The sequence below is a fragment of the Pavona decussata genome, unplaced genomic scaffold (genome assembly GCF_977016875.1).
Source record: "Pavona decussata unplaced genomic scaffold, jaPavDecu1.1 SCAFFOLD_48, whole genome shotgun sequence".
NCBI classification, from domain to species: domain Eukaryota; kingdom Metazoa; phylum Cnidaria; class Anthozoa; order Scleractinia; family Agariciidae; genus Pavona; species Pavona decussata.
This window is the reverse complement of record NW_028145470.1, coordinates 3644138-3705000: the sequence shown is the minus strand read 5'-3', so window position 1 is coordinate 3705000 and position 60863 is coordinate 3644138. Positions and strand designations below refer to the sequence as shown.

Here is a 60863-nt window from a genome sequence, read left to right as displayed (position 1 = left end):
GTATTTACCCTTTAGGAAGGTCCAAAATAGGCTTTTTTAATCCGGCATCCCGTCGCAATGAGCATTTTCATCCTAGCTGTTCCCGCCAGGTTAAACCCACGTTACTCTAGCTCACCCCCATATTTCAATTGATGGACAGTTTATTCCCTTTACAGTATTGATAATGTACTCTTCCTACGGAGAAAGGCAAATACTTGCTTGAGGCATATTTAGATTAAAAACGGGTTGTTCCTCGGTGTTTATAAAAGTGAGACACAAAATCGATCCTTTAGGGCATGCTTTTCCCCCGCGCTTAACACCGGTTTTCTGGTGCTTGGCAACAGTTCGTGTTTGTTAGTTTTAGTTGTATTAACCATAAATCACTACAGGATTAATTTACACCACGTTCACGAGGAAAAAGTCTTTACAAAGTCTCTTTGTCTTATTTACTCGATAGAGCGCTGCCTAGCTTATTGATTTTTTTAACTTTTGCCAATGCGGTGCTCGTTCGAGGGAGGTGCCGAGGAAAATATTTATTATCTGGTAAAACTAATCATAATCAACATTTTTAAGACATTACAATTTCAATGATGTTGTCGTGCTAAAAGCGTGCACGTCAAAGTTTCTTCCATACTGAGTAGCGAAGAGCTACTAAGCGTGATGATGGCTATGGAATCACTTAAGGACGGTGCCTACTTTTGTTGCTGCGCATACGTTCTGCGCTTCTCGAGATATTGGGGTTTCCTTTGGCGATGCCTACTAACACAGGGATATTTTTGCGTGGTTTACAACTATGAGGAGAAAGTAGAACTTAGCAAGTTCTCTTAGTATCCAAAACGAAAATTGGGGGTAATCATTTTTTTCCAGAGATAATTAAGCTTCAATTTGGAAAAAAAAACCCATCATCACGCTTAGTAGCTCTTCGCTGCATAGCATGGAAGACACTCAGTATCTTGACGCCATACGTTGCTTTGTATTTTACTGTTTTTTAGAATACTTGTTTCTTAATTATTTCTAAAAAAAAATCGTGGTTACCCCCAATTTTCTTTTTGGATTTCAGAAGCCCTTGCTAATTAGATGTGCTTTTTCCGCATAGTCATAAACCACACAAAAATACTTCGGTATTAGTAGGCACAGTCCTTAATTAGGACAAGTTTGAGTACAATAATTGAAGGGCTGGGAGCAAAACTGGACCAAATTACATTTCAGATTGCTTTATGTTGTTTTACCTCACTCATGCAGCCTTGGATTCCTTCAGGAAGCGTTGCTCCAATGTTTTATCCGCAGCTTTGCGCTTCGTTTGCAATAAAAACCTATGATTATGGCAAGGTTCCCGTTTTGTCACAAAAGGTAGCCTGCGAGCAAGCTTGCTTGCAGGCTACACAAAACGAAGCCCAAGGAGCAACCTTTCCTGAAGGAATTCAAGCAAAAACTCATGCACACACTCCGGGGAATCTGAGCTAAAACCATAGAAAGCAATCTGAAATGTTATTTAAGTCGGTTATGCTTTCAGCCCTTCAATTGTTAAATATTCGTTTAAACCTGCATCTTTTTTCTTTAACAGAGTGAAGAAATCAATCAGTCGGCATGTGACCTGGCCAAGGGCGTGGCCCAGGAGGGAGGGGTGTTCTGCGCAGGCTCGATCTGTCAGACAGCAACACTTTACACTGAGGGAGCTGGGAAGGACTTCATACAGAAACGTTTCGAGAAACAAATTGAGATTTTTCTCAAAAATGATCTGGATTTTCTGATCGCCGAGGTAGGCTAATGCGTTTCATGCCTATTGCAGCAGAACACACACAAAAGGTGAATCTTCAAATTCTTTTAGAAAACTGACTCCGAAAAATCTGGATTCTATTTCTGACCTTCTTTCAACTGAACTAAGTTCTCCTTTATACACACGTTGTGGGAAGTTGTTTTTTTTTGTACTGAGCAAACCTTTCAATTCCTATGTTTGGTTTATCAACAGAGTTGATAACTAAAGGTAAATTGGCCACCGTAAAGAGATTCCAGTGCTGACGTACGAGCGTTAGCCTCTCTGGATGAAGGGCAAACGCTCGAAACGTCAGCACTCGAATCTCTTTACGGTGACCAATTTACCTTTAGTTATCAACTCTGTTGATAAACCAAACATTCGTTTCTACTCCACACCGACGCAGCACCACAGTTTCTTTAGAAACTAACCCCTTATCCTAGCTTTCAATTCCTAGTAGTGTCGTGTTTTTAAAGCTTGACATTTTAAATTGAGTACGTTTGAAAAAAGAAGGGCTACGTATTGAATGCTTCCATAAATTTTCCAGTTCTCCTATTGAAACGTTTGCAAAAATGTACTTTACTGTTGCATGTGTCTGCATCAGTGGCATGAAAATTGAAAAAAAAAGCGAAAAAAATTGGCAGCCAATGGTTCTTTCTCCGTCTTAAGCTCTGTCTTCCTCTCTCTCTTTGTTTTTCTTATTGATGAACGGGCTCCAGCGAAAGTCTGAATTCCCGGGAAATTCAATCTAAAAATAGCTACTGTAGGTCTGTGAAAACGCGGTGACATGAATATATGTTCATTGCACTCTCCCCGTAATGGACTCCTGTCTGGGTACAATTGTTTAAAGTGGGGTTAAGGTAACCTAAGATACCACCCCCCCTCCCTAAAAAAGATATCTGTGTCCCCGGGGCTACATTATGACTTGCCCAGCAGCTTTCAGCGAGTGGAAACGCTTTTGATCAAAGGAAACATAAAGGAAACCTTTTTGTAAAGTTTTATAACAGCTTAGCACTATTTGCTTTTCGACCAACTACGGCCTGATATTTATAATGAAGTACACTAATTTTGTGGTAATGTTTTCCCTTCTCACCCCTCTCCCCACAGTACTTTGAATACGCTGAGGAAGCTGAGTGGGTGGTAGAAGTGATGAAGTCCACAGGGAAACCAACCGCCATCACCATGTGTATTGGTCCAGCTGGGGACAGTAACAATGAACCTGTTGGAGAATGCGCAGTTAGACTGGCAAGAGCAGGTGATTGTTCCGTATAGTGATTGCAAGCAATAAATCTTTATCACTCCGCAGCCATGTTGTGTCTTAAGAGAAAAAAAAGCTTTGTTTTTGCACGGCAAGCCTCACACTGAAAAAACGCAAATTCATTTTAATCTTGAGTGACGTTTTTGCTCGGCTGACGTCGTCGTCGTAGATGCTAAAGCTCCCTTTTCTTTGAGGAGAACGCGAGAGGGATTACGCACCCGGTACTAAATTAAAATAAAGGGAGTTTTCCAAGAAGATTCCAATTCAATTTTTATGGTATTTTTCTTTATCAGGCGCGGATATCATTGGAGTGAACTGCAAGTTTGACCCCTTCCTTTCTCTTGACGCCCTCGGCCTGATGAAGGAGGCATTAGACAAAGAAGGGCTTAACTGTCATTTGATGCTTCAGCCTGTTGGTTATCACACTCCAGACGCCGGCAGAACAGGCTTCTCAAGTCTGCCTGAGTGTCCTTTTGGTAAGCAGCCACCAGACTTCCTTAATTCGTTCGGCAGGTTTCAATGGGCATTGTTTCTGTACTGCAGAGCGGAAGGTCGGCAATTTATGCACCTTCAGGACGTAATTAGAGCAAACTTGAAAATAACTTTGGACGAAGGCGCTACTTTTGGTGGGATATTTGCTCCAAAAAAGGGCGCTAAGGACGAAATAAACAAAATCGTCATCATCATCATCATCATCATCATCATCATCATCATTTGAAGTCAAAACGAAGAATTCAAAGCTTGTATTGCTGGAAGAAGAAGATTAGCCACTTTGACATTTGCTTTCAATAATTCGTAGAATCGTCATTAGGACAGGTTGAATCCGCTAGTTTTCTAAGAACTTTCAGTGACGGATTAATTGATTCTCTTTCGTTGCTGAATTTCCGCAAATTCGGCGAAGCCCCCAGGATGTTGCGGTTTTTGTTAACTAACACTTTACATTTTAGTCTTTATTTTCTGTTTCTCTTTCGGTGTTAATTGTAACCAGCACTTTCATTCCACGCAGAACAATTTTCGCACCATATGTAAATTTTCTCTGTAAATTCTTATATAACATCCACTTCATTTTCATTTTATCACTCGCCCATCTAAACCCAGCAATTGGTAAGTGTTTTTCAGTCGTTCTTTTTTGTTTCATTTGTCTTTTCGCCTTTAATTCATCGTTGTCATTTATCCTATCCTATCCTGTAACTTTTTCTGTTAGGGATTTACTTATTTCCTCGGTTTGAGTAAATAAATGATTGGATTTCAAGCCCGTGTGTACCAAATGGCCCTCGCCACTTCAATCATCATCATCGCTAGCAGCATCGTCATAATCATCATTATTATCGCTTGCGGCGACCGTCATCCTCATTCTTTCGTCATCGTTATTGTTGTTTTCGTCATCATCCTTATTGTCATACATTTAGCTCAGTTTTCTTTTAAACATAATGTCAAGGAAAAGTGATATTTCAGGTGCTTACTACGTATGCAGAAAATCCGGAGATTCTGGTTTAGAAAAACGTACGCAGCACTCCATTGGCAACATTTCTGAAACGATGCAATTTAAATGTTTTCTCTGGGCTTTCAGGCTGATACCGGTACATTTTGTACGTTATCAATCTCCCATTAGGACATGCTAGATTAGTTAAGGGTGGTTTGTGTAAATGTTTAGCACCCTTTGAGTTGAGAACTTTAAACCAAGAAGGAGAAAGTGAGTATGAGGATTTATTTATTTTGTTACAGCCTTGGAGCCCCGTACGCTAACCCGCTGGGATGTGCACAAGTACGCTCGACGTGCCTATGATCTGGGAGTCAGGTATATCGGCGGCTGCTGTGGATTTGAACCATACCACATCCGGGCTATCGCAGAAGAGGTGAAACAACCAATATAGCCTATTCATGCCCAATAGCCCTTACCTATAAAGATGTAATTTGGCTAATATAATTAACTTACTGCAGTATGACTCAAGCTGTCAGAAAAACACAAAACCGGTCAAACCAAACAAAAAATAAGAAACTAGCCGCCATGCAAAGCGCTCGAAAACATGTAACCGGTGCAAAGCGCGGGAAAACATGCCACCGGTGCCAAGCGCGGGAAAACATGTAACTGGTGCCAAACGCGAGAAAACATGCAACTGGTGCTGAGAGGGTGAAAAACTAATATTTCGTTCTGTGGTTTAGAGATCAGGGGCCCGTTTCTCGAAAGTCCCAGAAACTTACCGGGCCCGATATGTAAATTTTTAAATGTTTTTTCGCCGATTACACAGTGATTACAGACATGGTACTTGGCCAATGTTTTCATACAATTATAATATTTTAAAATGTAGTATTCAAAGCTAACAAAAATTGACTTCTGTTAAGAAACATTCATCACCAAAGACACTTATCGGGCCCGGTAAGTTACCGGGACTTTCGAGAAACGGCCCCCAGAAAACAATATCTTACCACACCTCTTCGGTTGTAAAATTTGCAATTATAATTGGCTCTATCAGAAACGTTTCTGTATAAGAAGCCACTTATGAGATGGAATATCTCGTTATAAAATCACTTGCTTAGAGGGAAAGATACCCTCTGACATTTCAGGAGTTTAACTAGATTTTGAAGTCAAAGGCACAAAAATATAGCCTTTGATGGAGAATGAGGAATGGATGCTGTTTTACGATAACTCGACTGTTTGTTTACAGCTTGCCCCAGAACGAGGCTTTCTTCCTGAAGCAAGTAAAAAGCACCACTCCTGGGGAGAGGGGTTGAAAGACCACCCAAAGGATTGGATGAGGAAAAGGTATGAAACTTAGACATAAAGACACAATTTGTTTTAGTCTTGTACTGAGGCTCCGTCTCCACCAATGCGTTTTCAAGATCTCCATCCGAAATTGCAGCAAAATACTTTCATCAATACAGACGTTTTCGTGTCTGTATCCAACGGGTGAGGCCAAAGCATGGCTCCAGGCCAGGGTCCATGGACCCCCATTTTGGAACGAGTCCATGGACCACTTATATGGACCCGGCCCATGGACCGGGTCCCAAATGGGGGTCCATGGACCCTGTGTCTATGTTTGTCCTTGCCCGTATCCAACTGTTCTTTCAAATGCAATGTGATCTTCTCTATTAGTTGAGAAAATGGTAGAAATGCAGTGTGCATACCAAGAGTTTATGAAAGTATAAAGTTAAGGCCAGTTTAAAACCTGTGTGCCCGTAAAGCGTGTTGAAACAAATTTAATTTTGTGTCCCGTCCCAACTTCAACATTTCAAGACGTGCTAACCTGCTAAAGGACCTGATAAACCGATCCGCAGCTGAAGTGAGCGAATTCTAAGCAGTATTTAAACTGTTTTTAATCGCAACACGACACAATGAAGCAGGATATTAACCAACCACATCTTGCTATCTAAAGTAGTCCGACGCCAAAATAACTACACAGCCACGCACCTCCAAAAAAATTACTTTATTTAAGCGTCAATGTTTTTAGCGCAGAGCACTAACTGCGACTCTCTCCAGATCAAATTGGAATTTGGAAATGTTGGTTTTTGAGGAGAGGTGAAAATCGGAGAACCAGGAGAAAAACCTCTTGGAGCAAGGACGAAAACCAACAACAAACTCAACCCACATATGACGCCGAGTCCGGGAGTCGAACCCGGGCCACACTGGTGGGAGGCGAGTGTTCTCACCACTGCTTTTTATCAAAATGTGGTCAGATAAATTGAAGGGAAAGCAACAAACTAGTACGATAACGTTCACAGCGTTAGCGCAGGCACTTTTTGCTGGGTAAGGGGGAGGGGGGGGGGGGGGGACGGCGCCCTGTAACCCCCAGTGGCCTCCTCCAGGGTGAAAACGGGTTTACAATATAACTGAAGATATTCTGTCGTATAAAGCAACCAATATTCGTTGTAGCCCGGGTGACATATTCTCTTTCAGAACTTTATTCTAACTTCAAAAGCATACTGAATTTCACAGAAAATTACATGCGTAAATACACACTTTATTTAACGCGATAAGAGCATCAGTAAGCAAGCAAGCAGTAAGTAACGGTTTACATAAAAGATGGCTTTAAAATAGTCAGTTTACCTACAATACCAAAAGCTAAACTCTAAACAAATTATATTACATTTACACTAAAACCTGTTTTCCATGAATGCCGTGCCTCTAATTGTTGTACTATAGAGATCATTGGCCCATTAAAAGGCCATAACACTATGTGGGAATGGAGGAAACAATATTTTTAACTATTTTTCTCTAGTTTACAAAGAATGTAATGAAAAAATGTAACTAGTTTACAAAACATTGTGATTGCAGAATCTCGAATAGGGTATAAGACAGATAAAATAAAACTGAGTTTACATGTTTTTTGTCCAGGAATATCAGCTGGTAATCGAGCATTTTAGATCAATTGAACGCGTACGTGGACAGCTTTCTTTTTTGGGGTCACACTGCTAGTTGCGAGTTTTAAAAGTAACCTGTTCCCTCGATTTCTTCAACAAGGAGCAAATGTCAAGGGGTTGGAAAATATCTTCGTACAGCAATTTCATTTCCTGTTCGCTCATATTTTTGCCTGCTTCTGTTAATTTTCCTCCATATTTCAAAACAAAATTACATTTCTGAAAACTAGGTGGACTTACGCTACGGCAGTCTTTCGCTTCCTTGGGATTTTTGTCTTCGAAGGAGGTCGCTGAAACGTCTTGAGGCACAAAGGTGACGTTTTCTGCTGACATTTTGCGATTTTCTTTGGAGCGCAATTCGACGAATTTGGCAGTCAGTTCCTCCGTCTCGGGGGATAGTTCTTTAACCTTACCTGGCAGATCTGTAAATTCCGTGGCTGGTCGAACGATACTAGTGTAGACCTGCTCGCCTTTCGGAGACTGTTCTTCGCTGATCAACGAATTCTCATTTACGCCGTTGATTGCTTGCTTGCTTGATTCGACGACTGTAGTCTTCAAGGATAGTTCAGCAACTCCCAGGAACATGTCGGACATCTTCGAGTGAAATGGTTTAGCTTCTTTCTGCTCATCACCACTCAGTCCTATTTTCCAGCTATTTGATTTGAAGAAGGAAGGTAGCCTGGCGTTCCAGCTCTTTCCTTGCTGACCAGTTGATAGAGTATTCATTTTCTCCTTGTTTTGTGTGTTCTCGCGCTGATGAACTGAAATTGTTTTGTACGCCTTGAATGCCTTAACTCGTAATAACTCAATGGAGAGTCAATGCCCTTTTTATCGCTCACAAGGTACGTTGTTTTGTGGTTTTTCATTGTTTACGCAAAACCTTTGTCGGTCCGAAAAAGTAATTAGCAAATGATAATGTTATTAGCGGTATACACTGAAAAACATCTCGGTCACCGTCATAGAGACATATGTCTTTAGGCGCGGGGAAGGGAAGGAGTGCAGGTTTTATGAGTTCGTTATCCAGCGCAGGTAGTTTATTCATTTATTTATTGTTTTACCTGTTTTATAGTTGATGGAAGTGTTTTGTACGCCTTGGATGCCTTAAATCGTAACAAATCAATAAAGAATGAACGCCCCTTTTTATCGGTCACAAACTAATTAGAATCAAAATGATAATGTTATTAGCGGCACCAACTGAAAAACATCTCGGTCGTCAGGTTGCCAGGGAGCGATATGTCTTGAGGCAGCCGGGGGAGGGGGAGGGGGGTGCAGGGTTCACTGATGACTGTGTATACCAGCGCAGGTAGTTTTATTAATTTACTATTATTACTATTATTATTATTATTATTATTATTATTATTATTATTATTGGTTTTTTTGTGTGTGTTAAACGTCTTTTATAGCTGATGGAAATGTTTTGTACGCCTTGAATGTCTGAAATAGTAAGAAACCAGTGAAGAATAAACTTTTAATCAAAAGGGATTTGCTGAAGCAAAGACATGCAAAAATTACAGAGAGATTTAGGGATCAACGTTTCGGGGTCATTTTAACTCCATTATCAAGAAACTTTATGAATAACTTTATGAACGCGGATATTTAAACAGTACGGCAAGAGCTGAAAATTAACATAGTAATAGATGGTTAAACAAATACTTTGAAATGAACGCCCCTTTTTATCGGTCAAAGAACTAAGTTCGTTTTGTCGTAGTCGACGCCAAAACCTTAGCGGTCCCCGCCCCCTCCCCGCTAGCTCCCCACGCGTGTAGCGCGCGCGCTTGATTTCCTTTCTCCCAGTGTCTAGCATCTGTCGCGTAGGCTACCAAAACCTTTGTCGGTAATGAAAAACTAAGTGGCGGTTAAAAACAATGTAATTAGCGGCGAATTTTTCATCTGCGAAAAGCATCTCGGCCGCCTTAAAGCATATCCCCCGGCGGGCGGGTGAGGGGAGGGTGGGGGTTACTCTCAATATGCCGCGCCCATTCCCTCCTGCGCTTTGCCCGCGCCAGAAAGTATCGTTTATGAGCCGTTTCAGTCTGAAAACATTTATAGCTTGTGAGGATCTTGTTACGAAAATGAGCGTTTGCTTTCCCTTTCATGCTTTGCAGGCAGAGGTATATTAGTGACACTTTTAAAAACGTTTTTGAAACCCACATCGAGTGAGCCTTGTGCTCCAAAAAGCCTGATTCCTTTCCAGCAAAAAAACAGTAACTGTGTTTGCCTCAGTGTAAGGACCATGGCGACAAAATAAAAGTACTGGATCCTGTAGTAAAGGATCATTATCAGCAACAAATTGTTGAACAAACAAGACTCAAATAATGCACAAAAAAGAGCAAGGCTGATTTCACGGTTAGGTTATTTTCCTAATATTTCGAAAAGCACCGCCTTTCTTCTCCAGGATATTTTAGAAACTGACACTAAGGAAAAAAAAACATTAAAATTTTTAACAGGGGGGGGGGGGGATGCAATTAGATATCATAATAACATAGGCTAAATCCTGTCCTTGTAAAACCTCCTCAACTTCCACAAACCAGGAAAAAATTCCACGCGCGTATTCAACAGACCAAGAGAAAAAATCCGGTTGTAATTCCCTACTCCGTCCTCCCCTCCCCGGGTAGGGTTTGCCCGGGGAGGGATGTTGAAGATCCAAATTGATCGGCGCATAAAGCTCTAATTGTAATTTAATTAGCGGCGAATGCAAAATGTGACTAGCGGTTGATTGCAATGTAATCCGAAAGCGGTTCAATCACATCTTGGCTGCATGGACGATAAAAGACAAACATGGGGAAATTAAACGAAACGGCCAGTGAGAAATATGATGTGGAGAACTATTTGTAAATTTATTATTTAAAGTTTAATAAACTGTGTAGCTTTTCCATCGAATGTCTGGTTTATTAACGGAGTTGATAACTAAGGTTAAATTGGCCACCGTAAAGATCTTCGAGTGCTGACGTTTTGGGCGTTTGCCCTTCGTCAGAGGGGATTAGGGCGGATTTACTCCGACGAAGAGTAAAACGCTGGAAACGTCAATCTATCTCTTTACGGTGGTCAATTTACCTTTAGTTATCAACTCTGTTGATAAACCAAACATTTGTTTCTACTACCCACCGACGCAGCACCGCAGTCTCTTTAGAAACTAACGCCCTTACCTTTTCCATCATTTAATATGTTTTTATGTATTTCCAATTCTGAGCACTATTGTTAAAGATTGGAAGCATCGTTATTTAAAAGAACCAATTTCTTGTCATTTGCCATGAAGTGGTTATTCCTTATAACTTATAATTCTTTCTTCTCATTTTCCGAAAAGTCGTTATTTGATATAACCAGTTTTCCAAAAACGGGTGCCGACTTAACCATGTTCTTGCTTTTTGACGTAAAATGGTTATTCATATGATCAAACCATCGTCAGTTACCGAAAAAATGGTTATTTCATAAACAATTGTGTATAACGTCTATTAATTATTTCAGATTTCTTGTTGTTTGCTTTTACTGACGTCTTCAAGCAAATTTAATTAAAATTTATTTATTTCTCATACTTTAGTAAAGGCCGAGGAGCGATAATATATTGTTGGGTATTGTGTGTCCCTTTTTGTCTCAGGAACGCCTTTAATGACACAGAATATTCGGTGGCTCAACAGGCGAAACAAAGTGAGCCCACATAACGCTTTTTGCCCATCGCCGCTGAAATTACGACGTGCCATATGCTAGTTGAGACATCACACAGATATCGTTTCTGATTGGTTGCTTTTTCCCGCCCGTGCAAGTCTTGATTGCAGGGTGGGGGTTCACCTGAAAGCCGTTTTCACGCCGCTTAAAATCGGTCAAATGGAAATATCTTGTTTACATTTCAAGCAATACAAAAACCCTCCATTCATAACACAAATCAATGATTTGGGGTGTTTTATGAATTTTTGGGTGATTTTTAGGTATATTTGGAAGGAAATAATTTTTCTTGAAGGATTGGTAAAATTAAAAGAAATAAGAAATGTTGAAGATTTAGTGAAGTTTTAAAATTAGAATTTGTAGTTAATAATTAATAGACGGATACCAGAAAAATGTAACGCGACTTGCATCATGCCATTTTGATTGCCCAATCAGATTGGAGAACGCCACATATTTTACCAGATGTTTTCTCCGACAAAAAACACCTGGGTTCGAGATAAGCGATGGATACTGCCAATAACAGTAAATATGTATTGAGATTGCCATTCAAACTTGTTCGTCAAGACCTTCTGTTCCTTTCCCCATTTCGGGACGTTTGGTGTTAAGTCGAACTGACGATTGTTTAAATTTTTTACCCAGGGCCAACCGAGCTTACTGGGAGAACCTGGAACCTGCTTCCGGTCGTCTCCATTCCCCCGCTATCAGCAAGTTTGAAGGACCTGCTTGATGACGTCGCAGATTAGGACAAAAATTTTATATTTTATATTAAAGGGATCGTCCACTCGGACAACAAATTGACGGTAAATTGTCGGAAATAGTGTCTAAATTCTAAATTTTAGTTTAAAAAGTAGAGTTGACATTCAAGTGTGCTAAATATTAGATATGACTATCGCCTATTTTCAATTTTAAATTTCCTGGGTGCCGCCATTTTGGATTCCGTGACGTCACACGGTTGCCGCTGTTGTTAGTAAGCAGAAGTTCTTTTGTGTGAAACAATTGAGCAACCGTATCACTTCATGAAATCAAAGATGGCGGTGCCCGGGAAATTTAAAATGAAAATAGGCGATAATCAAATTCTGTTTTGTCCTTCATAGAAATATTATTTCCATGGTTTCCAAAGAAATTTGCAGTTAGATTGTATTTTTAACAATTTAACGTTAATTTGTTCCAAGAGTGGAGGTTTCATTTAATTCAGTTATTTTAAACAAATCATCATTTAAACTTTGCATTTTCATAGCACAGTCAGGCATAAGCAATTGCCTTGGGGTGAGCAGTCAAACATTTTCTGCTCTGAGGAACTGAAGTAAAAACAACTTTTTGCCGAGGGTTTAAATGCCGTGATATACAGTTTACATGCAGTTTTATGTGTCCTTTATTGCATACATCGCAGCCCTATAACGGCTCTATATGGTTAAAAAAATTTTCTATCACTGATTTTCAATATTGAAAATCAATTGTATTTTTAGTCCTAAGATGGTTTAAATAAAATTATTTATAGTTAGACCGAGTTTATATATCTCTTGTCACACAATTCTTGTTGCGGGACCTAAACCCTCTCTCTTGCACTAACCGTTCACCGCAGGGGGAGGGGAGTGTAGTCCCTCTGACACTATCCAATCAAAAGTGAGCGCACAGAAAGTACTTACTGGTCCGAAAAAGCGTTTTTAATATCCCGAACAGTTTCCAAAACACCACAATGCAATGCAACATAAAAGTGTTCTCAAATTTTATTTCACTTGCCCGGCAAACGTCTTGAATTCAAAATTCACCAAATCGCGCGGACCCTTACAACACATGCTAATAAAATGAAATTTACCTTGTGTACGCTGCGCGAAAGGAAAACAGTCTCCAAACTCATTAAAGTTTTAAAACTGAAATTATTCAAAAGGCCGGGCACAAAATGTCTCAATAACGATTAACATACATACTTAGACTTTATTTCAGCTCGATTTTACGGAGTAACAAATTGGCTAATATATTAGAAGGTATCTGATTTCGTCTTATCACAAATTCAGTAAACAAATCAATGAGTGGCACAGGCATACTTGGATCGGAAAAGAAAATGGACGCGAAATGACTCGGAGACTTGTCCACCACAAATCCAGCCTTCGAACGCAGACGTATTTCCGGCTGTCGCTTCTCTCCGCCGAGGCGACAGCCGGAAATACGTCTCATTCACTGGCTACCACTAATCCAGTCCAGCCAACTTCCTGTTCCAGTCTATTTTCTTCCATTTCACGTTTGCTGCCCGTTGAGGGCGCTTTCCACTCTTACAAAAATTCCGGAAATTTCGAGTTTTGCTATAAAGAGCAGGCCCGTAGCCCGACGGCCTACGGCCCAAGTGAAGAATGGAATGAAACAGAAATTTCCCGGAATAAAATTTCGCAAATTTGGGTATACCTTGTGCGGCTGTCCTAACAGTTCGGGTCTAGGTGCCCCGACGTAAGTCCCGGGATAAGTTGATTGTGTTATTTCGGTTTCCGTAAAAAAATTCGTGAATGGACCAGGGTTGTTTTCAAGTCAGTTGCGGTTAATCGGAAATTACTGTTTCATTTGGCAGCTCAATTTTTCAAAACTTCACAAAGGAACGTTTGGCTGAATGGACATGAATGGAAAAGACCCAAGATTTTCTGTCCCGTTCCATGATCCCATGTCGAGTCCAGTCGAGTCCAGTCCAGTCCAGTCCAGATTTCCTATGAGCTCGCGCGTGGGAGGCCTAGAAAAGGGTTTCGCAACGTCAGACAGTCTCCAGTTTAGTCCAAGTTGCACCTACTGTAGCAAAATTATCTTATCATACAGGCCCTAAACCATGGCTAAATCCGAAAAGGTGAGTATTGTTCTTTCAAGACCGTTTTTTCTATAAAACACGAACTCCATTCACCAGCTGTGTAGATCATGTCAAGACATTTACAGCTTTTTAGTGAAAGATTAACAGTTGCCCCCTAGGTTAATCGTTCCGCGACTCGTCGTGCATTCAAGCCTCCCTTTTTCCAACTGGACTAGTTTTAAAACAGTGAGCAAATATGTATCAATCTGACATCTTGTACCTTCTATGTATCTACGCTGTGCATTTGCATTTAATATATTTGCCTTGAATTTTGCAATTTGAATGACTGGAATGAGGCTTGACTGATTAACGTTTGCTACGCTCGAAAGAGCCCAATGGAAGATCGGATCTATGTAAGCACGAAAGAAAATGCTTTAATCTTGTAAATCTGACTTAAAAATTTTTTTTTTACCGAATCTTCTAAAGAGATTTGTGCTTAACACAAGCGTCACGCGTCACGCCATTGTGACATTGCGTTATCTTTTAAATGATTAAAGTCACGCCAACAGGAAAAACCAGTTATACCGTTATGTTGCAATGCTTCCCAGTCAACTTCTGACAGCCACGACCCCAGCCAGTCACAGTGAACTGGAGCTTTTGCAAAAGATTTTTGCACAGCCCCAAATAATAGAAATTATTTGAGGCACTAAATATATACACTCTGTTTTTTTTATTAGCACCTTTTTTATAAGAACGTTCAGGCTGAGATTAACCAAAATTTTAAGAACGTATTAAGAACGTTCCTCAGGCTGAGACTCGATTAAGAACGTTTTATTTTGCTAATCTGTATACAGTCATTTCAACTAACGTTGTTGATTCAAAGCATGAAGCTAAAAGACAAGACCTAGAGTTTACGTGGGATTTTCATGAATAAATTAGTCAAAATCAGTCATGCCTGGAGAAAACAATAGGTTTTAATTAGCAGTACAATGACCTGCACGTGCAGGGATGATTTTGATGAAATTATTCTTAAAAAATAATCCCACAAAACATTGCGGTCTTGTCTTTTAGCTTGATTTTGATCCGACAACGTTAATTGAAATAGCTGTATAAAATCAAGGTAACAAATGTAATGGTGACACACATCTCGGTTTGTCATAATCAGCAGTTCTTGATACCATTTCTCAGCACGTCCGCATTGATTTACTGAAATACATGTAGTGTATACTATGTAATTTAAGAACATCTTAAGAACGATTTCAGCCTCAAATCGCAAAAAAATATTAAGAACGTTCAGCCTAAGCTCCAAACTTAGACATTCTTATAAAAAAAAAACAGAGTGTACATAATCAATGTATGGGGGTGTATCGAAATCTTGCCGAGGTTTTTTGTTAAAGCTTTCAACAGGCTCACATAAGCCTCATGCATTTGGAGTAAGTCTGCCGGTCTTATTAATTTACTGGCCTGCTTTACCTGTCGACTTATATCCTCAAGGCTGTAAAGCAAGATAACTTTTTTGTGGGCTAGGGGTGGGGCATGTGCAGTAATAAACAAGGTGTGCACAAAGAAAGAGTTCACCAGTTTGTAAACATGTATAAGTGACTGAGGTAGCCGGCTACACAAGTCAGTTATGTCTGCTTTTTTCTTGGATCAGGGGTCTAGCTAGCTTCCCTCGTAGACACTCTTTTGGCTCGTCACGGTGATGAGCCAAAAGAGCGTCTGTGAGGGAGGCTAAGGTCTAACTGACCAGTTATATGCATTATTTTTCTAAAAATATTCTAGCTTGGTATACTGGAGCGGCTTAATGCTGGAGAGGTTATCGTAGGAGATGGTGGAATGACTTACGCTTTAGAAAGGCGCGGATATGTGAAAGCCGGACCGTGGACTCCAGAATGTACAGTAGAACATCCTGAGGCAGGTCAGTTACGAAAATTAATGTTTGGAGATAGGGTAGAACGGGAGGGCAATGTGCTTCCTATGAGTGATAAAATCTGTGAGTCAGCGAGCCATGCGAGCCAAGGTGTGAGCCATGCGAGCCATGTGAGCCGTGCGAGCCATACGAGCCATGCGAGTCACGCGAGTCATGCGAGCCACAGTATAGATGCTAAGAATTTTCATTTGTTGTATTTACATTCACATAAGAACAAGAACAAGAGCATCGGAACAAGATGAATAACATCGCAATATTTAATTCTTATAGTGGGACAACACAAACCATCATATTCAGTTTTTTGTTTATTGATACGTCAGGACTGATTGTCAGTGTACTTGAGTACAGAGTACTCAAAGATGAGCGAAGTCAATATTGTCGCACTAAATTCAATTTGAAAAGAAGCAGCCTAACAGAAGCATTTGCCGTCAGCTGGTGGGTCGAATGCTATCTCGAAACCAGCCTCTGCCACTCTAGTGTATACCTGCCAACTCTCACGCATTATGCGTGAGTCTCACGCCTGCGGACTAACGACATCGATCTCACACATCAAGGACAATTTCTCACGCCTGACACAAAAATCCGGACGAAGTTGTTCTAAAAAAAACTCCATTTCATTTGAAATTTGTTATGTATTATTTCTTTGCTCTTTATAACAATCGTAAAAGCTTTCAAATCACTATTAGATAAAAACATCTGAAAATGCTATGAAAAACCTGTGAATTAAACCGTGAAATGTCTACAATCCGTTCGTATCGTAAGTGTTCAAAAGTCGTCGGAATATCTTCGGACATTTTTGGCAACGTTCGGCAGTCTTCGGAAAATTGTCGGAAATCTTCGGAAGTGGCTCGGACGTTTTCGGAAATCCCAGTCATGACGAGACAAAAATCTCATGCATTTGACTCAGAAAAAGTTGGCAGGTATACTAGTGGCGAGTTTAGAAGAAAGACTTGTCTAAGGGAAAGGACAACCACATGCAGCAGTCAGCCAACCGACTCTGATTCTCGACTTAAGACCAAACCTGTTAAAATGGCGCGATTTACTCACCATTCTTGACGCCAACACACGGAGATCGATGTGCTGTTCTTTTCTTTTTCTTTTTTTTTTTTTTCTTGAAAGAAGTTCCACGTGGATATCAATGAATGACATGTGTCAATAGATACCTATTCGAGTAGCGGTGCAGCCGTATGTCTTCCTTGGATTTTTTTTTTTCTGAAGTCTTGAACCTTAATAAATATTTGCGTATTGTTTTTATTTGTTTGCGCATCTTGGGCGATTTTGAATAGGCAAAATTCTCTCCAAAATTATAACAAAAACGAAAAAAAAAAAAAAAAAGAAAAAAATTTGTCCAAAATTTTCTCACGCGAATGTAAATAAAACAAATAAAAATTCTTAACATTTGCACTGTGGCTCGCATGACTCGCATGACTCGCGTGACTCGCATGGCTCGCACGGTGCACGTGGCTCGCATGGCTCGCTGGCTCGCAGATTTCGCAGACCCGCTTCCTATACCCAGTAGTTTCTCTTCTAACCACTTCCTTGAATTGATGGGTTCAATTTTAAATTTTGAAAATTTAAGGTGGTTCTGAACCCCTTTCTACAACTTTTTTTTAAACTTGTAAAGTTTTTTTTTCAGTCTAGTAGAGCCCTGTGCCGGGTTCTTCAAAGCCGGATTAAGCTGGGAGGCAGCGTGGTCGAGTGGTTAGGGCACCGGGCTTGAAATCTGGTGGTCCCGGGTTCAAGTCCCACCCCGACCACTAGCTGGAGTTGTTTCTTGGTGGCCCCGAGTTCAACTCCTCAGATGCGCTTGTAAAAAGCCAGCTGGTCTGCCTCCTGCCAGTTGGGATTTTTAACCATGTTATTTTCAATTTGTATTATTTCTTTATGAAGTTTAATTAATGCTTGGCCCCACTAGCACTTGTGGTATAACACTGCCGAGGGTAAATAAAAGTTATCTATTTATTTTATTTTTTAAGCTAATCCTGGGTTAACATGAACTTTGATTGGAGTTTAATTGCTAATCAGTAAGGATGCTTCCGAAAGATTTTTGTCCCTCAGTTTTGACTTGGACTTTCCAATACCATTACCTTAAAATTAGCCTTTAAAAGCTTTTTTTTACTTTTAGGAGCAAATTGAAAACGCCAGTTAACTTTTAATCAGGGATAAGCTGCAATTGGCTTTAGAACAACTGGGCCCTGGAGTCCTAAACCACTTGGGGAGCCTAAAAATGGCACCTTCTTATTTACAAATTAACCAGTCTCTGGCTTGCCTGCTCGTATAGCTCTTAAATAAAAAAACAATAATAATATTAAGCATCAAACCAGAGCTCAATATTTTAAATTTTGTTTTTTATCATAGTTCGTCAACTTCATCGGGAATTTCTGCGAGCAGGAGCTGATGTCATGCAAGCATTCACTTTTTCAATGGATGATGACTTAGGTGGTGAACAGGCAAAACATGGGGTTTGTATTTGCTGTTTAATCATTATGGTCTAGATAAAATTGGGGAGATGGATGCATGGAGATGGGAGGTAGGGGGGTGGAAATTCTTAGGGCAACAGAACCAAAAGTTGAGTCACCATGGTCCCTTATTATAAAATACTGGTTGCAAATATATATATAAGGTTGAAAGCAGTGGAAAATAATTGCTGTTAATAAGTTATTCTTTCTATTATTATTATTATTATTATTATTATTATTATTATTATTATTATTATCATTATTATTATAATTACAGATGTTTTTCTAAATCAATTAGAATTAATTATTATTACAGAAAATATAATTATTATTACCGTATTTTCTCGATTAAACACCAGACCCCGACTAAACGTCAGCTTCTTATAAACTGGAAAAAAATTGGTATGTGGAAAGGGTATTACTTAAGGTCAAGCCTCCCTGTATGTCAATAACTTGAGATCCCCTCCCTCCAAGATTATGGCAGATGTTTATGTTTGAAAGGGGCATAAGCTGATCATGATAAAAAAAGTTTTCAAGATGCGAGGATTATGGTATAGGGTAGCCTGTGAACATGCTTTCCATGTGCAATCACATGACTATTATTCAGCGCTTCTGCCATCTGAGCTCATTTGGGAAGCCTATTTGCAGGCTAAGTATAGGACTCTCAGAATGAGAGTTTATTACAAATGTTGCTCTTCTCTAATTATTAACACTCTAGCTATCTTTCAGACCACCAAAATAAATCAAGCTGCCTGTGATCTCGCCAAGGGCGTGGCCCAGGAAGGGGGAGCCCTTTTTGCTGGGTCTATCTGTCAGACTGCTTTTCTGTATTCAAGTGGAGCTGGTAAAGAGGTGGTGATGAAGAAGTTCAGAGAACAGATTCAGATCTTTCTCCAGAATGGTGTTGACTTGCTCATTGCTGAGGTATCTTACTTGCTAACTTAATTTTCTGGACGTTTTAGTTACCATGGCAATACAGTCAAAGCTCTCGTAAGCAACCACCATGGAAATTGGAAAAATTGGTCGTAACTAGAGCTGGTCGCTTACTAGATTGCAATTTCGAAAGCGACCAAAAGCTGAGACAATAGAAGCTAGTCACTTACAAGAGCTTTTGGAATAAAACTTTCTACCTCGGTCTCAGGGTAACTAACACTCTTGATCCAGCCATAAATCATCTTGAATTTTAGATTTTATTCAATAATTAGGCAGTGCTGATATACTGTAAAAATTAATGCAATCACAAGGTTTTTTCCTTTTTTTAAAGAGTTGCCGTAATATGTATCAGAATCTTTGAGTGGTCGCTTACGAGAGCTTAAAAAACAAAGGAAAAGACCAGTTGGGAATTCCCAAAAGTGGTGGCGGCCGCTTACGCAGATTTTTAGATTACAGAATTTAAGTGACAATTCAATTCGCTTATGAGAGTGGTCGCAAGGAGAGCTTCGACTGTATCAGGCCTCTGAGGAGAAATTAAATTCTTTCCCCTCTTCCCTTAGTTCTTTCGGTACATAGAGGAGGCTGAGTGGGTGGCAGAGGTGATGAAGGCCACAGGGAAACCAACTGCCATCACTATGTGTATTGGTCCTACTGGGGATACCAACCATGTCACTCCAGGAGAATGTGCGGTTAGGCTGGCAAGAGCAGGTATTGTAATCAATCAATCAATCAATCAATCAATCAATCAATCAATCAATCAATTAATCAATCAACCAATCAATCAATCAACCAATAAATAAATAAATAAAATATTATTACATTGATCCGTTACTATGCGCAGTGTGATTGGTCAAGTTTGCGGCCGAAATTCACTGTACGACCCTTAATTTCAAAGTTACTCCTTTCCCGCGCGCCCGATTAACCTAAGAGATCTAAAAATATTTTAATAACCTCGTTTTCTTGCCCTTTTTTCGCCTGTTGATTTATGGCCCACGCGCCAAAAATCAACGGGAAAAAAACTTTGTCCGTAACTTACAGAACGGACTTCGAACTCGGTTAGTAAGAGGTATTTATTTGTCAATGAATTTAGTGTAGAGCACTGATTGGGCCCCCTTCCAGATCGAATTGAAATTTAAAAGTGTTCGTTTTTTAAGGAGAGGGGTGAACCCGAGCACCCGGAGAAAATTTCCCGGAACAAGGACAACAACCAGTCACAGCGAGTATACTGTTATAGCTATAATTTTGGTTCAACATTTGCCTTTTGCTGTAAACACGATTCTAAATCTCTTTAATGTCCCTGCAAATTGATGTGAGAGGGAAAGAGAAACAAGGCCAACGGTTTAACCTCATGTTAAGAGCCCTGCCAAAGGACGCATTCACCTGCTGTTTAAGTTGTCGCACATCCGAGTTTGCCTGTGTCATTACTGTTCACCAGGCTTAAAATATTACATCACTTTTCCCTTCATTGCGCATATGCCACTCATCGACGTTCCAATCCTAGCAGTATGCAGGATGTTTGTCGCATGAACCTAGTTTAATGGCCTTAGCTCCCACGAGTCTCCTGTAGCTCAGTGGTAGAGCATTCGAACTAGTAATCGGAAGGTCTTAGGTTCGACTCCTGATAGGAGCACTCGGACTTTCTTTTTCCGAGTCTGCCTTTGTCATTTACTGAATAATACAACATTCTCACATCCTTTTTGTTGCAGGAGCTGATATCGTCGGACTGAATTGTGTCTTTGGCCCAGAAGAAACTTTACAGACCATTGCTCTGATGAAAGATGCATTAGAGAAGGCAGGACTCAAGTGTCACCTGATGGTACAACCAGTTTGTTATCATACCCCGGATGCTGGGCCTTCAGGATTCACTACTTTACCGGAATTACCATTCGGTGAGTTTCATACAGTACACCTCGGTAAAACAAACTTGTTGTATGTTTTTTTTAGAGTTTGCCATCGTTCATGGCAAATTGTTACTGCAGTCTTTGCGACGCAGTTATGCGTATAAGAAAACTAGACGTCATAGAAAGTCATTTGGTTGCAGAAGTTGCGAATTAATTATAATCGAGGTACAACTAGAAAGCATTTTCAGAAGCCGATTTTAGTTTATTTATTTATTTACATCAATATTTATGCAGGTACACCTGGTTTAGCATATATAGCTACGTGTAGTTTAAACAGAGTCCTTAGGCACTTTCCGCTCGTCAGAACTGGCTGGCTAGACTGGTCAGTCTGTAAAAGGACTGAACCAGGGGCGTAGCGTGTTTTTTCCGTTTAGGTACGCACAAGAAGGCGTAGTGAAACGAGCACCGAAGGCGCGAGCCTCTAGGGGGTGTGGGGGCATGCTCCCCAGAAAATGTTTAATTTTAGGGCCTCGGAAATGCCATTTCCCATTTTTTCCAGGGAGAAGTTTCATTAATCAAAGCATGAAAAAACGCTAACTATTCAGTAACTTTGTTGTTTATTTGTCGGCCTTTGGTACTGCTGAGTAAGTGTATATTGGACTTGTGTATTATAAACTGTAAATGTGGCTACAGGAAAAGGGCGAGACGCCTCCCTTTACGACGGCAAAATTCGGAAACTAGATTGTCAATATCCACATTCTTGAGCTTGTGTATGTGGAGTATTGCCAAAGAGGACAGCCTCTCTTTTTAGTCTCTTCATGCCGCGAAAACTGCGTTCGGCAGCGTAGGTTGACATAAGTGTCTCGTCTCGACCATCACCGTTGTGATAACTGGGTTTTGAACTCTCATATTAAAATGAATAGTGCAATATTCACAGTTTTCTTTCCGTAAAATAGCAGCAATAATAAAAGAAAACTCTTGCATGTGTATAACTCGCTTTTTGCCAAAAATCTGTAAGTAAGTAAATAAATAAATAAACAAATAAATAAGTCAAACAAATAAATAAAGAGCTCTGCCCGGAGGTCAGCCTCTTGCCCTTAACATACCAACCTGTTCCGATATTGTGTACCTTTCGTATACCTCAAAGACACTAACCTTTGCGTTATAATTTTCTGCCAGGCATTCCTGCTCATTTTTTTTAACTCGTGAATGCGCGTAGCGCAATGAACGAGTTATAGCAATAGCTGGCTTTTGACTTGGTCGGTCGGTCGGTCGGTCGGTCGGTTTTGTCGTTAACTTTCGGGCGTGCGCAGTGAGTGAGTTTCAAATTCAATTAGTGGGAAAAACACGCGAACATTTATTGTTCACGGCGCATCAGGAAATTCTTATTCAATATGTAGAGAATAATTTGACGATCATTTAGTGCAAGAATGGAGATTTTTCGTTCAATCTGAGCAAAGTTACAAGTTTTTTCAGTTCTTCAGAAAGTTCGGGGTCGTAAACTCAATTAGTGAAAAAAAAACGTGAAAATTTTTTTTCACGACGCGTCAGAATTCTCTCATTCATTCTGTAGAGAATAATTTGACAATCATTTCAGTGTAAGAATCGAGATTTTTCGTTGAATCTGAGCAAAGTTATAGGTTTTTTTCGTTTTTTTCTACAAAATGCGGTTTCTTTTAAGAATTAAAAATAATTTAATTTAGAAATAATTTAATTAAAAAATAATTTAATTTGTCAGTTTTCACGCGAAAGCGGAACGTGCCATGTCACGCATCATTGACGTCGTAAACAAAATTATGCAAATTTCTGGTGAAATGAACACTTTAAGATCTTGTCAGCTTTCATAGAGGTTTCACAGGGAAAAAATGTTTCATTTTCGAAATTTACAACTGGAAATTTATGGGAAAGCAAAAGGACGCGGTCGATAAATAATTCTTATTTAGCAAGAGCTTGTCATAGTTCATTATTTTTACTTGAGGATTGCGTGGACTGAACTCCAAAGGAAAAATTTCACGCATTTATGTCGGGCATGAAATGTAATGCGATACTTTGTTGAACATATTTCCCTTTGTGAGATCGGCTTGCCCTACAGTAATTTTGTAATTTTAATTCCCAAAAAAACTTCACTTGCCCATCGGGCAAGTGATGGTTAGAATCCACTAGCCCGATCGCGAAATCCAGTAGCCCCGGACTATCGGGGACACGAATTTGCATGACGTAGCTGCACATGGCGTGCTCCTATGAACTTTGAAAAAAAAAACACGTGATTTTTTTTAATCGGCGCATCAGAATAATCGGCTTATTCAATCTGTACAGAATAATTTGACAATCATTTTAATAGTACAAGAATGGTCATTTTTCGTTACATAATCGGGCAAAGATATAATTTCTTTTAGCTTTTGAGGAAGTTTCCGTAGCCGTCTAAATTTCAATTACTATGTGTCATCTGCATTCACGAGTTGGCTCACAGGAGCCTTTGATTTTTTTTTGTAACCTGTTCTAATAGTTGGAAATAACTGCTGCCCTTTCCGTATCCAATTTACTTTTGTGACTCCGTGAATACTAAAGATTTAAATTTCGCTACCCTTTGCATACTATACCCTGGTGAAGAAGTGAAGGAGCTTCTCATTATAGCCCACTGTATGGAGAACCTCCCACCCTCCCCCTAGGGTAAAAAAGTGACCCATAATAATTATTGCAATTTTACTGAGTACTACCCGCGTTGGTATTTGGCACTACTGATCCAACGCCCAAGGTATAGCGCCGTAAAGTGCGTCTATATGTATTTTCACATTTTGTTGTTTAGCCTTGGAGCCTCGGAAATTAACTCGCTGGGATGTACACAAGTACGCTCGACGTGCCTATGATCTGGGAGTCAGGTATATCGGCGGCTGCTGTGGATTTGAACCATACCACATACGGGCTATCGCAGAAGAGGTTTGTGTCTTTTCGTTCGGGGATTCATGTATTGAGTTTGTTTGTTAACGAATAGTGCAATTCACCGCAAAAACAACAACAAACACATGCAAAACAAATTCAGCCAGAACCAAACGCGGAAAACATGGAACCGGTGCCAAGCGCGGGAAAAGATGCAACCGGTGCCAAGCGCGGGAAAAGATGCAACCGGTGCCAAGCGCGGGAAAACATGCAAACGGTGCCAAGCGCGGGAAAAGATGTAACCGGTGCCAAGCGTGGGAAAAGATGCAACCGGTGCCAAGCGCGGGAAAACATGTAACCGGTGCCAAGCGCGGGAAAACATGTAACCGGTGCCAAGCGCGGGAAAAGATGCAACCTGTACGAAATTAATGGCGGGGCAAAAGGAGGTCGTCAAAGCGGCACCATTTATTTTGTTTCTACTTCTGATTGGTTGAAAAAGGCTGCGACTTTTCCCAACCAATTGCAGAGAAAAGTAAACCAAAATCAAATTTTTAAAAATGTGGCGAACTTCTTTCGTTACGTAATTGGAAACTGCCCTAATACTACTTAAAAGAAGTAACTATTTATTGTCGCCCTGCGTGCAGCTCCTGACTGCGACAAGTGATTCTTTACTAATATCGCTTTCTTCTCAATTCAACACTCTCTCACCCACATGTAGTTGTTGTACAATGTTTCTGCCTAGAGTTAAAAGAATATGTATTTGCCTGTAAGTTGAGAAGAATGCTTATTATACGCTCGCTTCTGTCATCTTTTCAGCTCGCTCCTGAACGAGGCAGGTTACCCGCCGCAAGCGACAAACACAGTCCCTGGGGAGAGGCACTGAAACATCACGCGGTTGCTGAAGTCCGAGCAAGGTGAGACTAGGAAGGGACTGGGCAGAATTGTTGTCAGTTGAAAATTTTTACCCGCACAAGTGTGCTTTTAATAAACGTCAGTTCTGATACTACTGAATTATTTATACTGAAAAGCCTTCTTAAAGTGGGTCAGATTAGCGAATTTCACGAAAATTTGCTGATTTTCCAATGGCTAGGCGTAGCTAAGCCGTGATCTGTCATTTTTCAAGGGAATTGTGGTTGACGTTTCTTATAAAATCTGAGTAATATATTATTCCCGCATACCATACAATCATACAAGCGGAGTTAAACCCGTGACGCATTTTGTGTCTGCCTTACTTTCAGAGCTAACCGAGCCTACTGGGAGAATTTAAAACCGGCCAGCGGTCTTCCATTTTGTCCGTCACTCAGTGGACCAAAAGGACTGGGGCTATAACATTGATGTTAAGGACAAGATTTTAGCTGTTCCTACTGTGACCAAAAATGCGTGTATTCATCTGACTTTAAGCAAGATATTTCAATAATAACATTGTTATGATTCCTAAAACACATGTGTAAATGCTTCGTACCATTTTTTTGTGCCAATCACATTTACGTAAGGGTCTGTCGAGGGATTTACCAAAGGACAATTCATGTAGTTATTCTGAAATGGTTTCCTCTTCAGTTTAATTATCTGTATAGATGTTTCACAAGGGTAGTATAGCCCTTTTCAGGGAGTGTCAATAAAGTCTGTATATAAAAAAGCTTCAAGTTGAATAGTCTTACTGAGAAAGGAAAGCATTCTTGTCAAGAGAACGTTTTTTATCGCCTTTTTGCCTCGCCTATATCAAGAGTTCATGGGCATTTAACAATAACGTTTAAGCATGGTAACACAGAAACTTAAAAGTTTCGAACAAAAATTCACCTTCCAAATCGGCAGTCTTAAAGGGTGGAGTTCAAATTTCAGCGCATGTGCAAGAATCTAAATGCTTTTTTCTCTTTCTTATCAACTTTATGGCCTTAAAAATCTCACTCATATGTACCTCAGTAATCACATCTAGTCTAAGCACAATGACTGGTGACCAAAATTCACAGAAAACGGTAGTGGATTGTACCGATATTGTCGATATTGAATTTAGTGTTGACCCGTAGGATTTATTCCACGGTTGATGTGCTTACAGTGATTTGCATGCGAAATAACGTAATCATATGAAAAAATTACCACCCAAGTTACCTATTCCCTTCCGAATCGTTCATAAACAACGAATTAAATTAAACAGGCTTGGGTCATAGCGAGCAAAGGCGAAAAAGTGTTTTGACTCATGGACATGCGCAGAACCGTGAACCCCTTCCTTTAATCCCCATGTAATCAACAAACGCTTTTCCGATTCGACTTATTCATTCTTGCTTTCCTCGTTACCATGCTCCCACCAATAGCGTAGCTCCACGGCTCACTACTGATATAAACCATATACAGCCCACAATGGCTTTTAAATGCGTATTTGTTAAGCTAATGCAGTTTGATCCTGATACAATTAGTTGTAGAAAATTTTAGGGAACTTTTGTACTTTGGACGACATATTTGCCCCTCCGAAAATAGAGTGGTTTTCAATTGAGTGGCGAAAGTAATTTCGCGTTTGCTTTGGTTTTTGCATTACTACGCTCTGTGATTGGTTGACAAAACTTGCGCCACTTTCTCAACCAATGGGAATCCAAACCAAAACCAATCGTGTTTGGCCGCACGTGTTTTCCCGCGCTTGGCGCCAGTAACACGTATTTGCTTCGAATTCTGATTGGCTCGTTGTGTTGTTTGCGTCTGTTGTGACTGGCCAGAGTAATTACTTTGGTTTTGGTTTTACGACACTCAATTGGAAATCACTCTAAAAGGCATTAGTGGCATTTGTCGAAGAAACCTTTGCTACTAAACTCGAATTTTGGAGGCCATTAAAGCCTTCTGAACAGATCTTCAGCCGAATTGATCTTTTGGGTTCCCTGGGACTTGCCTCTTTAGAGGATATGAACTTCTTTATCACAGCACTGAATATGAATATAACTGAATTACTTCGGTAAAGACGTACTCTTTATTAGTCATCGATACTTGACCTTTTGCTTGAGTTAAAACACACACCTCATTCGTTCTCCAGCTGGAACTTGAGTTTGTCCTCTTTCATTCATTTGTTATTGGAGGAAGACTGTTTTTCATGCGTTCTGTCATAGCAACCTTCTGGCGTCCATGGATGTTGTTTTGATCCAGTTACTGCAGAATTTCACGTAATTATATTTCAGTTTCTCCAACAGATGTTTTTTCTAATGCGTACGTTTATTCGAATATGTCTACCTCAGCTTTTATTTTAACAGTTACACGTATAACAATGTAGCCGTGGTGTTCCGCCATCGGGTATCTGCATGTGACCTTGCTGAATCATCATAGATAAAGCTGCGTTATTGACTCGGGAACCGACTACAGAAACGTTGTCACTTGAAATTTCCAATTAGCGGTCTTTAGATCACACTGCAACGACCAAATTGAATGTTGAAGTCGGACTTGCGCGTTTTAATCCGGTCATACCCTCAAATACTTCGCTTCTGTTTGTCTGTTAACTGTAGAGGTCAACGTCTTCTTGTCCATAACAATGCGTTGTTTTTTTCCTGTTGTTTCATGTGTCTTTGCCGTTGTTCAGCTCTAAGCCGATTTTGCACGCGACCATTCACAACAACAATTTTTAGGCCGACAGTGTCGCGCCAAAACAGTTGATGCTGAATAGTATGGTCCCGTGGAAGGTTTTCAGTGCAATTTTACACTGCCAACACGCTTCGAGTTTTTTAATCAGGGTGTTTAATCAGCTTCAAAAACTTGCAACGCGCAGGAAGTCTTCCCAGCTGTCTTCTTTCCTTGCGTCTCTGTTTTATGGGCATGAACGTTCGTACAACATCGTTTCGTTTAAAATCTTTGTTGGAAAGTCTTGCGTGTAACATCACTTTAAAGCGATCAAAAAGGCTGAGGAAAACGGAGACTGCCAAAACCGCATTAAAAACTATTAGCTTTTAAACGAAGATGTATTAGGACAGGTGCAAAGATTACTATAAAAACGTTGATGTCGACAACAATATTCTACATTTTGAGCTGAAAAAACCTACTAAAAGTGGATTAAAAAGCGACAAGAGTTCCGCGTACCTCATAAGTTTAGTGTCCTCCTTCCTCCTTTCTTTGAAGCTGCTAAAAGTTCTGCTGATTTCGAGGGTTTTCAACAAACGTTTGAAGCGAGTGATTTTTGTTTTGCAACTGAAAACTTTCGTTTGTGACGTAACAATGGGAAAATTAACGCGCGCAAATTTCAGCCAATCAGATTTATTTTGACGTGGCGATGCAAGCACGCGCAGTGGTTTGAATTTGCGCATAAGTTCATTTTTTAAAAGAAAGTGGTGATGTGATAAGTGGCATACTGGGTGATTTTATACGCTCTTCGTAGCGGTTGGTGAAAATCCCGTAGTGTTCCCGTACCTGCGACGGCTGTTTTTGCCAACGAATTTTTTTTTTTTGGCCGACTCTTTTTCAGAGCTAACTGAGCCTACTGGGAGAATCTTAAACCGGCCAGCGGTCGTCCATTTTGTCCGTAATTCAGTAAACCGCAGGAGTTTCAACCTAGACTGCAAGCAGTCCCTTTCTGGATAGTCGGAAGGTCGCGCGAAATAGCCGAGCGCGAAAAACTGGAGCAAACGAGCGGAGGGGGGCTTAGGGAGAGGCGGGAAAAAGCCGAAAGTCCCCAATCTCTTTTCGTTTATTTTTCCTCGCTCCAGTCTCGCTGCGCTGTGAGCGCACCCCCTCGACTAACCAGAAAGGGACTGCTTGCAGTTTATTCTCTGTCTATTCTTCTACCTAAGATAGATGTTCTGAAATGATAGAATGTTCTTCTACCAAAGACACTGAGCAGTTCTTCATAAGGAGTACGTTTGTCGCTAAAAACAAAACGAACAGCTCTTTCGTTTACTTTTTCCAATTTGTCTTGTTCAAATACTAAGTCTGTGTGCTCAACTGAAAACTGCTCTAAATGTACGTTAATTGATTAGTCACTCTAACCTCATTTTAGAGTGAAATTCTTTTCCGATTTCATCGATTTCTGCCTGGTACTTTTGTCGCCTTCACGCTGACTGCAGTTCCCGGACACCACTCACTGTCCGCTATAAGTCCGCCGAGCCCAGAGGTCCCTTTCTTGCTCCAAATATTAAAAAACAAATCTGACACAGGGACGACCACAAACCATTAATCCTAATGTGAATAACTCCTGACTCGCGGGGATTTCAGAGGTCGATGTCTCGACGGCTTCAAACAAAAGAGATACGTACGTTATCACTTGTGGGGTTTTAGCCTAATAATAATAATAATAATAATAATAATAATAATAATAATAATAATAATAATAATAATAATAATAATAATAATGATAATGATAATGATAATAATGATAATAATAATAATAATGTTTATTTGTGCTTTTTTTCCTATTTACATGTTGATTCTTACAATCTTTTAGTGGTGTATTATAGATTAAATTAATTATTAGTTAAATTAATGTGCAAAGCAAGGAAGCTAAATAAACCATTAGGTTGTCTTGTTAGCTCCCTGGCTAATATAGGTTCTAGATAGCAGGCAAAAACGAAAGAAGAAAAAGTGAAAAAGCAAAAGGAAGGAAGAACTTATTAATTGTAAAAAGTTAACGTATGTTACGAGGTCAGCGTAAAAGAAAATTAGTTCATTCGTTGTTCTGACAGTAAATAATGTATAATTTGTTTCGGAAAAGCAAACACACTTTGTATGAGTTTTTTTAAAGGAGTTGGAAGGTCTTTCCAAATATCGGTTGCCATGAAGGAGATTAATTGTTTACCTACATTAGTTCTCACGTTCGGCTTATAAAGATTATGCTTAGCTGCATATCTTGTGTTGTAGCCATGTATATTACTAGCATATTGAAACATGTTGTCGAACACTTCAGGCAGGAGGCCTTTATGCCATGAATGCAAGAATTTCAACACTTGTAGGCAATAAATATTATTAACTGTCAGAAGGCCTAGTAGATTTAGCAAAGGTTTGGCTTTCTCTGTTTCGCTGCCAAATGATTTGGCAAAAAATATTAATCTTACAATATGGTTTTGTTTCACTTGAATTTTTCTTATATGTGTTTTGTATACAGCGTGCGAATGAAGACGGATTTCCGGCTTTGTTGAACACGCCGCCAAGTTGTTCTGATATCTGAATAGTTCTGTATTACCGCGTTTATATTGACAGCTGACATACACAGCGTGTTAAAGAGATAGAAAGAACAACACAAGATGGAAAACACTACTTACCTTCAAATTCATTATTGGTAAAGACGGTGTTAGAGCGAAAAGTCAAATACGATTTTTTACGAGCCTGACAGCTGTGATAGGGGTCCTGACAGGCAGGAAAAACAAACGAGACATTTTTTACCCAGCTTGAACCAGTGTTTTATTAAAGAAAATCTCAGCAAACTAGATATTTAAAGAAACGTTCCAGCCAGTTAACCGTCTAATGTATTCAGTTATCATATACGCGATAAACGAACATCCCGCAATCTCACTGCAGATAAGCATGTCAAGCATGGAATCACGAGCTACGAAATCCACGGATCCCATTTCTTCATAGATAACATTTATTTAGCGCTGTCTGATATCTTGCAGTTAATCCAAGCCGGTAAACCTAAACAAATGCCCCTGACTGGCATATGAAAACTGACTAAAATTCTCCTAACGGCTCACTATATTTGAGTTTTTCCCTTCATGATCAAGATAAACATAACTAAGCAGATCTATGGTATGAAGGCTTTATTACAAATATATTTGCGAACTACAGGAGTCGCGTTGGCCCATCAACACTTTTTAACACTGTTCCTCCACCAATCCACATTTCATGCCGATCCTGATTTTCCAGGAACCTTCCTCAACCCAGTCCCACCGCTCTCAGTCGGGGACGACCGGACCGTTAAACATGGCCTCCCCACACGATTTCCCCACGCAGAAAAGGCACTCAACATCACAATGAGTTCGCTTGTGATACAATGGAAGCCTGGTTGAATATCTTTGTACACTGCAAGAGCAAAGGCATACAAAAGGCATTCATTTTTTGTCGGATTTCTTGGCCATGTCGAATGCAAAGGTGAGTGCATGATCGAGTATGCTGGTATGCTTAAGTATTAGAGCTTATTACGTTTAGATTTTGAATAATTTGGAAGGTTGTTTGGGGTGATCCCATATAACCGCATTTTCATACACAAATAGTATTAAACTACGAATAGGGCAAGTGTCATGATGTTGTTGTTTTTATTACCGATATGACCGCCAGTTACAGTTTTCTTTGTAGTGGCAACTACAGATCACTGCGCCGATAATTGTTTATAAACAAGCTAAACAGATGACTTCTCCTAGCCCTAAACTCCTTGCTAAAAAGCTAATTCAGGCCTTGGACACGCTTACCCTCTTGGTTATAAACTAGTACAACAGTGACCTGCTGTACTTGTGTCCTATGGTCTGTGACCTGCAAAAAAGACCTGTCCGACTGTGAAAACACACTGTGTCAGGCAATGACCGGCAATGTTAAATAACAATCGTTTTGCACAAAATGAGGGCATGACACTTGTCAAAGTTCTAATCATCTTATACAATATTTAAAATTTTCATGTCTAGAAAATTAGAACCAAAAAACAAAATTGTTTTAGCCGATTACCCCAAATTAGTATTTTTTTAAAGTATATAAAGTCGAACCTACCGTAAGTGACCACCCATAATGTCAAGGATATGTGGTCGCTTACAGAAGGTGGTCGCTTACCAGAGGTCAGACCACAGGGGGTCTAAATTTCGGGTAATTTACATATGGTAATTGCGGAGACCTAACCCTTTTGCCAGTGCTTATTGAAACCCATAGTAATAACTTTTCTTAGCTACAAGTATATTAAGACTGGTCCAAAATTATTCTAGGCAAAAAATCTTAGGGTCTATAGTGATTATTGTTTGTATCTCACAAATTTTATTACTTAATACAGCGATTGAGACAATTATTGTGAAAGAAACTTGACTCTTTTATTACTCCAGGTAAATAGGGTATCATTTTTGCCTTCTTTAGCAGCGCATTCCTGGATTAGTCCTTAGATAGGGTACCTAAATTGCATCTGTTAAAGTGAAGCTTGTAAGCGCCACGTTTTACGAAAAAGAAATGGCTTTTTAAAACTGAAGTGTCCGCTGAAGTATTAGAAAAACGATTTTCATAGAGATTTGTGTTTATCCGTGCACATTAGCCGTTGTTTGGGTCCCTTGAATAGGGTGTCATTTTTTGGGTTCGGTCCTTAAAAGGGGTATCCGTTTTCCCTTCCTTTACCCTTAAATAGGGTCAGGGCTCGAGAACCTTTGTGGCACACCCCTATCGAAAATTTTGGGGAGTACCCCCCCCCCCCACCCCCCTCTCCCCGGGCTCCAGGTGGTGTTGTCTAAATTTTTCGGGGAATGGAACATAAGCAAAAAAGATAAGAAAGATAAAAGATAAGAGAGTATTTTCCTACAAGGCATTCAATCTAATTAAAGTAAATATTTCAGTGTGAAGTATAGTGCATGTGTATTTTATCAATTGTTTCAATGCTATATCGGGAAACACTTCTGGTAGCTCCGACTGTGAGATTTATGGCATCCGCTGTAATCATGTACATGTGGCCAGTATGTTACAGTGACACAGTTTTCAATTTCAATTTGAGAGATGACAGCCCATTGTATGTCAAAGTTAATGGTCGCCTATGGGAAGTTAAAAACAATTGAAAATTTTAAACAATCATCAGTGTAAAAGTGGTCGCTTATGAGAGGTGGTCACCTACGAGAGGTTCCATCTATAGTGATTTGACTTGAAAACTTTTGTTATTTTGGAAAAGTGGTCGCTAATGAGAGGTGGTCACAAACGGAAGTTTCGACTGTAGATTAAAAACACCTCTACATTTCTCGAGTTTGAACAATTTGGTTATGCCTTTAAATCAAAATAAAAGAAATAATAAATATTGGGCTACAGACAACATGTGTGTGTTTTTGTCTTTAAGGTATTGTGCTACAAACATAAGCAAATTAGCTAAAGAAAATTGACAGTTCTAAATGTAATTAGGGATGCCATTGAGTGAACTTGAATTGTAAAAATTGCCTTATACAGTGGAACCCCAATTTTTATGATCGTCGATCTAACGATATTCCTGATTTAACGATCAACATTCCGTGTCCCAGCAAAAGTTATTTAAAAATCCGGAGTTCGTTTATAACGATATCCCGATTTAACAATATGATTTTGCTTTCCCTTTGCCATATTGTAAAATCGAGGTTTCGCTGTATATGTAATCACAAAATACCTTGCACACCTCCAAACTGATCCATGATAAGCTGTCACTGTACATGGCTGAACTACCACTACAAACAAGCATGCATTCCATAATGTGAGAAACATTTTGACTCATATTATTAAATAATTTCTAAAGATTATAGGATTCATGTTTTTCACAATGTAGTCAACCTGCATTAGATCTATACAAAGAGCGGTTTAATTCATTTTGATCCAGCTTTTACATGGTGAATTTATACAATATATAATATATAATATATAATATAACGGAGCTGTGAGTGAGAATACAAGCTACAGTTAAGACGGCACCTAACGCCTGTGAAGCTGATGAAATTGTTTCATTCAAATGTGAATGCAGAGACTCTACTGACAATAAGCTCCTTTCAGCTTGAGCTGAATTATAAAAGTTTTTGAAGGCCTGTTAGTGATCTGAAGTTTAGTCCTGGCTAAATTTTTAAAGCCTGATGTGCACAGCTGGTATGTATGAGATACTTACATGCAAACATGCTAGCAACAAGCTCACGATACCGTACACCTACTACTTGTTGTACACGACGTGCAAAATGTCATAGGATTTTGAAATGTGTTTAAAAACCTTCAACCATTGTAGGCATCAACCTCGTTCCCAGAAGAGACCCTTGAAATGACACTGTATACTGTGTAGACAAAACTTATTCCCAACCTGCATGTTTTTTTTTTCCACTTTTTTAAAATTATTAAGATCTGGCGACCCATGCCAAATATAAAAACACAAGTTACAAGGAGTCAAGGTGACTGCACTGTTTGGATTCTTACAATTTGTTTTACATTTCATATGTATCATTGATAATAATAATAATTATTGTTTTATATAACAAGTGACTGCTGGATTTACTTTTATTGTTAAGCTTTTTCAAACCTCTTGTAGAGTGGTATATTGGAACGGCTTAATGCTGGAGAAGTTATTGTAGGAGATGGTGGAATGGCACATGCTTTAGAAAAGCGTGGATATGTGAAAGCAGGACCATGGACCCCTGAATGTACAGTAGAACATCCTGAGGGAGGTCAGTTAAGCAGTCAAGATTAGATTCAAGATCTTTATCTGTGAATATTATTAGGCAGTGCTGATATTACTGTACATAAATGTAATGTAAATGTGTTCAAGAAGTGTATACAAGCTTTTATTAATGATTTGGCGTAACACGTATCAGAATCTTTGAGTCAGTGGTCGTTTATGAGAGCTAAATAACAAAGGAAAAGACCTGCTGGTAATTCCCAAAGGTGGTTGCGGTTGCTTAGGGGAGCTTTTGATGACAGAGTTTAAGTGACAATTTAAACAGGGTTTGACAATGATGGTCATAACACCTTACTACAGCTGGTTGCTTACGAGAGTCGTCGCAAGGAGATCAGCTTCAACTGCACAAGTAAACAAAATGCTGGAGCTAATCCTGTATCACTTCATGTAGGGTATCCTTTGATGGACTTCATGGACTAGTTCGCTAATTGGAGAAGGGTTGGGGGGGGGCTGGGGGAGGGGAGAGAGTGCTGGAAATACTTCTTGTCAGTTTGTGCTGGGAGTCAGTGTTTTTTTTATTTGTTTAGTTCGTCAGCTCCATCGAGAGTTTCTGCGAGCAGGTGCTGATGTTATTCAGGCTTTTACTTTCTCAATGGATGATGACCTGGAAGGTGATCAGGCCAAATATGGGGTAAATACTTGTTTGTGTTTATATACTTCATAGTTACTGAATGATCCAGTTTAATAGGTATAGGGGAGTCTAGTTTTCGTCCAGTTCCTGTGACCTAGTGTTGGTTCTCTAATTCCATTAATTTTATAATATCCTGTGGTATTCCTCAGTGGACAGTATCCCGGAGCGGCTGGTTTTCCTCTTGTACATCAATGACCTACCAAAGTGCACTTTCTATTGTCACCCTCAAATGTATGATGATGACACTCACTTGACGATTGCAAGAAATAATGTGGATAGCATTACTGCATGAGTGAGCGGCTTTATAAACCAAAAACAGAATTTCTGCTAGTTGATTCATGTCAAAGACAGTGAGAACGTTTGTTTGTCTCCTTCTTTGATAATTGATGGAGCTCCAATAAAACAGGTTTCCAACATTAAAGCCCTTGGTGTACATATCAACAAGACCTTAACAAGTTTTGGAATGTATACATTGTCAAACTTTCTATTATGAAAATCACCTCTGGTATCAGGCCTTGAAGAATGTTAGACCATTTGTCCCTGCAGGATCCTGCAGTTCATTTACAACTCCCTTGTACAAACACATTTTGATTATGGTAGCATCGTGTCAGGTAACTGTTATAAAATTTTGCCGACAGTAAATTCAAAAAGTTAGAAAATCGTGCTGCTAGTCAAAGAATCCTGACCCATTCAACAGTTGTATCTAAGTATGAAACTAGTTAGACTAATTGCCTTTTTGAAGTTAATGGCTGGAGAAAACTTGAATAGTAGCAGCAGATGCAAAAAGCTTAAGCGTGGCACTCTACAAATCTGTAAATGGTCCTGCATGTAATTTAAAAATCTTCAAGATACCGAATGCAAACTAGCTGTTTCTCTTCCCCATGCCAATAATTATCTTAAAAACAGCTATAGCTATACTGGTGCCGTTTTGTAGAACAGCTTACCAGTAAGAACTGTGACCTGTGTTCTCCTATTCTATTCAAAAACTCATTAATAGTTCATAAGCCCATTGACCTATCAAATGGTTGATAATAGTCACCATTTGCAAGCTAGAACTGTAGGATATTTCCTTTCTGGCTGTAGTGGCTATTTGTAAGCATTAAGTTGGTAGTTGCAGGCTTGTTCCCCGGTTCCTTCAGAAAACATGTCTCCAATGTTTTATCTCCTGCTTATTGCACTTTGTTTTGTGACAAAAATGGCAATCGTGCCCAATAATCCATAATGTTTGAATTGCAAACAAAATGTACAAAACTGGGGCAACATTTCCTGACAGAATTGAATGGAACATGCAAAAAATCCGGTGAATCTGAGCTAAAACAACAGAAAGGGATCTGAAATGCACTAAAGGTTGGTTATGTCCTGAGCTCTTCAATTTATTATAAACTGTAGTTGAATTATCTTTCAGACCACCAAAATAAATCAAGCTGCGTGTGACCTCGCCAAGGGCGTGGCCCAGGAGGGAGGAGCCCTTTTTGCTGGGTCTATCTGTCAGACTGCCTCTTTGTATACAAGTGGAGCTGGTAAAGAGGCAGTGATGAAGAAATTCAGAGAGCAAATGGAGGTTTTCATCCAAAATGATGTTGATTTGATCATTGCAGAGGTACAAACTAGTAATCAATTCAGTAGTGGTTAGGCAGAAAGTACTATTACAGGAACCATAAGTAGGTAGGTCTCAAAGAACATTGTGCAATCATTGAGACCTTTTAATGCTCAAAAACCTGGTACAGAAATTACTTTCTTATGATGATAACCAGCCTCTTTGCTACAATGTGTAGTTCCAGATAATATCCATACCTCCCCCATGGAAGGTATTTTGGTTGGAACCCCTCCCCTCCTTTCCTAGAATTTTCAGTTAAGCTTCATATTTTGCCTTTAAAATTTTGCACTTTGAGACCCCCTCCCCCTCGGAATTTCCAATGGCTTTCCTTACAAGTGGTGGGAATGGATATTTTCTGGAACCATACAATAGAACTCATTTGAAGGAATTTTGATTCCAAGGCAAAATAGCCACTCATGGTAGTTTTGGAAAACAACACTTATTTGGTATAAATTCCACTGTCATTAAGTTGATAGTTGAATGTAATTTAAAGAGGAACTGAACAAGGACGGTAAATGAGGACCGTAAGTTAGGAAGCTGTAACAGGTTATTACACCTCCCTCTTTAAATAAAGTTATTGTATTGTATTGTATTGTATTGTATTGCAAATGTAAAAAAATATTTGTTAATTTAATCTTATCCTATCTTATCCTATCCTGTCTTCTCTTAGTTTTTTGCAAGAATACAAGAAGCTGAGTGGGTGGTAGAAGTGTTTAAGTCCACAAGCAAACCAACCGCCATTACCATGTGTATTGGTCCTGCTGGGGACAGTAACAATGTGTCTCCAGGAGAATGTGCAGTTAGACTCGCAAGAGCAGGTATTGTGGAATTTGCAGGTTACCGATCGATATAAAGATGCAAAGTGATTATTATTATTATTACTTGTTATTGTTGGCTCTATAATTATGCATGTTTTAACGTGTTCCAGATAACTTTCAAAGTCAGGGAATCAATGAAGAATTTTGAGGGGTCAATAGCCCAGGTCCTCTCCTAATCTTCTTTAGTTTGGAATTCATTTTGCCAGGTCAGGAAGTCGGCTTTTTCGGGTTTTTGATCTGAGACACCTCTCTTATCTGGGACACTGAATTGTATGACTCTAGATTATTGGAAATGATGTGTTATTCAGTGAGTGACACAGTCATATTTGGAAAAAGGAAATCCGAGTGCTCCTGTCAGGAGTCGAACCTAAGACCTTCCGATCACTAGTTCGGATGCTCTACCACTGAGCTACAGGAGACTCGTGGGAGCTAAGGCCATTAAAAGATTATTTTAACATTAACATTTAAGGACTTGACTATTAAAACAAACTCTACTGTTTCTTTAGGAGCTGATATCATTGGAGTCAACTGTCGGTTTGATCCCAACATTAGTTTACAGACAATTGCTATGATGAAAGAGGCATTAGACAGGGAAGGACTCAAGCCTCATCTGATGATCCAGCCAGTGGGTTATCATGACCCAGATGCAGGGCCTTTGGGAGCACCCAGTTTACCAGAATCACCATTTGGTAAGTCAACAGCTTCCTGCAACTCACCCGCGTTAATTACCTTTTTAGTAAAATAATTTTCTTTTCAGTTCAGTTCATTAAAAGTCGCATTAATTTAATTAAGTTACCTTATCATGATAGGAAATTAACGCTTCATGAAATTAACGCGAATTTTAAAAATTCGCGTTAATTTAAGTCGCGTTAATTTTTGTTAACGTTAATTTCCACATCTTTAATTAAGTGGCGCATTAATTTCCACTATTTAACACCAAATTCTCGATACACTTCAGAAAGGACAAAGCACTGTTTTACCAGGGTAGAGATCCCCCGGTATGATGGACATAAAGAACGCTCGAAATGGTCAGATTCCTTGGCTTAACCCCAACGTTTAGGAACAATTCCATGAACATTGTTTGCATTTGGGATCATTACACTAAGTGTTAAAAGAAATTTGTTCCTGTAGTCTCAACAAATTCTGTTTCTTTGTGGCAGTCGCGTTAATTTCCCTCATTTTGAAATTTTAGTACCTCTTTCGCGTTAATTTCCTTTATTGGGAAGTAATTTTTCCTGCAATTCGCGTTCATTTAAGTCGTGTTCATTTCCAATACCTTAATTAACACGAGCGTTAATTTCCTATAATAAGGTAATTAACAGTCAAACTTCTATTTCTTAGAACAACGTATGTGACCACTGGCCTTATTAGGTAAACGCACTGCACGGGATTAATGTAAAGGGTTGCTAACGAGCGTATTTAAAAGGAAGAGTGCTCCCAGAACTGACCGTTCGGTCTGTCAATCAAATGCTTCATTTTGAAGATATGGTGCTGCAAAATCTTGAAAAATTAATCACTCCAAAAATGGTACGCGCTAATTTGAAGAAATTCGAAGGACTAGGATAAAACTTATCCTTTCAATCAGTACATTCCGTTTACGAACTGACAGGTCTGGCAAATGACAGGTTTTGACAAATGGAGAGCGCCCAAAAGTAACCAAGCATTTTTTCAGACGAGAAAGTAATAGTAACAACGAATTTTTTACAGTACGGGAAAAGCTTACAGAATGGGAATTCTATGTTAGTTTGTAAATCTGACAAAACAACTATTTGAGCTCAAGTTGTCTATATTTGGTTTCCTTTTTTCATTCTGAATTTAGCTCTGGAACCTAGAGTGGTAACTCGCTGGGATGTGCACAAGTACGCACGACGTGCCTATGATCTGGGAGTCAGGTATATCGGCGGCTGCTGTGGATTTGAACCATATCACATCCGGGCTATCGCGGAAGAGGTTTGTGTCTTTTCGTTGGGGGATTCATTCATTGAGTTTGTTTGTTAACAAATCGTGCAATTCACCGCAAAACAACAATAACAACGACAAAGACAACAACAAAAAACACGCACAAATATGCAAAACAAATACAACCAGTATCAAGCGCGGGAAAATATGCAACCGGTGTCAAGCGCGGGAAAACATGGAACAGGTGTCAAGCGCGGAAAAACAAAGTTAAAAGGACTAAGTTTTTGCTCGGACGGAAAAATTTTCGGATAAGGGTGTTAGTTTCTAAAGAAACTGTGGTGCTGCGTCGATGGGGAGAGGAAACAAATGTTTGGTTTATCAACAGAGTTGATAACTAAAGGTAAATTGGCCACCGTAGAGAGATTGGAGTGCTGACGGTTCGAGTGTTAGCCCTTCGTCAGAGGGAATAAAAGGGCGAACGCTCGAAACATCAGCACTCAAATCTCTTTATGGTGGCCAATTTACCTTTACTTATCAACTCTGTTCATAAACCAAACATTCCGTAAAAATTTTAGGACAATTCAATTCGTGCGAACATTTTTTGTGATTAAAGCAAAGGAAGGAAGCCCAATGACAGATCTTCTTTTCTGATTAACATTGTACGAGAAAACAAAGTTTATATCGTGCTACTGTACACTGGACCGCCCTTAACGCTTCACACCATTTGCATGTTTTCCCGCGATTGGCACCGGTTCCATGTGGTATATACTAATTGTCAATAACCTGTAAACTTACTTGTAATGCGCATGTGTACATCGAGGAGAAAATGGCGGCCGCTGCTAAAATAGACTTTAGTAACCAATGACTTACTCACAGACGGGAGAAAGTGAGTTGTCGATAACAAACTGCCGCGTTTGTTATCGACAACTAAAGTAGTTTTCCCTTTGAAAAGGAAAACTACTTTGTTGTCGACTACTTTATATTTCACCATTTGTAGTCGATACCTTGATTCACATACGAGATGTTTTGTCATCGATAACTTTTTGTTATCGACAACTGAAAAGTTATCGATAACAATTTCCCTCGTCTGTGAAGGCCCTAAAGGAACTTTCAAAGGTTCTAGCTTTATGTATCAAAATTGTTTCTCATGTTAAGTAAAAAGTACCGACTTATATTAGTGGATTTCACACCAGGATTTGTCATGACGCTGACAAAGAGCTATATTTGTTTCTTTTCAGCTGGCTCCTGAACGAGGCAGGTTACCCGCCGCAAGCGACAAACACAGTCCCTGGGGAGAGGCACTGAAACATCACGCGGTTGCTGAAGTCCGAGCAAGGTGAGAGTAGGAAAGGACTGGGTAGAACAGTTGCCATTTGAATATTTACTGAGACAGATAGTTTATGGACTTATACCTTACAGTCCCTAGGCCGACAATTTACAATTGTTATTACGCTGAAAATATTACTGCTGAAATGAAGGCTAAAACTGATGTGTAAGCAATAAACCTTACAAATAATTGTATACCAATGCCACCAGCTAAACTGGATTTAAAAAGTAATTTTTTAAACACATACTAATAGAACACAAAACTAATGGATTGATCGAGTATCCAGCGCTAGTTGGCAAATTATCTGGAGGAAATACGTGTGATAAAACTGTTTTTGAAACTGTTAGTTTTGCATTTCGGAAGTTGAGACTTTCGCCTTTTTCGTAATGTCATTACACTGCTATTTAAAGGCGGAAACAGTGCATGCAGCTTGTAGCATCCATCGGTGACAATTTCGGCAAACAGATCGGGTGTCAAAGCTGCTCTATGGTCACACAGAGTTGTCAGATTTAAGGTTTCTTATGCTTTTCCATGAGAAAAATCAGGAAAGTTCATGCGCATTGCGCGCTTTTGGAGTTTTAGAGTTAACTCATGAAACTTGTGTAAATTGTGAACATTCAGGAGCGCTATACAGTCCGTAAAAAGATCGTGACACAATTGTGACTGGCTCTTTTGCAGAGCTAACCGAGCCTACTGGGAGAATCTAAAACCGGCCAGCGGTCGTCCATTTTGTCCATCACTCAGTGGACCGGGAGGACTGGCGCTACTAAAATGACGTCACTTATCTTTAAGCTAGCTTGATAGCTACTGTTATTTGTCAATTTTATCTGGTTTGGAATGTGATAGGAAGCAATTTTTGTCACGAAATGTCACGAAATGGTTCTTTACTTCTTTCAAACGAAAGAGTCTGTTTTAAATCTCTACGGCCACGATCAGGGAAAAACATATTTTTTTCAAGGTGAGGGAAAATTCAGGGGATTTTATTTTTATCTTGCCACAAGGCTTGCAAATGAGTTTCCTTGTTAGCAAAGGTAATGTCGTTTCTTAAAATAGTTATGAATAAATTGGTTTCTGCGCCTTTTTCGCTGGTTTTATTGCCGGCAAAGGATTTGTCCTGGATGTTCAATGACAAGTCAAGGATTTTTTTATTATTCTCATGAATGGGAACTATGAACTCGAATTAAGGGCCGTTTACCTCGGATTTGCTTTACTCTAGCGCGATAATTTTGATCTCAAACTCCTACGACTCGAACTTTGCTATAAATCGAATTAATTTCCGATTTCCAAGAGAACAATTTCTCACAAATTCACCCTCTCTATTTCATAACCTAATCGTTAAATCAAAGCACGGTATTTTTAAATTTCAAATTTCTCAAATGAGTATGATCTTCAGTATCAATTGTCAAAATTGTGGATAGTACATTTTGCATTTTAACATTTTTACCCGGCTTTAAGTCTGATTATCCATTCAATGTATTTTATGCATTTCTTTTTGTAGGTTAATTAGGTAATAGTTAGTTACACACGACCCCTCAAGCATGTAATGCTTTCATTCGCATCGTGTTTAAATAAAGGATCTTACTTACTTACTTGTCAAACAGAAGTAAAAATTCAAGCCTTTTTTTTTTTCTTGTTTTTAGCGTACGGTATTGGACATTACCTCACCCCAGTTTTTCGTTTTATGAACTCAGCCATTTCCCTTCCGCAATGGTCCACCTTTTGCAGCGTATTTAAATTTATCCAATCCAAAGAGCGCTTTCAAAAACATCTATTTCGATGGTCTAAAATGCCGGATTGGGCCAAACCAGCAAAAAGATATATACGTTTTAAAATTCGTCCGGACTAGACTGGACAAGGCCTGAAAAGGTTTTACAGCATAAGAAACAGTACTACAGAAATATAGAGTTGATTAACTTTATTTTAATGATCATCCACACTCAAAAGTTAAAAAACGTTGTCTATCATAATAAACGGCATCATGGAAATGGTTAGCTCAGAATTCAAAATATTACGTTCAAAGTAAAGTTTTCACGTTAAGTTTTCGCCAGTTTAGATAACGCCATCGTCCTCGTTCGAGCTTAACACTGGGCTGAGTAAATGTTCTACCTAGAATAGTACGTATTTTACTTTAGCGTAGCTTAAAGGGACATGTCACCCCGGGCGCATGCGCGCGTTGATGAGAAGCACTTGGACTTTTTCAAATACCGTCGGAGAGTTCAGGAAGCTATTTTCATCTTTTTGCATCGCGTTCATCTTCAGAAAAATTAGCTGAATTGTTATTTACAAACTTTCTTTATTAATTACAGAAGCTGTTTGTGGCGTTATTTTTGAAAACTTTTGCAATGGCGGAAAAGCAAAAATCCCGCGACAAGTTGTATGCAAATTAGTCTCAACCAGACTCTACTGCGCATGTGCCCCAGCTGACCTAGTCCCTTTAAATAGTTGTCGTTACACGCGCGCCTACTGTTAACTGTTCTTTTAATTCCAATAGCTCGGAAAACGAAAGTGTTAATATAATACACAATGACCCAGTCTTCTCATTTGAATGCCAAAGCGCTACAAAATTATGATAACAGCTACTACAAGTGTTTTTAACTGTCAGATGTTTACCATTTGAGTCAAATCCCAGTTGGGATCAACGTTCAAACTAACAATTCACTAACAAAAAAATCGCGCTTTCTACTTATAACGTTCTCATATCTTGTCTCCATACTTTTCCTATAAAAGTACTGTGGAGAAGTTATTAAAGTATCAAGAAAATTCACCTTGGGTGATCATGTGCTTAATTCTCATGAGCTCAGGGATTGACTAAGCATTGATATTACAAGGAGAAATTTGATGCTGATTACTGTTAGGGATTAAAGGGTTAATATAGGAAATTGGAAACGAGAGAAGAGAAATGGCACAGAATCTTCCGATAATAAATTTGCATGTTTTTTTTTTCTGGACATTTAGTGATCTTTTTCAATACCAACCAAACTTTCCAGATTTGTCCGCAAATGGTAAAGACCTATTGTGTACTTATTTAGAGAAAAGTCCTTTCCTTTCTGCGTTTTAATGTAAAAGTTACTAATTTGCCCATTGTTGTTACGTTACGTCATCTTGGAAGTTGCTGGTTTATGCGGAAAGTCAGATTCGTGATCTGCGAAAATGAAAAGAAAGTAACGTTCAATGTAAGCTGTTGTATGAAAAAGGTTTTGTTAGTTGAGAGTGTACCGTGAAATTCTGACTATAAAACCCAAGGCTTATTCTCGTTCAAAGTACTTTTTACTAATCTCTTTATGCTATTACGAAACTTTTGAATTCAGAAGACCACACGGCGCACAGATAAACTGTTCTGAATACGTTCCGTTGCCGGATCTCTTGTAGTAGAGAGACACGTGCCAGACGTCACTTAACGTGTAAATAAACCAAACTGATTGCAGGGTTGCAGTTTTTTGCAGTTTTACTTGGGCCAATTTGATTTCACTAACTAACACCACTCGTCTTATTCAGGGCCAGAGTTACAATGAGACTAGAAAGGAATCCCTCTTTATGCTGGTACCTGTTAAATTTTCGTACAAGTCGTGCTTTGTTTTTTTCGCACGTAAGAATGTTACCAAGTAGTTGTTTCTTGATAGATCTCAAAAAGCAGATATTCAAAAAGGACTCGTGATTATATAATCTTGAATAATTTTCTCCTCTTTTCATTAAACGATTCCTTAGTACAGTTAACTCTTTCCTAGCGACTACTTCTCGTAAGCGACCGCCTCCCGTTTTGCTAAATACAGCTCCAAAACCTCTCTCAACGGGACTTGTGACCGGTAGGTTTGTATACTTTGCTTTTCAGTAGATGTTTAGCTTGACAAGAAGGCTAATATGTCTAAATCTCCTTCTTTATATATCAAGCCCAGAGTTGTTACAATTCGCGTTAAAGAAGTTGTTACATTTTGCGTTAAAAAGTTGTTACAATTCGCGTTAAAGAATTTGTTACATTTTGCGTTAGAAGTTGTTACATTTCGCGTTAATGTTACATTTTGCGTTAATTGTTACATTTTGCGGCGTAACAGATTCAAACAGGACTCGTGATTATATAATCAAAAAAAGACTTGCCCTTTTCATCAATACAACTACAATTTGTGTCGTTGGCTCCTGTGACTACTTAGTCGTAGAAATTGAATTTAGTTAAGCTAACTTTGAAAAGGATGAAAATTAAGTACAAGATTGACTTTTCAAAGTCAATTATATAGTCAAAATAAGACTTGCCCTTTTCATCAATACAACTACAATTTGTGTCGTTGGCTCCTGTGACTACTTAGTCGTAGAAATTGAATTTAGTTGAACTAACGTTGACAAAGATGAAAATTTAGTACAAGATGATGAAACTGAACTTTTACCTACTAGTAGTTCTCTGGAGTTTGATCTCTGTAAAGCTCTGGAATTTTATCCATTCTAGGTTTCCATTTCGGCCTTTTATCCAACAAGTTGTTGTTTTCTCTTAGGCGCGGATGCATCCGGTCTTGATAAAATTTCCTAGTTTTCTTTGGATGTTCCATGTCCTGCAGAATCCTCTTTCCTATCCTCAAATGTGCCTCTGTTTGACTCGCCAGGAAGGCGCACACAATGAGAGCGAGGAAGATTGTAGTCTGTGTTCTTGTGGGGGCCATTTTGATACGCGATTCTCTGTAGGTTGCATAAAGACAGTGTTACCTGTTTGTGATGTAATATATCAAACACGAGAAGGTGTGTTTCATCAGATATTTAAACACTGAGAAGTAGGTTGAAAAAACGAGGCGCTGCCGAGTTTTTTTTTTAAACCACTTCGTTTTGTTTGGATATCTGATGAAACACACTTTCGAGTGTTTGATATGGCTTCTCAAATGATCAGTAATTCGTGGAGAAATTCAAGGCTAAAGTTGGCAAAATTTTATGGTAATTAGGGACACATATCCAAACCACGGTTTCTTTGTTTTCTCTTAAGCTTGATGAATTATTAATGAGTTTGAGAAGTTACTTTGAATAGCCAAACAACATTTTTGTATCGACGGAATTGAAAAAATAATGGTTCAGTTTTGTTAACAATAACCCTTCTACCACACAGAAACTAATGTTAGTTATCTTTGGCCGTGGATGGCCAAGATTGAACTAGATTGCTACTTGATAAAATTGGCCAAGTTCCTCCAGTGTATTTTGGAGAAATCGCTAAAAAAAACTGATAGAAATCGGTAAAAATCTTCTTCTCGGTGCTTTAGGAGCAATTTGATGTTAACGAAAAGTACCTTGTCACAGATTTGAGCAGCTTCGACCAAAACACAGAAATTTCCGTGTCAGCAGCAATACGTGAAGGTTCTTAGAGTCATTCAAATCTCTTACTGAATACCAGTAGCTATAGAATATAGTTCTCGCGATAGGTAAACGAATACTAGTTCTGATAAGATCGAATGCAGCGTAAATTTACCAACACCTCACTGGCAAGAACTTGACAATGTCCCAAAACTTCGTTTAAACTGAATAATGTGACACAAAAGTCGTCACAGAGTGTATTGCCTGCTAAAGTAGTAAACTTGGCTAAAAAGCCACAAAAATGATCTTTTTTGAGAAAGTATTGCAACTTTATAAGGCAGGGGTTATTCAGTATTTTTCTCGTCGGATTCAACATCTCTGAGCAGAATATATTTGCACTTTATGACCAGAAGTGTTTGCAATTTCAGACCATTGAAGGACGGTGCCTACTGATACCGAAGTATTTTTGTGCAGTTTATGACTCTGCGGGAGAAGCAGATCTCAGCAAGGGCTATTGGATTCCAAAAAGAAAATTGGGGGTAACCACGCACTTTTTACAGATAATTAAGCAACAATTATTCTAAAAATCCGTAAAATTCAAAACAGTGTATGGCGTTTTTTTTCCAAATTGAAGCTTTATTTTCTCTGAAAATTGCATGGTTACCCCCAATTTTCATTTTGGATACCAAGAACATTTGCTGATGTCTGCTTTCTCCTCATAATTTTAAACCGCGCAAAAATATCCCTGTATTAGTAGGCACCACCTATAGGAAACCCTAGCATCTCGAGATGCGCAGAACGCATGCGCAGTAGCAAAAGTAGGCACCGTCCTAAGGGTTTTAATACTTCTTCGTTTTCTTTACAGTTGAGATCAAGAGTTTGTTTTATCAGCAGATACGACGAAAATTAATTCGGCAACCGCGAATTAACCGCAGTTAGCCGAGAGCAAATTCTACCGTAATATAGTAATGAGACATTTTAAAATCAAGTACTGTGTGTGACTAAGTATAATTTGGAATGAGAATGATGTATTATTCATAGTGACACAGGCATACTCGGTAAAAAGAAATCCAAGTGCTGCTATTAGGAGTCGAACCCAAGACCTTCTGATATAATTTTTTTCCAATACGCTGTTACGTTGTGGCTAAATGCGAAAAGGACATATTGCTCTATTTGTGTACGAAAACTGTGCAAAATTTCAGCAACAGCTCGCCGGTCTAGCCAGGGATAATCCTTAAAAGCTTGTCATCAACAGACTCAGAAGGTCTCTTTGATAATTTGGAGTTGTTCGTGCATTATTAAAGGATGAACAAGTTTTCAGTGAACCTAGTCAAAAAGCTGGAACGATAGTTTTTAAACATCATCATTTTTATTTAAACACGGTATCAATTTCCGCGTGTTCTCATTGGACATAACACGTCACGTGGTACAAAATCGGACAGCGGTTATAAGACGATAACAGTCCGATTCGATAACAGTCGCCCGATTTTTTTTTTCGAAGAGAAAACAGAGAAAGATCGTCACAGTTTTAGGCCTTAGTTGTTGTAAGCCAATCACAGTTTAATAAAATCTAACAAACTAGTTAGCTTGTATTTATTCTGGCTGCAATCACGTTGTGGCCATCAAAAGCTGTTTTTGTCTTTTAAATATATAGTACATCCTCGGGGACCCAGGGGAAGCTACTGTAGTCGGAACCGGAAAGGGGGATTTATTTATTTTATAACTCTCCGATTAATTTCTGAAACATGCGCGCTTTATTATATACATCCTCGAAGACCTAGGGGCAGCTAGTCGGATGGAAGGGATTTTTGTGAGCGAAAGTTTACTACAAGAACGGGAGAGCTATAAAATAAATAAACCCCTCTTTCCGACTTTCTGATATATCAGATGATAATGCACTCGGCTGAAAGATTGTCCTAAAAAATTCACAGTTACCCTCGAAGCTTCGCTTCTCGGACAACTGTTCATTTTTCGCACAATCTTTCAGTCTCGGACATTATGCTCCGATATACAAGCTACCTGAAGGGTTTTATTTACTAAATATACCGTGGCCGCTTAAGTTAATCAAAACTTCTTGGAAATGCATTATCCTATGATAAAACAAGACGTATTTTGCCACGTTTGTAGCCATTTTTCCCGATAAAGTGAACAATTACAACTCCGCCAAAATTTGAACTTGCGGTTAGTTTAAATCCACAGGTGTTATACATAAATTGAACTTACCTCTACTTTTCACGGTTTAAACCAGTATTCGACTTTCTCCGGGTGAATTGGCTAAGCCTTCACTTTTTTTCAATACATCTATCCCACGCTGTTTTATATATAATCCACCGGAAAATTGCTATTCAGAATTCCATGTGCTTGCTCAAGCGTCTTTGTTTCGTTTTCATTTCGTTCAAACAGAATCATTTTCGTTGTTGTATTAAAATCTTTTCTAGGGAGCATTGAACCAGCTGCATAATTTCTTTGTTTATCGAGGGAAACATGTTTCATCCTGAAATTGTATCAAATTTCCCTTGATTGCTCTAATTTAGAATTTTCAATCATAACAATGCATCCCACATAAAACATAGGTGTGTATTATTAAGAGAATCGTTTGTACAACCAAGTAAAGCTCAGCTTACTGTATTTTTTAATTTTTCTTTTCATTCAGTTCTTAAAGTACGATACCAAATTAGCGGAATAAACGCGTCCAATACGTAATGTAGCTGTATTGCGAACTTAAGTCGCATCTGTAGTGTTGTAGTCTTTTTTAAGACAAGAGTTGCCTCCTCTCGTTATACGGCTTCTATGCCATTCATCTCTCAAAGTAAAGTGTATATTGTTGTCAGTATGGTTTTTGAACAAATTACTACAATGTGTGCAAGTTTATCCAAGGTTTGAATTACTTCAGTCGACGCTTTGAAATGATACCTATAAATATGCTGTTACAAAAGAAAATCACTTGTATACTCCCAAATACATGTATTCGAAAACATTGCTCGGGGCATCTACATTTTCGATGAATAGGGTCTTTTATTTATTTTTCGTATATTTTACTGGTTAGTTGAAAAGGTTAGAGTGAGAGTTTTAAGTTAGTTTTGTCTGACCGAAATATTGGACAGTGGTATTAAAATACTAGCTGCTCGACCAAATCTTGCATCTTTTAAGTTGTTTTAGAGTTACAGGGCCGTTTGTCGCATTGAGAGAAAATAAAGTTGGGTTTTCAAGTGCGCGGCTTACGTGAAGACGCAATACTCAAATAAATTCAGTAAATTGCTTTTGCGTCTTATCCAGTGAATTCTGTACTATCAGCTATATGACCTGTTCGAATCTTAGTCAAGATTCGAGTTGTTTTCTCTCGAGTAAACGGCCTTGACTAATCAGGGCAATTTTGCAATTTTCGTCGTAACATTTCACATGTTCTTAGTAAATTGTACCATCGTATGACCTTACAAGTAGGGGAGTGAGAAACATTTTCCGGTTGAACTAGGAGAAAATGAGAATTGAGCAAAGTTGATTTTAAAGAAGCTCACCTGTATATCAAAAGATGACGGAGGCTTTAAAACGATGTTGTATTTTGACTTGTTTTGGTCCAGTGTATTTTTGCCCGGAAATAATACATATTCCTTGTTGCCTTTCGTTGTTTAAAATTAGCGAACGCTGCGCAATTTTATCAGAAAATCGCTGGTATAATTGTGGTATTAATGACAAAGAAAATTTCGCACATAGATGTGATTTTGTAGAAAGTGATCCTTGCCATGCCAACTTTCCTGTAATTAACTCTGGGAGCATAATAGCATTAAACCAGTTTTCCTCGACCGATGTGAAACTTGTCAGAAATACTCGTAAACTTTATTTTGGGACTATTTCGGAATGGTAATATATGGAATAGACAGTATTCATAGTGTTCCTTGATTCGTTTTCAGAATAAACAGAATAGTATTCCATTCATTCTGCCCCTGATATCAGAATAAACGGAATACAGTTTGCTCAGAATAAGGGGAATTGCATCCTTTTGGGAGGGTTTCCAGGTTTATCGGAATAGGGAGAATTGTGTCCTTTTGGGAACTGATTCAATGTGTATATCCTGTAATTAGAGGTTAGAATTACGTTTGTTTACGCCAAACAGCAAAAGACAGAAATCATTATGACCACGTGACCATGTTTATCCTTCATTTGCCGCTCGCTGTTTTCAGTTTCTCAGTAAAATTGAGTAGTTTTGCGTCAGCATCAAAGATCAGAATTATTTTGCACTATCCTCATCTATGTACTTATTTTATCAAGAATACATCAAAACGCGAATCTCACGTTTGCCGCTTGCCGCAAACGCGATTCTAACATTAGTCTCTCTATTCCAAAACTAAGAATTGCCAGAATTGTCCTCAAAGCATACAATCTTAGGTTTTGCATGGCTAAGGATTATATTTTATCGGCCGATTTATGACTATATAGTTTCTTGATTGTTTGATGGTTTACTTTTATAATATATTTGATACAATACTTAGTTCAAGTCGGCATAAATAAAAAAGGCCAATTTTCCTATTTTCAGAAAGTTTGGTCAAATGTGAAACGCGAGGTAGCTTGGTCAAGCTAAGTCTTAGTAACTCATCAGTCGATGTATTCGAACAATCTATATTTAAAAAACTTTCCATCTGAGTATTAAGAGAAGTGATTGTTATTAAAACCTAGAAAATAAGCTGTATATTTAACGTAAAAAATCCCTCCGCAAAATTTTGACCTTTCGTTGTCTCAAGATTTCTACAAAATTTAATTTGCAAGCAAGCAAACTGCGTCAGACAAAGGGTGTAAGGACGATCTGGTTTTTTTGTTTTCACACCTGTGTTTGGACAATTTAATTTAGTAATTTAGAGCCTGACAATTGTTTAGTTTACTTACGTACAGGTTGAATTTTACGAATTTCTTTTTGTATAAAGCGATAACTGTTAAATTAAGTCTCATTAAGGCAGCAAAAAGTAACATACCCAGTAAAAGTATTGACTAAGCTTTTCAATCACACTAAGGCAAGCCGCAGCGAAATAATTTCCGTATTAATTAAAGTAAATACAAATTTTCAAATTTAGCATGAACTAATTGGTTTCGGACTAAAGTGCACAATAAATTAATATTTTGTGTTTAATTTTGTTTAAAAGTTTTGTGATTTCTTTTTCCAAAAGAGCTAAAATATTTAATTTAGGAGATTTATCGTCCTTTATAAAAATTTGAGCGAAGTAAAAAATTTCCAAAAGTTTAACGAATTTTATTTTTGACAAAGAAAGAAAAAATCAAAGTGTATCCGAGTTGAAAGTAATTATTGTAACTGGAAGTCAACTTTATTGTTTGCGAGTATCAAGTGTTTTACTCGTTCAGGAAATGAAATATATTGTTCTATTCACACTGTGTTTACTTACAGAATCACAAGTACACACTTCCTTTGATTGTATACGAAACAAAACGCTTTATTCAAGCGATTCATACGCAAAACTCAAGTCGAGAAGCCCACGTTACCACGGGAAATTTGGTGACAGTTTTATTTAGTGATTTTCGAGAAGTTGTACAAACGTTCTGTACTGACGAACTTTCTTCGCCATCAAATTTTTGTAATGTGAATAACAGTCTCGAAAAACCTGGTAGAATCTGCTCTAAGGCCATCGCCATTAAATATTTCGTTTACTCTTCGCCTGACCGATTCAATTTTTTCCAAAAGATTAAAACAAATTGGTATTTATTGCCTGCTCCATTTTCTCAGCTGTTTCCAAGTTAAGATGTTTTTTGTAGATCTTGAAGTAATTCTGACAGTGAAATCATCCCCCATAACGAAGTCAATGGACATATTTTACAGTGATATGGCGGCTCGATGCAAAATGACTGTTACGGGAAAGATCATGATATTAAGGATTGCTTGGAAATATTTATTTATTAGTTTGTTAAAATTTCTTTCTTTGGCTATCCTTTCTTTTTTTTCTTTCTTTCTTTCTTTTTTTTTTTTTATTTTACCCGACCGACCATCTCAAATAAGTATAATTTTTCATCATTACCAAATTATTTAGAATCTGGCAGTAACTATTGTCGATCTGTAAGATATTCAGAGTGTTATACTGAAACCACAATAAAACGAAAAAGAATAAAATGAAAGCTTCACTTAAACAACAAAATTTTGATCAGTTGAAATTATTAAAATAATAAATGACATAAGCTTATGTGCAGTAAAAATTTATACGGTACAGAGATGGTGCGATGATATGTTGTATTTTAATTTTGTGCTTTAAAAGGTTGAGGATGGTTGAGCATTTATGAAAATACGGTAAAGAAAACCCTGAAAATTTTTATCATGAATTCTCCCAACTATGCATGTTTTTCGAACTCAATATTTCAGGGAAACATTCAATTCAAAGAGCGAAAAAAATGTGCGACTTTCTACGTAAAGGCAATATTATACGTACGAGATAATTTCACACAATAAATCAAAACAAAGCGCGCACTGGGATGAATTATTTTTCTTCCGCATGCATTATTAAGTCAAATGGGGCCTTCGCTACCCCAAACGATGAAACGTTAATTGCGGAACATTTTTGAATTTTCGTGTTTTCGTTTGCGCGTACACGAACTTTTGTGCGAAAGCAGGACTCCTTTCAAAAAAAAAAAAAAAAAACCTTGTCGTCGCTAAACTTAGCCCAGAATTTTTATTTTGTAGAGGCCCTGGATGGGTACGTAAAGCTAGTACCAAGATTTGTAATGCATGTGCAGAGCAAAAGTACAGCTTACAATAATTAACAACAACGGCATCTCAAAAACAAAAACTAATTTCCTTTTGGAAACTTAACTCAGTTTATCAATTTACGGTTAATTCTACTCATTTAAAAAAGTTCCCATTTAGTCGTTGACGAGAAAGGTTTACCTTTAGGATTGTTTTTAGCATTTTGTTTCACTATCTTAGATCATAAAAACTGTCTGTTTACTGACAAGCTAAGAAACGTAAAGCCGCGGCTTTTTGGCCTGCATTGGCGCGAGACTTCTTTAAGAATTATCGTTGGTGAGGCGAACATCGTACCTAAAGCCACCCTCGTACAAGAAATCGCAGAAAAAAATATCGCGAAAACTTAAATAACTTAAACTTTTTGCGACAAAGAGCGGGATTTCCGCGTAGCTAGACCTAATTTTTGTGAAAACTGTGTTGCCTGAGAAATCGCACGTGTAGCTTCATAACGCAATGAACCAATCAGAACTCGAAGAAGAAAGGTGCAAACGGTGCCAAGCGCGGGAAAACGTGCGTAAATTAAGCCTCTGATTGGTTAAAAAAAAAAACGTTTTTGCAGCTGTGATTTTTTAATTAGAGCGAATGCCACGAATTTGTTTGTTTGTTTGGTTATTTGCTTTTTAACAAAGAGCAGAGTTTTGCAGACTTAAAACCGAAGGCAAACACATTGAGCAGTTTTACATTAAACGCATTAAAACCAAAAGCAGAGTTATCAGTCTAACCAATTACAAAAGACAAACAAATTAACGGAAATAATTGTCGAATGGCAAATACAAGTAGATTGCGTTGAGCTTGGTACGACCGGGTTGGACTTCGAGTTCTGAAAGTGACGCAAATCATTTTTTTTTTCAGTATTTTTTAAAACCAAACACAGAGCTAAGTCAAGTTAAAACAAACGAAATTAATTTCGACATTCAATTGGAAACGGCTTTAATGGTTTTCAATGATCATTCAAAACCACTTCTGTACTGTAAATAGTCCAATATTTGGATGTAATTTTAAGAATTTTGGAAAAGTTAAGCAATAAAATTTAAATTAAATTGTTTTAAGATCTTTTTATCGTTATCGTTTCCATTCTAAACTGAATTTAATGAAAGCCTTTCAGATGAGTTTTCTCTCTTTTAAAAACTAAGGAAGAGTTGAAGAAGTCCCGTAATAAACACTCGTCAAAGGATATGGAAGAAACTCTTTCTCCAGCTTTTATTTCTCCGCAATTCTTTAGTGAGTTCTTTTATTATTGTTATGCGCTCTAAAAAGCTTCGTTGTTAGCTAAGTCAAGAAGCTCGCGTTCAGTTTTTCGTCACAACTTTTTAAATATTCACAATAGCGAAAGCTACATGACTTGAATTTTGGTAACGAACTTTCAATTCAGTGTGCCAAATAAATACCTAATTTTAATCACGTCAAGCCTTGAATTCAAGTTACAAATTGGAGTCAAATCTGCAATTTGTTCGGCTCTTACGCCATTCACCACAGAGTAAAACATGTTAAGCGTTATTTTTGTGTTTATTGAGCAAATTTTCTGAGGTTTCTGTCAAATTTTCGGAGGGTGCTTGTATAATATTCGAGACAGCTTATGGCCGACCTATGAACAGGGCCTTATATGCTGTTTTTTATACTAGAGGACGCATTATCCGTCTGGACGAGCTTGGGCAAACGTATGCGTCTGGACAAACGACGCACAATGGAAAATAGTTCATCCAGACGGATAATGTGTCCTCTAGTATAAAGACGGCCATATTTTGTGAATTTGTCATTTTCGCTTCGTTTGGTCATATCTCTCCTACTGGCAATAAAATTTATTTTCTTGCGGAGATTTTCCTCTAGTTCAATAAGTTTTGCTGAAAAAAGTTAACTTAAAGAACAAAACAACAACGAGAATAAGTCGTGTGATTATGTATTTGGAGCAAATGTTTCGAGTAAAAATATTTCTGTTTGGGATTAGCTTGAATTTTCCTTTCCGCGAATCGTGCAAAAATCGGAACTGACACTTCTAATCGTATAAAACAAAAAGGTGCTTATGTTATAATTCGATTTATGCAATTTTAAACATCTGTCCGACATAAATTTCAAAGAAAAGGTTCTTCACTGTTAACTGAATAGGAGTGCTTAAATTTCATGTACTCAATAAAGTGATAAGCTAATTATAGAAGTGTTGCCTTTGTGTGAAGCTAGGCGGAATATACTTCAAATTGATTTATTTTTACGACTCAATGAAGTTTTAAATTTTCACTTGATCTATTGTTCGAAAGTGAATGTAGAATTTCAAGAGCTTGAAAGCAAACTTAGCTTTGTTAATAGGCGGCCGGCTTTGTGAATGTTTTCCGAATCTCCGGCCTTTGAAACTCTAAAGGCGGTTTGAACGAAGCCTCGATCATTGGCTATCAAGCTCTAATGTTGTTTCCTAGTAAAAGAAGTGCCATGTGTTTTTATTGCTTTTATAACCACCCAAACTCGAAACTTCAGTACTTATAAAACTGGCGTTAAGCCGTGCAGAGCAAACAGGCTCAGCGAACCACACCCGAGACGCCGGCTTAACATTCTAGGGCAGTTTTACCGATCCTGCACAGCCGGATTTTGTCAAAGGTAAGAGATAAATATTGATGACTGCGTTTTGGTGAATTGAAGTAACTGGGATATTTTTGAAAGAGAACAAGGTGTGCCTGCCAGTGAAAAGAGCTTTACAGGGAGAAGCGGTAAAGTTTCCAGCAAGTTCGATAGAACATCCGGTTAGAAGTTTGGATGGATTTAACTGTGCTGAAAACTTGGTTTCCTTTGGTGAAATGACAGATCAAACATTGATAATATGGGAAAATTCATTCGTTTGGGTTTCGGGTGATGTTGTTTTAAGTGCATAACATGATATAGCTAACATTTGCGGAAAGCCAAAAGCGGATCAGAAATTCAAAGAATAAAAAAATATCGTACTGTGTTAGCTTCCATAAATATTGGTAACCTTGTGCACTGTCGATCAGTCTTTCAATTCCCCTTGTTTCAACAGGAACTTCTAAGTTTAATACATGTTATTGGAGAGATTTAGCTTCGCGTTTACGGCTAACGCTAAACGGGACACGTCAAGCTGATGTTTGTTCTAAAATGCATAACCTTGTGTTTCTCGTACTCGCTTCTGTCTTTTTCGTGTTTGCTCGATAGCTGTCGTCGACTGGGTGGAGATAAGCTTAAACCAAAAAAGCTTCATTGTTTTTCATCAAAGAGAAATTTCAGCCTGGTGTTTGCCGTTTGCCGTAAACGCGATCCTAAATCTCTCTAATGTCAATCTTTACTTGGACTATGCGCAAAGCACCTTACCATTCAGTGACGCACTGCTTGATTTTGTAAATCGTGGTGTTTTGGGGAACGTTTACAGCATAATATCGATAAATGAGGAACTAAACTTAAACTTCAACTTCAACTTTATTAGGTGTTTGTATAAATTTACATGTACAATTTCTTGGTGCCGCAGGTGGCAAAGCTAATCTAGGCGGGCCAGGATGAGAAAAAGAAAGAATGACTAACTGCTAAGTAAGAAGGCAAACTGAACTGTAATATCAAAGATACAAGAATAAGGAAAGGTTTTTGGGAGGACTAAAATAATGAAGAACTTTTTTGAGCTTCTTTAAAGGCAACACAGGAGAAAAGACGAGGAAAACATGAAATAGGGTGGGAAGGAAAGGAATGACAAAACGGTAATATACAACTATGTCAGTTGTGATTTGACTTTTGTTACTAGAGATTCAAAATCGTAATACAAGTCTTCAGGTTCTAGGATGTTAAATAGTGCAATTTTGATTTTCTTTCTTTCTTTTATCTCTCTCTTTTTCTTTCAGAAATAAGTTATGGTGGTCCGTGCAGCCGAAAGTTTTCATTACCTCCTGGCCTGTATCACGGCTGCAATGCTGTTTGGCATGGTCAGCGGCCACTTCAGAGTCGGTCGTGAACTTTATGTATGGAATGAGCGGCCGTGTCCCTGGCAAAGAAATCCAGTGCTCCCAGAAAAGCCGTTTTCGAAAATTTCAACCGAATGGCGTGATGGAAACAAAAATGTTAAGATAGAGAAATGGAAAGAAGAGGGAGCGTAAGTAAACTTATGTTACTAGTTTTTTGTAAGCTTTGTGTGAGGTTATGGTGCCTCTTATAGCAGTTACCAATAACACGTGACTTATCGCCTCCAAAAGACTCCGATAAAGTTGCGTTTTGATGGACGTCAATCATAGAAAAGCCATTAAAATTATTTTGAATTCTTAGATCGTTTCAAGACAACAGAACCAAGAAATTGGCAGTTTTTAACCCTCTGACAGATGGTAAACTTTATGAAAGTTGCATGTTTTTAAGTCAGTTAAAAGAATGGGTATTGTTTAGATAAAGCCGTTTTTTTTTTCTTTTTTGAAACATTTTAAATCACTGCCAGTAATAATTTTGCAAAATCGGAGGCGCGTGCAAGTGAGCAAATTATCACGTGCAGTGATAATTAAAATTTTTAATTCAAAATACCTTTTATTTTCCCTTGATCTAGCTCGGAAATCAATTCAAATAAAGTTTATCTTCTCTTAGCGAGGTAAAATTCTTAGTTTCTTGTTGGGTTACCTTGGAATCTTGTCAGAATTCAAAATAATTTCAACGCGGACTTTTCTTTGATTGACGTCCACCAAAACGTAACTTTATCCAACTCTTTTGAAGACAGTAGGTCACGTGTTATTGGTAACCGCTGTAATACAGAAGTATCAGAACTAGTAATCGAAGGTCTTAGGTTCGACTCCTGGTAGGAGCACTCGGACTTTTTTCCGAGTATGCCTGTGTCACTTACTGAATAATACATTTATTCTCATTTATTCCGCACCAGGCTTAAAATATACCATCACATTTGTTCCATTGCACATGTGCCACACATTGACATTCCAATCCTAGCAGTATGCAGGATGTTTGTCCCATGAACCTAGTTTAATGGCCTTAGCTCCCACGAGTCTCCTGTAGCTCAGTGGTAGAGCATCCGAACTAGTAATCGGAAGGTCTTAGGTTCGACTCCTGAAAGGAGCACCCGTATTTCCTTTTACCGAGTATGCCTGTGTCACTTTGAATAATACAGCATTCTCAGTCTTAATGATGTTACTTATTTCTCTCTGTTTTGTATTATTTATATTTCCCGGCAGAGAAAACAGTTTACCAACAGAAGAAAAAACCTTTAATGACGTTCGGCCTGGACTCCTAAAACGGTATGTTTTAATCTGCTCACTCCAACACCAAAACTGATTGAGGAAAAATGATTTTCCTGTAGGCGTAATATGTCTTACTCTTGTTTTCAGTGCCTGTTGATATTCTTTGTATTTTAGTTTTCTTATTTCTAAACTGTGCAAAGTCAGCATTTTCTTTTATAGTACTCTTATACTTTAATGCTACCCCTCGAACCATCCATACCTCGTTTGGCCTCCTACTTACTGCTTGATTGACCGTCTTACTGACTGACTGACTGACTGACTGACTGACTGACTGACTGATTGCGGGCTGACTGACACACTGATTGACTGACTGACTGACCGACTGGCTGACTGAATGGCTGACTGACTGACTGACTGACTGACTGACTGACTGACTGGCTGACTGGCTGAATGAATGGCTGACTGACTGACTCACTGACTCACTGACTGACTGACTGGCTGACTCACTTACTGACTGACTGGCTGACTGACTGACTGAATGGCTGATTGACTGACTGACTGACTGACTGACTAACTGACTGACTGGCTGACTGAATGGCTGACTGAATGGCTGACTGACTGACTGACTGACTGACTGACTGACTGACTCACTGACTCACTGACTCACTGACTGGCTGACTGAATGGCTGACTGACTGACTCACTGACTGACTGGCTGGCTGACTGAATGGCTGACTGACTGACTGACTGACTCACTGACTGGCTGACTGACTGACTCACTGACTGACTGGCTGGCTGGTTGACTCAGTGACTGATTCACTGACTGACTCACTGTGACTTTCTGACTCACTGACTGATTCTTTCACTGACTGACAGACTGACTGACTGACTGACTGACTGACTGACTGACTGACTGACTGACTGGCTGACTCACTAACTGACTTGATGACTGACTGATTGACTCGCTAACTGACTGAGTTAGTGACTGATTCACTGACTGACTGACTGACTGACTGACTGACTGACTTGCTGACTCACTAACTGACTTGATGACTGACTGACGGGCTGCCTTAATTAGTTAGTCCTTTTTGTTCCGAAAGGGACATAAGGTCTTTTAAAATAACATGGCAACGCCACCTTCGGTCGCCTTGTCTGTCTAAATAATCCACTTGAGTAGGGGTTAAGATGTGTTTTGATCTGAGTTGTTATAATCATGCTCAACGTACCCTGTACCAGTTTTCCTATCTAACGAAGAAGTCCAAAGAGGGAATTGCAGTAGAGAAACGAGTGTAAGAGCCTAACATAACCACCAACATAACCACACTTCAATGTTTTTAATAGTTCACACTTTATGTGTATTAAATCTTTAGGATGAAGACTCTCGCACGAATGGCCTCAAAGGAACCTTACCATGTATCTGAAGAAGGCGCTCAAGGAGGCCGCGCATATAGGAACCGCGTGGTACCTTCTCAGGACTTCACGGTTAGTTACGTCATGTTATTAGCTTTTGGTTTACGCTTGCTGGAACCTGAGACCCTCTGGGGATGGGAGGGGGTAGTGGAGCCTGCCAAGACTCCCAGGGGGTACGATAAAGATCATCTTTTTCTTTTTGTAAGTCCTCTGTAGGATGTTATTCTTAAACAACAATGAGTTTATCCCCGCCTTGCGAACACCATAATTGCTATCACTGGTCCTTCTTCGGGGGACAATGAATCTGAAATTTAAAATCACTGCTTCATATTTCGGCTCTCAAGAGATCTTAACAGCGGCACATATGCCCATAGGAACTCCATTCTTTCGTTCACAGAGTTCTTGTCAATGCTTGAGTGTAAAGACTCCAGAAAAATTCTGCCCTTGTAATTAGTTTCATTCCTTTCATCAAATTTCTTGTTATGAACTTTGCACAGGCTAAAGGGCTTTCTGGGCGCAAAATGTTTTCGCGCGGTGAGTTTTGATAGACGCACGCCAGCTCCCACTTGGCAATAGCTCAGTTTGTAAGAGAATTCTACCGGTATTGCAACGGTAGCAATTTTTAAGTTGTTAACTTCACTACGAGGTTATTGGACATGAATTTTATTCTTTATTTTCATTCTATTCAACAGAATAAATAAAGGGGATAAAGTAGACTTCAACGAAACCTCAACGACTGTAAAGAAACTGGACAAGAAAATAAATCACATCACACGATTATCGTATATCTGTAAATTAAAGGAAAAACTGTTTATGATTTGAATATAATGTAAAAAAAAAAGACTGATACGAGAACAAGAATATTAAAAAAACAAAATCAAATTTAAACTACTGAAGCATTTTATATGTGTATTTTTTCCATCAGTACAGATTTCAGTCTAGAAATCATAAGATAATACGCTTTATAACAACATAGAGCAAAACTGCGAGTAGTGATAGGTCAGTGATTTATAAATTACAGTTCATTTAATTTATGTTAGGAAACCAAATGAAATTTGTAACCTCTCGACCTCGACCCGGCGCTTAGATCCCCGGTTATAAATCTCCCTCGGATGTCAGTAGCGGAACCGGAACTTTGTATAGGGTGGGGGCCCATAGGATCGGAGTGAAAACGTTTCAGTTGGGATGAAAAAAAATTTGCCCCTCCGGGTTTGCTCCCCCCTCCCCTCTCAACCCCATCCATATCTACCACTCCCTCCTAATGGGCAGAATACGCTTCTCTAGCCAAGATCCTTCTTCTTGTTTTTGTTCAAAAGGGGACAGGGGGAGGGGGGGAAATGCTGAGGGTGATCATGAGCTGCTGTGAATTTATTTTGCAGGAAAAAAATAAGAAGGAATAAGATAAAAGAGGGCCGACTTGGGGAGACTTGACTTGACGGTAATCCAATGTTAACGGATTGTAACCCTGACCCTAATTGCTTTCTCTCAAACCCCCCACCTCCCCTCCCCACCACAGATAAGTTGAATAATTGCCTGTCCTTGAGAAGCTGCTTTCAAACCGCAGTTAAACAATATTGAGTTCGAAATTTTAAAAATCACAGCTTATACTAGTCGCTTATAACAGCTTATAAGACCCAGGGCGGCCGGGCGTGATATACCGCGTCACGCACAGTTCGTACAAAATAATTCACTCTCAAAATGATCTAATAATACTTACCGAGAATTCCATGTCGGAAATATTTTGGATATTATCACCAATATTCTAGATATTGTAGAAGCCCAAGGAAATTTTAATTAAACAGCAAGCTAGGGATCACAGTAAGGATTGCTCTTTCAAGCGTGTGATCGAGAAGTGCGCGCGAAATTTTCCCGCTCGTTTTTAATTAGATGGAAGACGAAATCTCACTAACCA

The 60863-nt window shown here is 38.8% G+C and overlaps 4 protein-coding genes and 2 long non-coding RNA genes across 9 annotated transcripts in view; 4 read left to right on the top strand and 2 right to left on the bottom strand.

Moving 5' to 3' along the window:
- Window positions 1-13739, top strand: part of LOC146481841 (S-methylmethionine--homocysteine S-methyltransferase BHMT2-like) — a 36300-nt gene extending 22561 nt beyond the window's left edge. For 2 of the 4 annotated variants that reach the window (XM_085107922.1, XM_085107924.1), the window contains 6 exons: window positions 1544-1738; window positions 2840-2987; window positions 3284-3466; window positions 4716-4846; window positions 5657-5754; window positions 11646-12509. In XM_085107922.1, coding sequence (XP_084964048.1) covers window positions 1544-1738; window positions 2840-2987; window positions 3284-3466; window positions 4716-4846; window positions 5657-5754; window positions 11646-11733 — 843 coding nt within the window. In that variant the 3' untranslated portion in view covers window positions 11734-12509. Of the gene's footprint in view, window positions 1-1543; window positions 1739-2839; window positions 2988-3283; window positions 3467-4715; window positions 4847-5656; window positions 5755-11645; window positions 12510-13566 lie in introns of those variants that run through there. The other 2 variants (XR_014864322.1, XM_085107923.1) reach the window with 2 other exon arrangements.
- LOC146481840 (uncharacterized) overlaps window positions 1-15008 on the bottom strand; it is a 30424-nt gene extending 15416 nt beyond the window's left edge. Inside the window, exon 1 of the long non-coding RNA XR_014864343.1 lies at window positions 14914-15008. This is a non-coding gene — a long non-coding RNA (uncharacterized LOC146481840). The remainder of the gene's footprint in view (window positions 1-14913) is intronic.
- LOC146481839 (betaine--homocysteine S-methyltransferase 1-like) lies at window positions 13700-25461 on the top strand. The gene is made up of 9 exons (XM_085107930.1): window positions 13700-13833; window positions 15556-15691; window positions 18062-18165; window positions 18892-19086; window positions 19656-19803; window positions 20802-20984; window positions 23743-23873; window positions 24630-24727; window positions 25052-25461. Exons 1-9 carry the CDS (start codon window positions 13816-13818, stop codon window positions 25140-25142), a joined length of 1104 nt encoding a protein of 367 aa, XP_084964056.1. The 5' UTR covers window positions 13700-13815; the 3' UTR covers window positions 25143-25461.
- Window positions 25462-30526: 5065 nt separating this feature from the next.
- On the top strand, window positions 30527-42161 carry LOC146481838 (betaine--homocysteine S-methyltransferase 1-like). The gene is made up of 9 exons (XM_085107928.1): window positions 30527-30857; window positions 33973-34108; window positions 34647-34750; window positions 36156-36350; window positions 37018-37165; window positions 37672-37854; window positions 38985-39115; window positions 40303-40400; window positions 41070-42161. The coding sequence occupies exons 1-9, from the start codon at window positions 30843-30845 to the stop codon at window positions 41164-41166; spliced, it is 1107 nt and encodes a 368-aa protein (XP_084964054.1). The 5' UTR covers window positions 30527-30842; the 3' UTR covers window positions 41167-42161.
- Window positions 42162-43084: 923 nt separating this feature from the next.
- Window positions 43085-49667, bottom strand: LOC146481837 (uncharacterized). The gene is made up of 3 exons (XR_014864334.1): window positions 47877-49667; window positions 44768-45053; window positions 43085-43533 (listed from the first exon to the last, which is right to left on the bottom strand). It is a non-coding gene; the product is annotated as an uncharacterized LOC146481837 (long non-coding RNA).
- Window positions 49668-54027: 4360 nt separating this feature from the next.
- Window positions 54028-59786, top strand: LOC146481836 (uncharacterized). Its single transcript, XM_085107615.1, has 5 exons — window positions 54028-54975; window positions 56217-56464; window positions 57537-57599; window positions 58912-59023; window positions 59644-59786. The coding sequence occupies exons 2-5, from the start codon at window positions 56226-56228 to the stop codon at window positions 59650-59652; spliced, it is 423 nt and encodes a 140-aa protein (XP_084963741.1). The 5' UTR covers window positions 54028-54975; window positions 56217-56225; the 3' UTR covers window positions 59653-59786.
- The last annotated feature ends 1077 nt before the right edge of the window (window positions 59787-60863 follow it).

Coding starts and splice junctions, on each gene's coding strand:
- LOC146481836 (XM_085107615.1), top strand. CDS start 56,226: ATGGTGGTCCGTGCAGCCGAAAGTTTTCATTACCTCCTGGCCTGTATC. Junction 56,465..57,536: donor AAATGGAAAGAAGAGGGAGC/GTAAGTAAACTT, acceptor ATTTCCCGGCAG/AGAAAACAGTTTACCAACAG. Junction 57,600..58,911: donor CGGCCTGGACTCCTAAAACG/GTATGTTTTAAT, acceptor TTAAATCTTTAG/GATGAAGACTCTCGCACGAA.
- LOC146481839 (XM_085107930.1), top strand. Junction 15,692..18,061: donor AGTAGAACATCCTGAGGCAG/GTCAGTTACGAA, acceptor TTTTTATCATAG/TTCGTCAACTTCATCGGGAA. Junction 23,874..24,629: donor TACGGGCTATCGCAGAAGAG/GTTTGTGTCTTT, acceptor TCATCTTTTCAG/CTCGCTCCTGAACGAGGCAG.
- LOC146481838 (XM_085107928.1), top strand. Junction 37,166..37,671: donor AGTTAGACTCGCAAGAGCAG/GTATTGTGGAAT, acceptor CTGTTTCTTTAG/GAGCTGATATCATTGGAGTC. Junction 39,116..40,302: donor TCCGGGCTATCGCGGAAGAG/GTTTGTGTCTTT, acceptor GTTTCTTTTCAG/CTGGCTCCTGAACGAGGCAG.